Source organism: Lynx rufus, unplaced genomic scaffold (assembly GCF_022079265.1).
Source record: "Lynx rufus isolate CCGP_SWC_20201006 ecotype Redwood Valley unplaced genomic scaffold, mLynRuf1.p SCAF_11, whole genome shotgun sequence".
Lineage (NCBI taxonomy): Eukaryota > Metazoa > Chordata > Mammalia > Carnivora > Felidae > Lynx > Lynx rufus.
Genome location: NW_025814825.1, coordinates 5,372,286 through 5,444,374, shown reverse-complemented (window position 1 = coordinate 5,444,374; position 72,089 = coordinate 5,372,286). Strand labels below are relative to the sequence as shown.

The following is a 72,089-nucleotide window of genomic DNA, read 5'->3' as shown; positions in this document are numbered from 1 at the left end:
TATTTCAAGCTTGGAAGGCACCAAAATGCTGAATTATGAGAACCTGCCAGAATCTATATAAGAGGAAAACAACCAAAGTAGGGCATAAATGTATCTCTGAAATCTGCTAGTTAGATGGAGAATAGCAAAGCCTTAGATAAAGTAATGTTTGACCTAATGTAGTATCTCTTTTCTAACTGCAGGTATCCTCTGTCTTACCCTAATACTTCTTTCTTTTGTCTGTCTTGTTAAAGCTCATGATTATTTTAGTGATGCATTTGTTTACTTGGCTTTTGTTATTTACACCCCCCCACACAATAAAACCTCTGTGAGGACAGATATTATAATATTGTTCACCATTGTATGCCCAGTGCCTGTCACAGACCTGTGGACTCCCAATATTTATTGCATAAATACATGAATGAATAAACGTTCCTATCTGTTAACTAATTTTCCAGACAGCTACTACAAAGCTGTCCAGCACTAGCTGTCCTTTCATCAGGCCCATGTTGTGCATCATAAAGGAGCAGTACTGGGTGTGTAACATGTTCAGCAAACAAAATGTATCGAACTAAATCAGGCAATCAATAAAGCAAGAAACATCACGGGAATACCTACTAAACCAAGCAAGTGGTTTGCGGCAGGTTAAGGAGAGCTGATTCATTATCAGCTGTCACCCCCTAGTGGTAAAGAATATACCTTCCAGGGCTTCACATTCCTGGTTCTTTTTAAAAGAGAGAATAGAAGCCAGGGGCTTTTCCAGAAAAGTGCATTTGCTACCAATCTCACATCACAGCCTTTGAATTACATATAATATACATGCACACACACACGCACACATACACACATAAATTTACAAGGAAAAAAGTATATGAGCTACACTCTACCTTAACGATCTGGCTGTTTATTAACTTACTGGAAAACAGAGCTACAGTTAAAAACAGCTTGCTTAAAATTCCTTTTGAATTTATCTGCTCCTGTCATTTCACGTGCTTATGGAACCCTTTCCTAAGAAAGATTTAAAATAGGCATTTGTTCTCAAAGCCTCTCAGAGAAGAATAGTGATTTCCTACTTAAAATTTGACGTTTACTCTATTACATGAACAGATCTTCCTGAAAGCAAGAAAATCATAATGAAGTTACAGGCTTTAGCCCGATACAGATCACCTTTTTTAGATGAATTTCAGAAAACTATGTGTTAGAAGAAAATTTAGACAAACTGCTACTTACAAATCATTATTTCCAAAACAGCCAGTTACTTAACTGAATTCAGCATTTCTCTAATTCCACCCAATACTAGCCCCCAAAACACCTACAGAAACCTATATTTGTATCTATGGGTATAGATTGAGGAAGGCTTTTAAAAATAAACCATCCCAAATGATCACTAATTCTGAAAGTATTATCAGAACAAAGAACATATTTTTTCAAATATACATTTCAATTTGTTATTGACTCTCCCTCTTAGCTAGAGAGAGGTTAGAGTGAGTTTATAAGAGAATTTAAAGAGAGAATGTCACCCTCTTTGTAGGACTTGTTTGAAATGCTTGGTGTGTGTGTGTGTGTGTGTGTGTGTGTGTGTTTACTAGGAACATTTTTTCGAGCATCAATTTTGTACCATGCATTGAACTTAGCATATAACCTTCCTAACCAACTTATGAAATAGACACTATTATTTTCACCATTTGACAGACCAGTCTGCTCAGATATATTGAATTCCTGGCCCAAGGCTGCCAATTGGAGGACTAGATCTTACTGGTTTCCAAACAGCTATCCTTTTAGCAATTTTTCAGTTAATTGGTACCATTCAACAAGTAAGAACCTAGTTAGTGCAAGACATTGGTCATCAAGGGTGCTAGGCAGGATTCAAACAACTTCAGGGAATATTTATCTCCACTGACTAAAAAACTGATGAAAATCATTTTACCTTAAGTAGCAGTGAATCTGGGGCCCCTGGGTGGCTCAGTTGGTTGAGTGTCTGACTTGATTTCGGCTCAGGTCATGATCCCAGGGTCGTGGTTTTGAACTCCACACTCACCGCAGAGCCCACTTGGGATTCTCTCTCTCTTTCTCCCTCTGCTGCTCTCCCCTAGCTCTCTCTCAAAATTAAAAAAAAAAAAAAAGAAAAAAAGAAGAAGTGAACCTAATTGACAACTAAAGTCTTATAGGGCATCAAAATTATTATTCTTAATGTTACATTTTTCATGTGCTATTATTGATAATCTAGACATATTTGAGAATTTTTAAATTTAACCAAATCTCAGTTATTACTTATTTTCTTGACAGTTGCTTTCATTTTTCCTAAATGCAAAGTATGGTGCTTTATGCCTTCTTTTCAATCATCAAGAAAATAATTTAATTAAGGATTTTAGTTACTTTAGTACCAGTTAAACAATATTTTATTCTATTAAATTTGTGTGGCCATTGGAACTTTCCCATGTGTCTAGAAGAAAATCCCCATGGCCTGGAAATTGGCTGCTTGCCTGGTAGGTTTGCAAGTAACATGCTAATTGTAGTATCTTCTCTAATACACCAGATGGCGGTGGTCCCTATATATGTATATAAGTGAACCTTACAAAGATGTTCAGACTAGTGCATCAGTTAGGTTGATAAAGAAAGGAAAATTACAGTCTTAAAGTATTACAGTATAGAAAACCAAACACCAAAGAGGTGATAATTTCCATCAGCTTCAGGTGTAAAATCCTATCATCAAAGAAAAAGCACAAAATGCCACAGGCCCATTAGAATGGGTGACTTATCTTGTACTAATGCCAAAAAGTCATTTTCATACAACCAATCTTTTGTCAAATACTTCAGATCGCATCATATTTGAACATGCCATTCATCCTCTTGACATATGGGAAACAAACCCAATTAGACAGAGTCAATATGTTTTAGAAGAAAAGATTTCATTGTTTTCTTGCAGTGGAAGGATTCAAGCATTACCAGGAGTCTAGAGGGAAATGTGGCTGTAAAGATCCATGGTAAAAATAATTTCCAAGCTAGTAAACAGAATGGATCCCAACTGGGACCAGTTGATTTCTGGCAATCAAACCATTCCAGATCCCCCTTAATTGGGAACAAAGTGTTTTACCATTGTCTTTGTCAGGTGAGGTTATTATAAGTCTTTGGTTCTATAGAACCTCGGTATTTCTTACTCATTGTTATCCTTTAATCTTTTGAAAATGGGTTACGAAGATTTCACAGCCCTGAGGTTGGAGAGCCTTACACTGCTCCTGCACTTAAACCCCACAAGTAATCCATACAAAAGGACTCAGAAATACATAAGGGCACCTATGAGGCAATAATAAAACCTCTTCATTGGGAACCAACATTCAGAAGGTTAAGTTCATCAGAAAAAAGTTACCTCTGAACACTAGGAAACCTGGCCCCTACCCTCACCATTTTCTGGGTAGGTCCTCTGTCTTCCCTGGACCTCCATTATTCCACCCACCAGACACGGAGACACAAACTTACCTGGGGGTAGGGCAAGTCCCATCTAATGGTCCTTCCTCTTTGTTCTTACCTCTGTGCAAGGGGTCGTGAAAATTAAATTGACAAAAGACAGATTAACAGGAGAAAAAGGGTTATTTCACATGCATATGAAAGGCCTGAATAAATGAAGTGAAAATCCCAAAGAAATGGTTAGACCAGGGGCTTAGATACCATTTTAACAAAGAGCAATACATTTGTGGAATACCGACCAAACAAAGGAAAAAGGGGCTTAAGGCTCTGATGGTCCGTAAATGGTGAGAAGGTAGATATATGAGGGAAATGAATGGAAAATAAGGATTATTTTAGGAAGGTGTGTTTTTGTAGGTCCTCTGGGCCAGTGCCCAGGCTGTTTTTATCCTCCTGATACAGGAGAGCAGAGAGGGGACATCTTCACGAAGGGAATTGTGTGTCCTGCCTTTAGACAGATGGGCGGGGGACAAAGAGCTTTTACCAGCATCTGCTGTTTCTTAATTCAGCTCAAAATAATATTTATGCCAAAGTCACATATTTTAGGGTAGCATATTCTGATCCCCTTCACCTTCTAGAATATAACCTCCAGAACATCTTCTAGAATGCACTCAGGAACGCACCTTATTCACTACTGTATTCAAAGGACCTAGAAAGTGCCTGGTGCATGGGAGGACTCAATAAATAACATTGAATACATCAATAGATGAATTTCCTCAAGGAATAGTAGTGAACACATGAAAGAATGAATTTATGATTTTTGAATTTTTGCTCTTCAAAACAAGTTTGCTCCAATGTCTCTTGTCAGCAGATGGGTTTGTGAGAAGAGATTAAAGTTGCTCAAAGAAGATATCCAGAGTTTGTGCTCTGTAATGGTGACACTGACTTTGTTCTGATTTCTGATACATTTCTTTGCTTGGATGACTAATGTCCTATTATACCATCCTTGAACTGGTGCAGACTCTCCTGCTTCGTGTTGAACCAGCTCAGCACAGTTTTCTGAGTGAGGTCCCTGCCTGATTTTGGTGCTTGCCCCACTTATGGACATTCTTGATGCTTTCATTCTGTTGATTTCAGATCTCGTTAATATGCCAGAGAGAAAATTCAAGAAGGCTCTTAAGCTTTTTAAATTCCAGAGTGAATAAATTGTTCAAGTCCTTCCTGAGAAGAGGTATTAATTTAGGGCAGGAACAACACAGAACCCTTGAGTAGCTAAGGTTGAGTGTCCCCAAGACAATCTTCATATATATTATAATCTGGTGGCAGACCAGCCCCACCAATATTTTTCCACCCACAAGCTAACTTGATTTGTTATCATTTAATTCTTACCTCCCCAATTTGGAGGGAGGGGGGAAAAGGGTTGGTATTTTGAAGGATCATTTGAGCAATCTTAGAGTTGAAAGATATCTTACTGATCATCTAATACAATGTTTCTCAAACTTGTCTGAACAAAAGAATCACTCAGGATGCTGGTTAAAAAAGTCAATTCTCAGGCCTCACCCTGTTGATTTGGACTCAATAGGCTTGGGTGAGGCAAGTGAGTTCTGTACTTTTTTTGTTCTGAATCTTTATTTGTTTCTGAGAGAGAGAGAGAGAGAGAGAGAGAGAGAGAGAGCGAGCGAGCGAGCAGGGGAGCAACAGAGAGAGGAGATGCAGGATCCAGGCTCTGAGCTGTCAGCACAGAGTCCAGCACAGGACTTGAACTCACAATCTGTGAGTTCATGACCTGAGCTGAGGTCGGACGCTCAGCCAACTGAGCCACCTAGGCACCCCTACAGAAGGATCACTCAAGATGCTGGTTAAAAGGTCAATTCTCAGGCCTCACTCTGTTGATTCGGACTCAGTAGGCTTGGGTGAGGCAAGTGATTTCTTTAACAAGTGCCCCAGGTGATCCTCATACTCAAGCAAGCTTGGGAAACACCAATCTAACACAACCTGGATGTGTTTTGGATGTTCATCTGGGTCACATGACTCAAGAATCTTCATGTTCCTTGACCTGATTCTTGTTCTTATGCCACCTGACCTCCACTAAATCCTCATCCCCCTTAAAAAAAAAACATATGCAACATGAGAACTGAGCACATACAAATGCTTCCTCAGTATTTCCAATGAAAATGTTAGCTGACTTCTTTCAATATTCTCTGATTGTGAAACATCTTTATTTTAAAAACTCTCTACTCATAGTGTGTGTGCAGTCCAAATTAGCATCCAGACTTTAAAAACAAGCTCTGCAAATGACAGCGCACATGTTCTCTGGACCAGTCTTATGGCTCTGTGGAGTTGGCCATCAGTCTCTTACATCCTAATCTGGAACCTCATCAAGTATCACTTGGTTTATCTGGTGTGTGAAGAATCCAGTGAGGTAGGTGTTCAGGGAAGTGTTTTCATCATCAGGAAATAAAAACAATTACTAATCTGCTTTCACTAATGCAGTCCATCTGTGCATGAGCAATGTGTGTGGTTTTTCCGAAGAAGGACATCATATTCTCCATATATTTCAATGCTTAATACTTGCAATCAGAGAGACATAAATATCCAGCCAGCATCAATTCTTATAAAACACAGCTGAAAGCAGGTGATTCAGCTGACTCTAGATGACTCAGCCTGCCTTGATGGCCAAAGTTGGTGAGTCATCTGTCTAGTGTCTGAGGGAATTCATTTCAGGAACTCAAATTCCAGGGACCTCCAAAAGATCATTAAACTCTTAAGTAACTTATTGGTTCTATTTGAGTTATCCTTGACTTTTCCTTAATGCTCAATTTTTATCATTCATCAAAGACACCCAAGCTGAACTTAAGAGATACCAAGCAGTAGTTCCTATTGGAACATATCACATCAGGGGTGAACTTGTACTTCCTTTTGGCCCAGGTAATCTGGGCTTTCAGGGGAAACCCAAAGCATGGAGTGGTTTTGCCAGGGACAAACCCATAGATTTGCTAAACCTTGTAATGAATGAAAAGTGAGTGGGGAAAAAAAAAGAAAAGAAAAAAACAAGTGAATAGAAATAAATGCCTACTTTGTGTTTACTAAGAGAGAGCTCACTGTAAATTTTAAAACTTATAATAAAATATGCTAGGGACTGAAATTTTTTATACTATTTGGGTCATACCCTAATATTTTTTCTACCTAGATTATCTTTGGTTCTATTGATATATTTGAAAGTCTTCCAGATCCTTAACCTTATCTTAATTGGCTATTGCAAAATTGTTCACCTTCTGTCATTGTAATAGTATTAATAGCTGCTATTGTTTAGTGAGCATTTACTTTTTACCCAGTATTGGACTAAATTGAAAATTTGGAGGTATTAATTTACTTAAGAGTGGCCTAAAAAGATGGTGCCTTTTTAAGGAATTTTAAAATATTAATTATTTGTTTAACTGAGAGATTTAGAAAGAGAACCCAGAAAATATCAATGGTCAATCTTTCTATGCTAGATTTGTGAATGCCCAAGTGCCCATTTCAGTGAAATACTTTCTGGAAAACAGACTCCAAGATGGACAAGACCAAAGTTCTCAAACTATTGAGCAGTGACACTAACATTCTATTGTCCCTAAAGTTGCTCTTTACTCTGGAAGATTCTGAGGGTTGGGTCAGGTAGAGTATTGGCTCAAATTCCTCCTGGAGCTGATGAGCACATGTCTGGGGCCAAATGACAAAGACAATACAGGAAACATGAAAAATATTTTCCTAAAACATCTTATACTTGCAGTGCTAACACGGACACAGGCTGAACTCACCAACAGACCCCCTGTTCAGAGGACTGTAGCTTCCAGGTTGGAGCACATCCACTCATGAACAATACTCCCAGGAGCCCTATGTGGCAGACACAACACAGAAAACCATTTTTAAGGGTAGTTTTAAGGATAGTTTAGAGACCTTCCAACACTTTCTTTCCACATATGAGAAAGCTGAAATCCCAAGAGGTGATTTGTCAAAGATCACAGGGTGTTGTGACCAACCATAGCATGACCTCAGGTCTCCCATTCTTTCTTCCATATCAAATCTTTTTTTTTTTTTTTTTAGTATTGTTTTTGGATCTCAATATTATTAGTGGAGTCTATGCTTGCACTGGGCATTAAAAAAAAAGCAAGTGATAACAAAAAAAGTACAAATGCTACTTTAGCCTCTCTACTTACAGTGGCAGAATGGAAAATTTATCAGATGGTTCTTTTTATGACATCCTCCTTAAAATATTACCCATTCTTACTTCATTCTTATATCCCGAAGTTCATGATCTGTTTTGTTTTGTCCTTATCGCTGAAAGATTATTTTGTTACACATACCCTTTGACCTACAAACTCATCACAGAGATATACTCCCAAAAGTATTACTGGAGTCTACATTGTGGCAATGATTGAAACCATCAAAAATAGGATATATCCATCAGTAGGGAACTGGTTTAAAAAAAAATTGCATTAGAGACATATGTAGTCTATGTTGCTGTTAAAAAAAAAAAGATCTCTACTTATTGATATAAAGAGATGTTCAGGATATGTTGTAAGTCAACCAACGACAGTATGCATGTGTATAGGATGATGCCATGTGGGTTTGTTTTTCAGTGTTCATATACATATACACCTTTGTTTCTACATAGAAAATTCTGGAAGGATACCCAAGAGCAGTACTGTTTTTACTATTGGCACTATTACTTGATAATAATTTCATAAGTAGTAAGAAAGAGCAGGTGACGGAAAAGCCATTGTGTTTTTCTAAATCTGAGGCTGTTGGCCAAAATCAATACATTTGGCCTATTTGTAAAAAGAAGTTAGTTCTCCCCGGCAGGGCTCCTGGACCTGCAACCAAGGAAACATGATAGAGACAGATGGCGAAACACTTGACTTTTACCAACTGCTTTGGTTTTCCCCTTTGGCCAAACACGTTTAAGAGTCATTTAAAAGGGAAACACTATAATTACACCCTCCATGATAAATAAAAACAGCAGCAAAATGATAGGATTAGACTCTTAATTCTTATTACCACCTCCTTAGACAATGGGTGTGACAGCCACTCATTCAGGAATACACCTGAGGCCACACCTTGTTTGTCATATTACATCTTGTTTGTTAGATACCTTATGCTTAGTGTTACAACAGAAAGAAAAATAACCAAAGAATTTCCACCCAACAAGCTATCCAGGTTAGTGAGCATTTGCACAGGCCCAGAAACTTGGCCAGTGTCCTTCTCCTTCCTATTCTGGCAGCTTGCACTTTGCTGATGAGTGATGGGTGATTGTTTGTAAATATCACCAAACTAATGTTTCCTTTCTCCAGAATTTTAGGTTTAGGGCAGATAAAGCTTAAGGTAAAAACCTCACAAGAGTCCATTCCATTTGATTTGTATTGTTAATTTTAAAATGAGGAGGGCTCTCACTCTTCCCTTTTAAGGAAAATGGGAATCTCATGGAAATACTATCTTTTAAAACCTTTCTCAAAAGTAGTGTCAGGTCTACTAAACAAGAACCTTAAAAATGTTTTTACTTTTTACTCTCATGCAGTATTGGTGGGAATGTAAATTTGTACAGCTGCTGTGGAAAATAGCACGGAGGTTTCTTAAAAAATTAAAACACAGAAATACCATATGATCCAATAATTCCACTACTGGGTATTTACCCACAGAAAATGAGAGCACTAATTTGAAAAAATATATGCACCCCTATGTTTATTGCAGCATTATTTACAATAGCCAAGATATGGAAGCAGTGTAAATGTCCATGGATAGACGGGTGAATAAGGAAGATGTGACATACATGCATGTACACACACACACACACACACACACAATGGGATATTATACAGCCATAAAAAGGATGAGATTGTGCCATTTTAGAGGCATAATAGAGGGTATTATGCTAAGTGAAATAAGTCAGACTGAGAAAGACAAATACCATATGATTTCATTCATATGTGGAGTCTGAAAAACAAAACAAATGAATAAACAAAGTGCAGAATCAGACCTATAAATAAAAAGAAGAAACTGGTAGTTGCCAGTGGTTAGAAGGGTGGGGACTGGGCAAAATGGGTGAAGGAGAGTGGGAGAGACAGGCTTCTAGTTATGGAATAAATAAGTCACAAGAATAAAAAGCAGAGCGTAGGGAATATAGTCAATGATATTATAATGGCATTGTGTGGTGACAGAGGGTAGCTGCACTTGTGGTGAACACAGCATAACGTACAAATAAGTTGAATTACTGTGTTACAGTATTTACAGTGAATTACACCTGAAGCTAACGAACATTGTGTGTCAGCTATACTCAAAAAAATTTTTGTTAATGTCTTTACTTTTTGATCTAATGGTTTTACATCTATAATTCCATCTTAACCATATAATCAAAGAGGTAGACAGTATTTAGATACAAGGATGTTCTTTATTGTTGCATTAGAGTAATGCTGATGTAGACTAGTAAGAGTAAAATCAGCTGTAGTAAAATCAGTAAAATTCATATGACAGAATAATACAGTGTCATTAAGAATATCAGTGACAAGATTCATATAAGTCACGCACATATAATATCATCCCATTGTTATTATTTTTAATGTTCACTGTCACTCTTTCTGAGATTTGATGAAAATCTGATGATTTTATGCTTTTCTGTACTTTCTAAGTTTCCTACAAAGACTATTTCTTGTTACTAGAAAACCATCAATGGAAAAATGTCACTGATTTTCATGAGAGTTTGCTCAGTAACCACCACCTGCCCATTGGGAGTTGGTGGTTGGCTCCAGTCAGCCCTCACCTAGGGGATGGCCTGCACTCACCCTGATGTCAGCATCAGCACCATCATTGTAAGCATGCTACCAAAACTGAGAGTGAACCTGAGTAGCTTCTACGGTAAGCAATGCTAGTACAAGAAAGCCAGAACTTTTTCCCTCAATTCCAGTTATGCCTCCTAGTGGTAGGCAAACATGTACATTCAGTCTGTCTTAGTTTCTGATAAGCAAAAGACAGACAGTAACCCCAAGCCCATCAATAAGAAAGAAGCGCATTCCTTCCCTGACATTATAACCCAATTATTGAAACTTCCTGATAAGTTAGAAAAATGATCTAAGACACATCTGATATTACTATGTTCCCATTAAGTTGAACTGTGGGAAACAAAGATATGAGCATCCAGAGAGTTCTACCCCACAACACACACACACACACACACACTTCCAGAGTAATAAACTGACCCCAACTTGTTACCAACAATTAGATAAAATTATTCATCTGATTTATTTGAAAGGTCAAAATCTAGTCTTCTTGGAGTGGTTCATCAATAAGCATGTATGAAGGGAACACCAAAAGGACTCAGTAATCCTAAAGGAAGTTTATTGCTTACAATCTCTTTAAAAGGCAAATATGCTTATAACAATTCACTTTTTTATGTAACAAAAATTTGAGTTCCTAGAGGTGAGGTGCTAAACAGGAATCAGTACCCATTTTGTCAAATGGGTGAAATGTCAAATGTCAAATTGTGAAACAGGGTTTCTCAAATGGGTCAAGGCTGAGATTAGGTCATACCCTAGACAACAGTGACAACCACACTCCTTCTCACTCTGTGCATCCACTGGTTTCCCTGGGGACTGAGATGCTTCCAGAAAGAACTCAATGTCCATAACTAGAGATGACACCACAGGCATTTCCGGTTGGAGACAGAATCGCAGAGGTGTGTTACAGCCAGCTCCTACCCGCTAGAGAGGCCGCAGTGAGCCTCTCTTCTCAACTTCCTGTTCAGTGACTGCACATGGATAGCCTGAAACTGACCGTGCTGTGAGCATTTATACTATGGAAGGCAACAAATGCTCTAAATCAGGGCCTTCCCCACACCTACACCTTAAGTGAGCTGTTAATGTTTACCAGCACGCCACTGGGAGAGTCCCTGAAAGAGAACACGTTTGCGGAATGAGGTGTCTGGAGTGACAGCCATAATCAGCAACCTGGTGTTAGTCAGATGAGTTTCGCCCCATCAATCCTGCGAGGGCCTTCTACGGCCCCTTTACTGTTGGGCTGGAAAGACAGGATGTGAGATCTCCATCCCATAAGTCTTTAAAAAGCTAATATTTCCAACCTCACCAGTCGTACTATCAGAACTCTTGCTGAAGAGCTGTGGTAGGAGAGGCCACATAAAAGTGAGTATCGTAATATCCATTGTCCTGACATGTTTCCCTCTAGGTCCTGTCTCCAGAAAGACGAAGCAGGAAATTAATCATATAGGATCAATAACGGAGCAAGCCAGGTGAGGAATGGTCTCAGATGGAACCTGTGGTTGAAGCTACAGACTCCTGTACCCCTCTCACTTTTTCATCTTACTCGCCTCTGTAATATTCAAGTACAGCGAATACGGAATTTTCCCATATATTTAAGCCTCCCGTGGCCATTTCTCAGCAACCCTGAAGGCTGTTTTACAAGAGGCACTGGCACCTACTGCAGCAACAGAACCAAGAAGATCCCAAACACAGGAGCTGCCTTCTAGTATCTAGAAGAATGTCAACAGGGAGGGACAAGTGCCATTTCACAGACTGGACATGAGCAAACGTAGGGCAATTAGCAGGGGTCAGCATTCCTCTGGGTTAATACCATGCCGTCAAGTAACGCAAGTACATGAATTACCAAGGAAAATTACAAAGTATTATGGGAGCACACTGGGAAATAGTGTTTCCTGCTGGGAGAAATCAGAAAACTTCCCAGGGGGAAACTGATATTTGAACTGGGACTTAAGGGCTAAGTAGCCTTTCAATAATAGATGTGGAGGAAGGGGAGGGAGTGTTTGGCAGAAAGTATTCTAGGTCGTGAAGACAGCCTAGGCAGAAGTACTTGATTGCTAATCCTATTTATTTGCTGTGTATGATGATGTTTTGACATCTTAAAAACCTTTCTGGCTGGAGAGAGACTGACTGTCCTGGGACAAATCAATTCTTAGAGCTAGCACGGGCCAACTGGGACCATGCCTTTGATATGCAAAGTAACCAATCCAGAGCCCTTTCTCCTCTATCTGGCCAGTGCACCCTAGGCGCCAGGGGCCAGGCAGCTAGAGACCACCCCAAGGCTTACAGCCTTTGGAAATGATTCCCAGCAGCCAATCCTAAACGGTTTATCCTGCCCTGCCTTGTTTCTCCTGCAGCAACTCCAAGAAAGGCTCCATCTAGGCTTTCCCCTGGCCCCTGTCTTGTGTCACCTGACAATCTGGTGTTTCTCATGTGGCCCTGCCTGGCATGGTGTGCCTTCTGCCTCCAGGATGTGTGACTATAACACAGTTTGTTTTCCTGAACTTATCCTGTGTCCTATCTTATGGCCATCTCTGACTGACCATCTCATAAAAGAACATACAACAACTATAAAGTAAGAGAATTCTGGTATGTTGGGCTGTGCATGTTTAGGAGGGGAGACTGAATGGTGGTTGTGGAGTATATATATCTATATATATCTATATATCTATGTATCTCTCTATATATAACATATTCTTTATCCATTCATTCATTCATCAATTGAATTAAGAGAAAAGAAAAAAGAAATTGGCCCTTGCCTGGAATATATGTTACAAATATTTTCCTCATTTATGTTTGTAGGTGTATTGCCATGTATTTACCATATATGTGTGTATCATATTTAGACACGATTGCTATGCAGAAGTATTAAATTTTATGTAATAAAATTTATCAATCTTCTCTTTATGGCTTCTAGGTTTTGTGTTTGATTTAAAAAGTTCATCCCCACTCTGAGCATAAAGAAAAATTTACTTTTTTTTCTTTTAATTTTATGGTTAAATTAAAAAAACATTTAGAACTCAGATCTTCTGGAACTTATATTGTAATAAATACAATAGGGTTCACTGTTTACAAAACAAAGGACTCTTGAAATTAAAAAAACTTCCACGCTCCAAAAAACTGTATTTCTAAATGTGATATAGCAGGCAGAGTTGTGTTGAAATTAATTGGGAGAGATCCTACTAAATTCTACATTCTCCAGTGCCACCAGCCATTCTCTTGAGTCTCATTTCCTAAAGTGCTCCTATGGCCCTCAAGTTCTACAAGATGACTAAAGGTATTCAGCCAAAAAAAATTCCCATGTTAAAATAAGTTTGGGGAGCGCCCGGTGTCTCAGTCAGTTGAGCATCTGACTCTTGATACCAGCTTCAAATCATGATCCCAGAGTCACAGGGTTGAGTCCCACAACTGGCTCTGCGCTGAGCATGGAGCAAGCTTGGGATTCTGTCTCTCCCTCTCTCTGCCCCTCCCTAGCTTGCATGTGCTCTCTTTCTCTCCCCTCTCTCAAATACCTACCTACATACATACATACATACATAAAAAATAAGTTTGGAAAATTTTGAATCATTATTTTTTAACTTTAGGGCGATCGAGATGCTTTAACACATTAATATCATTGGGAGTTTCCAAAAGGATCACTTTGGGCTATGAAACCCTTGTTTTGTGAGGCATCTTGGCAACCAGTGTTCTCTACCTGGAGCAGTGGTTCCAGGCTTGGTTACATCAGAAATAACTAGAGAGATTTTTATAACACAGACTGTTGAACCTCATGCCTGTTCCACTGACTCAGAATCAGTAAGGACGACATGCAGAAATATTTTAAGCTCTCGCTGGCTGGTGTTTGGAAATCAGTATCTAGGTGGCCTCTATCAAACAGGGTTCCGCTAGAGAATTAGCCTTACAGAAAATTATTTGAAGGACTATTTTCTCAATTGTCTCAAGGATGGGACGTAGCTAGCATTGTTCTTGATGCATAGGAGAGAAGTTAATTCACTGCATATAATAAATTCCTGAGGGCATTGTGATTTAATTCTTTCCCCAAACCCAGTTTGAAAAGAGCTGGTCTACAATATCATGTCTTAGATGCAATACAGCTATATATGGTTCCTGCAGGGGGAAAAAAATCTACTCCCATATATCTTACCACCTCATCTCCGTTACAAACAACACTAAATGTTGAATCTGGTAGCAAAGATGGGTAATAGGGCCAAAATTATACTAAACTTCATTGGGCCGGCACACTCAGTCATGGCTGCTCAAATTAATACAGTTCTCAGAGACTGGGCCTGATCAATTATCTTTTGTTCTCTCTACACATAATAATGTTTGATGTGGTCTGTTATTAAAGCTCATTAATAACACAGTTATTTGTAATAAGATCTATTTTTTTCTAACCTCATGCCTTTGTCTTGTTTACAATGATTTCCTCCACCATGAACTTCAATGCATTGTACAGAACTAGATACATTCAATTTTTAAAATAAGAATGATTTCAATAATCTGAATAAACTAATGTGTAATCATAGTGCCAAATATATCATGCTTACTATTATAATTATTTCTCTTTCTAAATCAATTGGTTTGTAAGCTCAAAGAGTGCAATTCATTATATCCTAATTGGATTCACAGAGCTATGATCTCCTTGTAACCCTAATCCCTATTACAGAATGGAAAAATCATCATTAAATTTGATTTATACACTCCTTTTGGGTAGTGTCACCTACATTACCCTCATAGCAAGGATTTTCTATTATAATCTCTTTCTGAACTAAGAATGTTAGTCATTTAGAATAATCAAGATGAGCACATCTTATATCCTAGCCAGTATAAAATTTAACACTTTCATTCCTGGCCATCAAAACTAATATTCAGTCAAAAACTGATTCACTGAAAACAACAGTTACCAAAGCAGGTTCTGAAAAGCACTACTCCTGTGAAGTGCTTTGTCAAGGAGAGGCTTTAGGGTCAAAAAAGTTTAGATAATGTTGAAATTCACAAAATATCTTAGTATCTTACCTCCTTTAAGGCTCCTGCAGGTTTTTAAGTTTGTATTCACATGTTTTCAAACTCATTACACCAGAAATTCGTTTGGAGTGTCTTATTTAGTGACATCCTACAGAACACAGTTTGGAAATTGCAGAGCTGGACTGACATCTGTGCATCATCTATTATACGTGCTGGTTCTCACAACAAATTAATTTAACATTATAATAAATCCCTTCTTTGCTGGTGCCAGCATACTATATGAAATCATCCATTAACCGGGTCCAAATATTCACTTCTTCAGACAACTACTAGTAGGGAAATCTTTAAGAAGCCAGGAGATGTGCTGGGTTTCAATCTCATAGATAGCTCTTTCTTTTTTCTTGTGATTATGGAGTGCTCTGTGAACACTCAATTTTATGGTTTGGTGGATGGTTTAACTCATGATGGACTACTTAGGTTGCATGGTCATACAGTAACCTGTTTCAGCATTCAACATTCCGTAGGACTGAGTGGAATACTAAGAATTATTTAATAAACTTTCAGATGAGGGCGTGACTTTGCCCTAAAATCCTATGGATCTGCACTGTGATTATCTTATCGGGGTTTCTCAAAGCTCCATACAGTATCTGTGGCTGCCAGTCTGCCTGGTCATAAGGCTCAAATAGCAGAGCAGCACGCATAGCAGTCTGGACGAGCTACAGGGACTCTTTTACTCTAGGCCCATTCAAAACTGGCCAACTGACAGGCATTACCCGGTAAATGGGTCAGAGCAGTACATTCAAACATGGTGTATATTGCCTTTAAAATCTAAAGAAATGCATTCAACGTTGTACCTTCCTAGTAATAAGGGTAAAAAGTATAGCAATTTGTCTTCCATTATTTTAGGATATATTTCCCAGGCCACTCAACCCCTAGAAATTCCACCAAGAAGACATGCCTTGAATTTTCAAGTGGTATTTCTCCCACTTCCAGTATACAAGCATTTTACCAAGGCATCTAAAGTATTTGTTACTTTCTACTCACCTGGTGCAATCAGTGTGAGTCATCATAAAATGGACTAACACACCGTCCTGTAGAATGGTCAGACAATCTTAGTCTCTGTGGACTAGATTATTGCCCCAAACCAGAATGTGGATACAGCTCTGAATGAAAATGATGAAGGTATACTGCTGTCCCTCGCAGATAAAAGCAAACTGCCTTTGCTGTTTTTTGCTATTAAGAATAGAGGGGGGGGAAACATTATCTAGATCAATAGCTGAGTGCCAGCTGTTGTTCCAGCAAGGAGTCCATACTTGTAATATCTGCAGTTGAAATTGCAATAGTCTGCTGTCAGTATTCCAGATTCATCTATGTTCTGCATGGACCACACAGATGAGTTAATGTTGATGTGAAATGAATCAATAGCCCTGCAGCTTTCAGGATTTTGATAATGGCACTGATTCTTGCAATTACTTCAGGGAGGCAGTATTAGTTACTGTTTACTATTTGGGGGAAGCAAATAATAGACACAGCCTTCCTCTTGGTCTTTCCTATCAAAAAAGTCTTTACTCCAGTGGTGAGGATGTTAATGTGGGGGTCTGGCCAGTAGCGAATTAAATCTACTTTAACTACACTTCTAGAGATGAACACAATATGGTTTTGCTGTGATATGAACCTTGGTTAATATTCCATTTTCTACCTAAACTCCAAAGTCCCCACTCTAACTAATGGACTATATGAGCATTTGGTGTCCTTACAGATTTGCATTGGCTCAGAACCAATGAGAAGCAATTTCTGAAAATTTGGTGTATTTTACTTTATGTACCCCAATTCATCCTGGTAGATGACCATACCTAGCCTTTGAGAAAGGCTAGGTAACAGATTTACAGTACATAATTGTGCCAATGTTGTAGGCTCCTTCATCAAGTTAACTAGACTTCCCTCCATTCACAGAGCCCTGTGAAATGGCTCAGATCGGAAATAGGGGATAGGAATATAATTGTCAATGACTAAGGCCTCTTGTTATCAAACTAAATGGCTGCCTATCTATTTCAGTCCAAGGAACATCATAATAAATCAGGTGCTCCTCCAAGATGTCTATGGGTAAAATTATTCTGAATACTGCACCGGTTCTACCACTCACTACAGTAACCACATCTACTTTGTTTCTGGAAATTAAGTGCTGCCACTCTGTGTCTCCCACTTCAGGATCCCCTCATCCTCACTACAATTAAAGAGTAGAGCCCTTGGAGCGCCTGCATGGCTCAGTCGGTTGAGCGTCTGACTTCGGCTCAGGTCATGATCTCACCGTTCGTGGGTTCGAGCTCCATGTTGGGCTCTGTGCTGACAGCTTGCTCAGAGTCTGGAGTCTGCTTCAGAGCCTGTGTCTCCTCTCTCTGCCCCTTCCCTGTTAATGCTCTATCTCTCTGTCTCTCAAAAATAAACAAATGTAAAAAAATAATTTAAAAAAAGAGTAGAGCCTTTTTAAGTGATAGCATTTCCCACCATTATCTCTGAATTGCAGAAGACAGCTAGTGTAAAGCTTTCCAAGGATACTTATTCTTTTTCTCACTGCCTTGGTTATGAAAGCGTCCAATGGCCCTTCTGAGAGAATATAGTGAATGAGTGGGGAGCAGGACACACATGATATATCCACTCTGAGATTCTATGTTCCTAAGCCTTTACATTCATACCTCTGTATTATATCAAGAATGTTCTGGCGACTCAACTTCATTTAGTGTAGGTCATCACTGATTTCAGTTTAAACCAACAAACTAAACTAAACAAAGCTACTCTAAGTTGCTTAAGTTAACACAATGAGTCCAGAATTTCTGGCAAGTACCTCAACAGAAAATGTTGGCCTATTCCTAACTGGTCTAGTATACTTGTAATCCATTCCCACACACATTCTCCAAGTTTCTGCCAACATAAGTCAGCTACATCATGCAATTCTTATGGCATTTAAGCTATCCCCTATGGGTTAGACTTTGTCATTGTTCCCCTGTAAAATGTTGGGGATTTCACTGTGGTTACCAGTCTAGAGACAGTGTGGGGTGGATGGGTCTTAAGAAAGATCAGCATCCCTTTCAAAATAATTGCCTAAGGGAAAGTCATAATAGAATCGTCAAGCAACGGGAAATCAGAAAAGCAGGAAGGCTTAGTGGGATTTGAGGGATTTACTCATGTAAATTTCCCTATTCCAATTCTCAGGGTCTCTAGCAATGCTTTAATTTTTGTAAAAGACATCTACACTTGCACTATAATTCAGCAATATGAAGGATCAAACTTTAATGTAGTTTTAAAATATGCTAATACCATAATTATAAGAGATAATGTACTCTTTTAGGACAGTCATAATTATGATTTTTCAACTACATTTAAAGCCAAGAATTTAAAATTTTGAGCTTGTAAGTTCAGTTGAAATTTACAGTAGCCCTTTTTATTATTCCTACCACAACAATTAATTGTAACAGCCACTTGGTTTCTCAAAGACTTCCTTTCAAATAAACATTTCATTCCAAGTAAAAAATAAATGAAATAGATAAATACACATTTTGCCACTGAATGTCATGAACTGCCACTTCCACTTATCAATGCCCTTAAACCTAAGTAGGCCACATTCCCATCTTTGGGAGTTTGTTTCCTGGAACCGCTTCTGGTACAAAATGCTTTCTCAATAAGGGTTCAGTAAGAAAAACAGAAATCACTCTAGAAGGGATTAAGCGCTTATAAAACCTAATTAGGGAATTAGGTTCTTATAAAACCACTGGAAGGGACAGAAGAAAGTCAGGGAAGGCTTGTTTTCAAGTTCACTGCCAAATTTCAGGGAATCAGGATATTACTTCTACAATCCAGGCCAAGAACTCAAAAAGCTGCCAGAGACAGAAAAGATTGCCAAGTATTCTATTTGCTTTCCTTTATTTCTTGCTTCCTTGCAGTTATGTGGGGTCATTGAAATGTAAGAAATTAGCCACATCATTTCTTCGTTAGAAAAGAGAAAATCCCACATGCAATTTCTAGTCTCCTTACTTCTGTGACATGATTATCCAGAAGAATACAAGCTTTGGTGTGTGCAGTCACAAAGATGGTGGAGGCTCCATCAGCCTGGATGCCTAAATAACTGTGGAGCAAAGTGCCCTGTCAACTCACAGTGAACATCAGGTATTCAAATGAAAACAAAATCCTTTTTGTGATAAGCACTTACATTTCAGGGTTAATTTGCTGCTGAAGAATAACCTGGGTATGCTGACTAATATAGATGCTAGTGGTCACAGCTGCCTACAGCACTGAAGTAACAGGTTGCAGGTAATCTGGAGCTTGCTGCAAAATTTCAGACCTGCCCAAACTAACGTATGTGCCTGCTGTTGCAAAAAGAATAACAGCCTCTGCTTCCCTCTGCCTTCCATAAACTGTGTATGAGTATCTCTCACTGGCAGAAATAAATTGGGACTCAATTGGCAGGAAATTCTGGGAAATAGTTTCAAGGCTTCTAGTCCCTGCTATATGGGGATACAAAGAAAACAGGCAAGATGATGCTGAGTACCAACAGACAAACCAATATATAAACACAAAAACAGTAACTTAAAGATATAAATGCAAAACAAAAAATTATAAAAAATTGCAATGATTGGAAAAAAAGAAAAACAAAATGTGGAAAAATTTAAAAACATAAGAATTGAGATGAAAAATTCATGGCTGGATGGAATGGCAGATTAGATATAGCTAAAGCAATCATTATTGAATGGGAAGAGAGTGCCAAAACTGTATCCAAAATTCAACTCAGAGAGATAAAGAAATTGAATATGTCAAGAAGTTAAGAAGGAAAGAGGAGAGAATGAGGAGGACTAATACATGATCTCTCAAGTTTCCATAAGTAGATAAGTTAGAAGAGAAAAACAATCCTGAAAATACATTTGTTGAAATTTTCCCAGAATTGTTGGAAGAATCCAGTCTCAAATTCAAGAAGCCCAATTAATCTGGAAATGTATACAATATAAGAAAATCCATAAGCAGTCCCCTTATTGTAAAATTTCAGAACCCTATCCCCAAAACTTAAAAATGGCCAGAAAGAATTGAAAGATCACCCACAAGGAAGGAAAATTAGAGTGACAAGTGACTTCTGAATAGCAACAATGTAAATAAGAAAAGAATGGAATGAATGATATCTCCAATGTGCAGAGAGAAAAGAATTGTCAATTTAGTATTCAATGTGCAATGAAACTCCTTCATGAATGAGAGAGAATAAAGTGGTTTAGATAAATGAAAACTGAATTTAATACAGATTGGGAACAGAGTGGACAACCTCCAAACAAGTAAGAGGAAATAAGAATAAGATAAAAATCAAAATGAAAAGCAAAAAAGGGGAAAATTTTTAAAGCAAGACAAATAGAAATTACATTGGAAGACAGGGAGATTAATATAGATGTATACATCCTCATAATCGTTATACATAATTAAACTCTAAAATAAAAAAGCAAGTAATCAGACCAGAAAAAAATTCAGTTATGTGTTATTTACAAAAGACATATCCAAAACTGGAGGACAAGGAAGACTAAAAGTTATACCATAAAAAGAGAACCAAGCAAATATCCACCAAAATTAGCTGTTGTAGTCCTATAAACATCAGATAAAATTGATGTTAATGCAAAAAAACTTTAACAGAGATAAGAAGAACCATTATGTAACAATAAAAGAATCAATTCTTCGGGAAGACATAAAGTGCCAAATTTTTTGTACCTAATAATATAGCCTAAAATAAACATAAGGTAGACATGGACAGAACTAATAGGTGAAGTTGATACACACAACATTACAGTAAGAGGTTTTAGCACAGTTTCTTTCAATAATCAATAGATCACAAAGGCAAAATAAATTCAGTAGGGAAATAGATGATATAATGAATAGTCAATTAAGTTAGCTTACTTTATATGTACATGATATATATAGGTATATCATTGCAGCCAACATTAGGAGAATATACAGTAAACTTTGGTTTGCGAGGATAATTCATTCCAGAAACATGCTTGTAATCCAAAGCACTTGTATATCAAAGCAAATTTCCCCATAAGAAATAATGGAAACTCAGATGATTCATTCCACAACCCCAAAATATTCATATAAAAATGATTATAATACTATAATATGATACAAAATAAAGAAAATACAAAATATAGAGAAAAATAAATTAATCTGCATTTACCTTTGAAAACCTTCGTGGTTGGTGTGAGGGAGTCAAGAGAAAAGAAGGTTATTGTGAAGTATGATTTTCACTATCACTAAGGGAATCATTGCCATCTATTGGCTCAATGGAATCTTTTGATACACTTGCATTGCATACACTTGCATGGATGTTGACTACAGTACAGTATTAATAAGCCATTGCATACACTTGCATGGATGTTGACTACAGTATAGTATTAATAAGCCCGTGTCATATACTGTATTTAATGTAACTGGCAATAAGGCAGCAGAGAAAAGGGTCTATATCTACAGGCACCCTGACCTAGAATGAAACAAAGCATTCCTGAGCTTACTCTCATATGGAAAAGCAGGGGGCTGTCCACAGGTGCTCTGAAGTGACAAATACACTAGTACCAGTTGCGGGCACCTTCCCAAGTGCTGAAAAATCACTGATTTCTGCCAAACACTGCAGCCTGAGACTGAGCATCCAAGCATGGAGCATGGGAGATGATCACCCACAATCCCACAGTGAGGGGGGAGAGAGAGAGAGAGAGAGAGAGAGAGAGAGAGAAGAACCATTGGCTCAGTTGTGATCATGTGACATTCGGTGTCACAGACTACTTGTATTGCAAGATATTGCTAGTTTATCAAGTTAAAATTTATTAGAAATGTCTTGCGGAACACTCACAGAACAAGTTACTTGTAGGGTTCTACTGTATATATTTTTGAGTACATATAAATACTGATCATATAATAGGCCATAACGCTAGCACCGACAAATCCAAAGGACTGGCATCAAAGCACCTCGTGCTCTAATTAGTATGTAACAAATTTATAATTGATGGCAAAAGATAAATAGGAGAAAAATCCTTTCAATTGGAAGTTTTGAAAATATGCTTTCAAGTATTTATGGGTCAAAAAAGAAAACTTAATCAAATTAGAATGTACTTAGAATTGAACATGATAAAAACATTTCACACTGGAAGTTTGTGGGATAAAGCTAAAGAAGTACTAAAAGGGAAGATTGTAGCCTTCAATGCTTGTATTAGAAAAGGAGAAAGCCTAAAACTGTGAGCTAAATTTACCATTCAAGAAGTTAGAAAAGCAATAACAGAAAAAATTCAAATAAAGTAGAAGATAAAACACAACAAAAGTAAAATTAATGAAATATAAAAAGGAAAAGAGCAATAGGAAGAAACAATAAAGACAAGACTTTATTCCTTGAAAAGGTTAATAAAACAACTTCTGGCAAGACTAACCAAGGACGAAAGAGAGAAGAAAAAACAAGCAAGTTAAGAAACTAGAAAACTTAATTAGATGGATAAATTAGTAGGGGAAAATGAGGCATACCAAAGTTGACAAAAGTTAAGAAATAAATAAAGGACCTGAATAATCCTATCACCAATACAACATTGAATCAGTACTTTAGAATCTTCTCACACACACACACAATACACCAAAACAAAAAAATAAAAAAATAAAAAATAAGAAATGTAAAACCAGGTGATTTTACAGACACATTCTAAAAAAATATGTATTATGAGTTGATTTCAAACTTGCACAAACTGCTCCAGAAAGTAGTAAATCCTAATCTAACTGTGATACCCAAATACGACAATGTCAGCATTAGAAAGGAAAAGTACAGGCCAATCTATCTCTGCCTAAATGCAATAAAGTCTATAAAGATAATAGATAATGACCACATATGGCTTATCCAGAAATTCAGGTTTAGTTAATATTACAACAATGTAATATAAGCTACTATACTTTCCTACATTAAGAAGTCAGAAAAACAGAATAAAATAAATCTCACTAAGTATAAAAGAGAACATCCCTTCAAATTTATGTGTATTTGTGGTATACACAATTAAAAAGAAAACCCCTTAACAAACTAAGACTTGAAAGGAACTATAATAGCCTGGAAAAGGTACATTCCTAAAGCCTATAGCAATTATCATAATAGTAAAACATTAATATATTAGGATATCTCCATGACCTTGAGTAGGAAAAGAAACAAAAACATAGTAAGTGTAAAAGGAAAAGACTATGGAAAAATGACTACATTAACATTTTTGACCTTCTGCTCATCTAAGCACAAATAATAAAAACAACAAACAAACAAACAAACAAAAAACTGTGAGAAAGGCAGACAAGATAAAGATCTTCTGCAGGTTAATTTTGAAAAGAGAGAGAGATGGGGCGCCTAGGTGGTTCAGTCAGTCAAGTGTCAGACTCTTGATTTCCCCTCAGGTCATGATCTCACAGTTTGTGGGATGGAGCTCCCCAGCATCAACTCCATGCTGACAGCTTGGAACCTGCTTGGGATGCTTGCTCTCTCTCTCTCTGCCCCTACCCTGCTTGTGCTCTCTCTCTCTCAAAATAAATAAACTTTAAAAAAATTAGTAAACTGCTTCAGAAATCAGTTTATAATTACCCAGCAAAGTTAAATGTGCATTTCATAATGGAGCAATTCTATGCACAGGGATGTGTGCTAAAGAAACTCTTCTGCATTTGCACCTGGAAAATGTATAAGGATGCTCATATCAACATTGTAAGTGATAACGTTAATACATGTAACAGAACCCACAAAATGGAGACCAACCCAGTGCCCCCGTCCACCTCACAAATCTAAACCTAAGTCTGCATTTACTAGAAACACCTCACTGTCAAGGAAACCTAACATACACACGTCGTCATCCTCCAACTCAGCTTCAGCTAGCCGCATAAAGGAGTCCCCAACTTCCTAACCAATTGTGCCTTCCTTCTGCATCACTGTTTCTAATGCTCTATAAAACTCACTTTTGCCCAAAATCCCCTGGGGAAATAATGTTCCACTCCCTGTGAGACACCAGATGTCCCCAATTTATGGATTGTTTTCTCTTGAATAAAGGGCATCAAATTTGTTACTAAATTGGATTATTTTGTCATTTGATGTTAGTTATAGCAAAAACTGTAATCAAGCCAAATACCCACCAACAGTAAAATGGATTTTTAAAAAATAATTATAGTGCATTCATAGAAGATCTCACAACAATGAAACTGAGTGAAATGCAGGTAATACATATGAATCTCAAATAAGGAAATATTAAGAAAAGAACAATCACAAATGATACAGTAAAATAGCATTTTTAAAAATTTCTGAAACTAACAAAACTAAAGAGAATATCATTTGCAGAGACTTGAAAATTCCTTACAAATGTTCTGTATCTTAAGCTAGGTAGGGATACCTGAGTGTTCATTTTATTAGTTTTTTTTAAAATTGGTTCATATATCGTACATACTCTTTTGTATATATAATGTACTTCATGCTTTTAATGTAAAAATGGGACTATTTGTTTTTCCCTTGTTTTTGGTTGTTGAAGTAGTGTTTCTTTAAATAATTACTAAAATTTACTAAGCTCTCACTATTTACCTGAGGTTGTGCTAAACTCTTTATGTGGATTATCTGTATTAATCCTCACAGCAAATCCTTGAGGTAAGAACTATTACTATGTGCACTTTATATACATGCAAATGTAAGCTTAGAGAAGTAATTTGCCCAAGGTGACAAAAGTAGTAAATAGTGGATCTGATATTAATCTGACTGCACAGCCTAAATCAGACCCGGTATATACCATCTTTAAAAACGACACAGTCCTGAGATTGGTCACGAAACATATATTATGCAATCTTTGGGAATAATCTGTATCTAAACGGGATGCATACATTTGCTATTGGCTTTCCTTTCATAAGAAATACTGACCAGAGGTGAGTCTTTTGGTGTTATATTCAAATATCACCACTAGAAGATAGACGGCTTAAAGTCATTCTTGACTGTAACCCTGTTGGATTCTACTTTTTTTTCCCATTAGTTATTTGTGCATTTTGTCATTGTTTTCAAAGTTTTTATTATGTAAAACATTTACTTGATTCCAAAATCAATATCATAAAACAAAGTAATTCAAAGAAATCTTAGCTGTATCCCTGTCACCTCCTTCCAATTCTCTCCCTCCCTTTAAAAGGAGAACTGATTTTTATTAGTTTCCAGTTTATTTTTCCATTGTTTCATTTTACAAATACACATTTCCTATTTTTTCCCTTTCCCTTTTTGTGCAAGGGTAGCACACAACACACAACGTACATACGGATTCTGATTTAAGTTTGCTGTTTTTTCTTTTTTTTTTTATAGAGGTGCACCGTAAAGGAAAGTAAGTTTCTAAACAAAAGTATATTTGTTACTTGTTTTCAAGGAGTCCTAAGTTTAAGAAAATGAAGAGACTCAGGCTATAGTTCTTTCTCTGCTACTAACTCACGTGGTTCTTGGAAAAAAATCACACTATCAATCCCCAAGTATAAAAAAGAAAGGAGACTAATGATCTCTAGAGTCCTATCCATCTTCAAGAAAAAAGGCCACAATGTCTGAGTTGTGGGTGATGAAGCTAATCGAGGTTGAGTTAGATAGCACAGGGATTAAGGATGTCACCCCAAAATATGCTCCTTTGGTATATTGATCAGTTTGAATTAAAGGTACCTGAGAAACAGCCAGTGCAAGAAGGATGATACTCTGACCCTCCTCTGTCAATGTCCCACGTGAAAGTTACCCTCTCTGCACCAGGAGGGTGGAAGGCATCCTTACCACCAGAGAGAGAATTTAGGGCCAATAAAGCTATTGGGACAAATCTTGTTACTTAGTCACCATTTTATCACCCCCTAGCCCAAACTTCTTTGTTTTGTCAATTCTTCACAAACTTACTGTTTCTTTGTCTAAAAAGTATCAAAGCTTCCTGCTTTTGGTCACTTCTTTGAGTCTCTTATCTTCGGGAGACTCCCCTATATACATATGTGCATATGTAATTAAAATTGCTTTTCTCTTGTTAATGTGTCTTTTTTTTTTTTTATTTAAGTAGGCTCCATGCCCAATGTGGGGCTCAAACTCATGGCCCTGAGATTAAGGGTCTCACGCTCTATCAAAGGAGACAGCCAGGCCCCTTGTTAATCTGTCTTTTATGGGGAGGAGGGATGTCACAGTCAATAACCTAGAAAAGTAGGAGGACAAATATGGTTTCTTCCTCTACAATAGATGTGACAACTATTAGCAAAGGTCCCAAGGTTTTTATTACTATGAGCTGATTTTCATTTTTTCTCACTTTCCATGCCAACCTTTCAAAAGTAAAGTCTGTAGAAAAGAAGTTTAGTTGACTCAAACATGACATTAGCAAAACAACAACAACAAAAAGAGCATGGACATTTTGTTCATGTTTAGGGCAGTTTCTATTTATGAAAGACTATTGAATGTTTTATCCACTGGAATCATTACCGGTATGTTTAAAAATGACTACCAGGGCACAAAGTACTAAAATAACCCATTCTAAGCACTTCAGACAGGATGCCCAGTAATAATCAGCATTTGGATAATGTATAAATAAACATTATAATGACGCAAAATAAGGAGAAAGTGTGTTTAGCTCAAGTAGATTCAAGGAGTTGATGACCAATGTTGGAAATTTGGGGGAACAATGTAAGTGGTCATTTGGTAAACAAAGAAAGTACATTTTTTGTGGTTGGTTCTCTTGAAAGAAATACATACTTTAATATTATTTCCAATAACTCTTTTGTGAATAAAACAGGTCCATTAGATCTCAATTCTGAAATTCTCTGGGTTATCGAGCTACAGAGGGGCCTTGCCTTCAAGGGTTTTTATAATTGTTTGGAGAAGCACATCAAATCACAGTAATAACCTCATGGTAAATGATTGCATATCCACTCAATTTCCTTTTCTCACTCTCTTTCCCTCTCTCACATAATATTTATATGTGAATAGAAAAAGTTTATTTTGAGCTGTAAATTGTCACTTAATATTTCAGGATATATAGCTTTTCAAAAATCTTTAATCCATTATATTTTCTATTTTTTATCATCAAGAAATTGGAAGTAACAGGCTCTCTCTTCAAGATATCAGACTTGTGTTTTTTAGATTCACTATTAGGAAAACATGGAAATATTTCAGATAAAAATAATTCTCCAGAGAATGAATACCTAGAAAAAACATTTTCCCTTCTTTTGTTAGGAGAACAGTACTGGAGTACAAATAATCATTCTTTCACCAAGAGTTATTTCTTGCATTTGGCTCACTCTGCATTCAGCTTACACTGTTATAGTTTCATAATAGTTTATTTTATTTTTTTTTTGTAATATTCCATTTAATCAGGTGGAAGCCTAAAATACTTAATCTGTGCTGGAGACCTGTGCTGGGGAGGGATGACAGATTTGCACTTCCCAGAGCTGAGGGTAATCCAAGAAACAGAAACCAGAATGAAGCCAAAATGAAAAACCAGAGAAACCATGTGATCAAAATGTCAATCCAAAAGGCAAGATGAGAACATTCGATTCTGGGTGGAATGCGGCTAACCAATGCTTCCTTCAAGAACAGCTACAAGTACTATGTAACATATAGATTCACTTGTTTAAAAACATCAGACGGTTGCTGAATTAAAGAGGAAGAATGGCTAAATTTCTCAAGAGGAGAGAACTTCAGCTCTCTGGCAACCCACAGTCACTTTTTCCTTCGGGATATATGCAGATTCTAAGAGATTGGCAGTCTGAGATTTTCCCAGATAGCTGTGGGAAAGAAAAACCAGCAGAGATTTTCATGGTCTTGGGGGGCTGTAGAGATGTAATTAAAGGCTTGAGGGACCTCAAACACACAATCCCTCAAGACATTTGCTAATTTCTGAGGCTATAAGGGCAGGTGATTGAAACTCTAAACATAAAACCTCTGAAACACAAAGTAACATTTTTCCCCCATGGACTTTTTCTGCTGGGAAAACAAACAGTAGACTTTAGGACTTGGAAGGTAAACCAAAATCTCCGAAAATCAGAGAGAAATTTTCTGTTGTTTCATAATGCTGAAGAGACAAAGATTAGATCCTGCTAGGAATAGGGAGGCCAGTGAACACATCACCAAGCATTCAGTTGAAAACCTTGACGGACAACAGCTCAGTAACAAATCAGAGGTATACTAAACCTTGCCAAAACTAAAAGTGAGTCTCAACTGAGTTCAATCTCTGGCTGGCTTAAGATAATCAGTCCCCGAAAATAAATAAAAAACGTTGGAAAAAAAAAAAAAAAAAAGGGGGCGCCTGGGTGGCGCAGTCGGTTAAGCGTCCGGCTTCAGCCAGGTCACGATCTCGCGATCCGTGAGTTCGAGCCCTGCGTCGGGCTCTGGGCTGATGGCTCGGAGCCTGGAGCCTGTTTCCGATTCTGTGTCTCCCTCTCTCTCTGCCCCTCCCCCATTCATGCTCTGTCTCTCTCTGTCCCAAAAATAAATAAAAAAACGTTGAAAAAAAATTAAAAAAAAAAAAAAAGATAATCAGTCCCAATTTCATTTGCCTAAGATGAACCCACTGTGAAGGAAGAAAAAGATATTTGGAAGTGTATATAATTATTATATACAATGACCATCATTCAATAAAAAAATTTCTAGACATGCTGTGAGTCAGGGCCATATTATGAAAACCACCAGAAAAAGCATTCAATAAAAATAGAACCACAGGTGACATAGATATTGCAGTTAGTAGACAAGGACTTTGAAATAACTATAATTAGGGGCTCCAGGGTGGCTCAGTTGGTTAAGCATCTGACTCTTGATTGTAAGTCATGGTCTTAGGGCTGTGAGATCAAGCCCCATGTCAGGCTCTATGCTGAATGTGGAGCCTGCTTGAGATTCTCTCTCCCCTTCTCTGCCCCTCCCCACTCATGCTCTCTCTCTCTGTATTTCTCTAAAAAAGACAAAAAACTGTAATTAATATGTTCAAGAATTTAGAGAAAATAACATTTAAAAATGGGGAATTTTTCAGACAATTTTAATCTCAAAAAAAAGAATCGAATGAAAATATCAGAATTTTAAAATATATGTGATATTATGCATTTAGTAGAGATTAGACACAGAAGACAAATTAATGAACTGGAAGAATGACCAATAGAAAATATCCAAACTGTATCACAGAGAAAATAGATATGAAAAGTAATAGAAAAAGCACAAGAGATATGTGGGACACTGTGAAAAGGTATAATATGTATAATATGGATCCCTAGAATGACAGAGGAAAATGAGGCAGAAATAATATTTGAAGATATAATACCCAAGAATATTCCCAATTTGAAAAATGATATCAATGCACAAATTCATGAATATCTAGCACAGATTCAAGAATAAACCATGAGCAACATAAAGAAAACCATACTGAGGCACATTATGATAAAACTGCTGTAAACCAAAAGGCAAGGCAAGGGAGAGAATCCAGGTACATAGTGAAGGCCAGAAACTGGGGAAAGTCTGGAAAAAAGAGGATGGATTACCTGGATGACCCAGTGAGTGTACACCTGGCAGGCTACTTCAGAGATGGAGGTGAAAGCTCTTGAGAATAGGACTGGATAACCTTGAGCTTCACTTGTGTCAAGAAGCCTATAAACAATGATAAAATCCCAAGCAATTTTTGCACTAATTACTCTGAATCACAACCAGTGTTTTCTCTATTATATCCAATAAAGTAAGTTATGTAATTTATTTTCTGAGAAACACTGTAAGTTTCAGGAAGTGTTTGCTTTTTGCTGGATATCCTAAACATCTAGGACTACTATCCCTGACTCTTTCAGCCAGGAGTCCAGCCTTGGAAAACCTGAGCCAAAGAAGGGAATATCTAGAGCATATGACTGTTAGCTGGGGCACTTTCCCCCCTTCTCTCTTTATACAAGAGTAAACCAGAAATTCTGATAAGACATGGTGAGAAGAGGGCCAGTAATCAGATATTAAATGGATCCCCATGTATTTATATACCCCTGATGAAGAACCACTTCTCTATATGCGTGCAAATGAATCATCTAGGAATTGTATTAAAATTCAGACTCCAATTCAATAACTCTGGGGAGGGACCTGGGATTCTGCATTTCTAACAAATTCCTAAGTGATGCTGGAGACTGCTGGTCCACAGATGATTTCAAGAAGCAAGGTTTTAGATAAATTCAAAATAACCTAAAAATTGGCCACCCCAGCTGTTAATTGCGAGCTGACTTAAGATAGAGGGTTTGAAATTCTCCTAAAGAGACAAGGGGGTTGCCCAGTGATTGTACTTTTGAAGTGTTTACTAAAGTATATTCTGGGCATCAAAATTGGCAAAGATGAAGTCAAGCTTTCACTTTTTGCATATGACATAATATTATACATGGAAAACTCGATAGACTCCACCAAAAGTCTGCTAGAACTGATACATGAATTCAACAAAGTCTCAGGATACAAAATTACTGTACAGAAATCAGTTACATCTTATACACTAATAATGAAGTAACAGAAAGACAAATAAAGAAACTGATCCCATTCACAATAAAACCAAGAAGCATAAAATACCTAGGAATAAACCTAACCAAAGATGTAAAAGATCTATATGCTGAAAACTATAGAAAGCTTATGAAGGAAATTGAAGAAGATATAAAGAAATGGAAAAACATTCCGTGTTCACAGAATGGAAGAATAAATATTGTTAAAATGTCAATACTACTCAAAGCAATCTACACATTTAATGCAATCCCAATCAAAATTGTACCAACATTCTTCTCAAAGCTAGAACAAATAATCCTAAAATTTGTATGGAACCACAAAAGACCCCAAATAGCCAAAGTAATATTGAAGAAGAAGACCAAAGTTGGAGGCATCACAATCCCAGACTTTAGCCTCTAATAAAAGCTGTAATCAAGACAGCATGGTATTGGCATAAAAACATACACATAGACCAATGGAATAGAATAGAGACTCCAGAATTAGACCCACAAAAGTATGGCCAACTAATCTCTGACAAAGCAGGAAAGAATATCCAATGGAAAAAAGACAGTCTCTTTAACAAATGGTGCTGGGAGAACTGGACAGCAACAGGCAGAAGAATGAAACTAGACCACTTTCTTACACCATTCACAAAAATAAACTCAAAATGGATAAAGGACCTGAATGTGAGATAGGAAACCATCGAAACCCTAGAGAAGAAATCAGGAAAAAACCTCTCTGACCTCAGCTGCAGAAATTTCTTACTTGACACATCCCCAAAGGCAAGGTAATTAAAAGCAAAAATGAACTATTGGGACCTCATGAAGATAAAAAACTTCTGCACTGCAAAGGAAACAATCAACAAGACTAAAAGGCAACCAACGGAATGGGAAAAGATATTTGCAAATGACATATCAGACAAAGGGCTAGTATCCAAAATCTATAAAGAACTCACCAAACTCCACACCCAAGAAACAAATAATCCAGTGAAGAAATGGGAAAAAGACATGAATAAACACTTCTCTAAAGAAGACATCCAGATGGCCAACAGGCACATGAGAAGATGCTCAACATCGCTCTTCATCAGGGAAATAAAATCAAAACCACACTCAGATACAACCTCATGCCAGTCAGAGTGCCTAAAATGAACAAATCAGGAGACTATAGATGCTGGCAAGGATGTGGAGAAACGGGAACCCTCTTGCACTGTTCGTGGGAATGCAAACTGGTGCAGCCGCTCTGGAAAACAGTGTGGAGGTTCCTCAAAAAATTAAAAATAGATCTACCCTACGACCCAGCAATAGCACTGCTAGGAATTTACCCAAGGGATACAGGAGTGCTGATGCATGGGGGCACTTGTACTCCAATGTTTATAGCAGCACTTTCAACAATAGCCAAATTATGGAAAGAGCCTAAATGTCCATCAACTGATGAATGGATAAAGAAATTGTGATTCATATACACAATGGAATACTATGTGGCAATGAGAAAGAAAAAATATGGCCTTTTGTAGCAACGTGGATAGAACTGGAGAGTGTTATGATAAGTGAAATAAGTCATACAGAGAAAGACAGATACCATATGTTTTCACTCTTATGTGGATCCTGAGAAACTTAACAAAAGACCATGGGGGAGGGGAAGGAAAAAAAAAGTTAGAGAGGGAGAGAGCCAAACCATAAGAGACTCTTAAAAACTGAGAATAAACTGAGGGTTGATGGGGGGGTGGGAGGGAGGGGAAGGTGGGTGATGGGCATTGAGAGTACCTGTTGAAGTGAGCACTGGGTGTTGTATGGAAACGAATTTGACAATAAATTTCATATTAAAAAATAATAATAAAATAAAATAAATAGAGTATATTCTGAGCACTCATTATTTTTGCAGTCGCAAAAGATGTTAATGCATGTTCCCTAGAACTAAAGAGTTCCATGGTCTGATAAGTTTGAGAAGCATTTGTATTGTATACTTTTTCCCCCTCTAGGAGATTCACAATGCACATTTGCATTTTAATGATTCTGAACCATCTGCAGTAGGGTAACATGTTTAACCTGATTATTTATTTATTTAACTATTAACATTCTGAGAAATTAGTATTCCTGGAACAAACGTTGGGAAATGCAGCCATACAGAGCACTAGTTTTCAAACTTTGGTGTGTATTAGAATTAGTTAGAGAGCTGATAGAGAACACAGATGCCAGGGCTTGCTTAAGCAGGATAGGTCCTAGACCACCTTTGTATCTTTACCAAATTCCCCAAGTGATTATGATTCCCACCAATGTTTAGGAATCACTGCTGTGGAGTAATCTCAGAAGAGTTTGTTACCATCTGGGGACACAGGCCTAGCTGTGAGCCCGGTTTCCGTCTTGCAGAAGCCTAGGCTATCCAGCGAGGAACAACATTAGCGATGAACTACTGACATCTAAGAAAGAACATTCAGACCACATGTGGGACCCCAAAGATTCCTCCCTCTATTCTACATGCTGGAGGGATTCCTCCAAGTCTTTTTTCTTCTTTTGTAACCTCCCAGTCAACAGGGAGAGATATATTACTTAGCCCTGCTCCAAATCAGATCTACTGAGAAGGATTCTCTCTAGAATCAATTTATTTGTTCATTGAACAAATCATCAATCAGGATTTTGGCAGTATTCAGTGAAACAGACAGGCAAAGCCCTCCCATGAGGCAGGAGTAGGGGACAGACAATAAATAATTAAACAAATAATTTCAGATAGCAATCGATGTCATGAAGAAGATAAACAGTGTCACAGGACAGAGAATGACTGGGTCTGGGATTCTGTTTATGTACTGTGGTCCTGGAAGACTACAAAGCCCTAAGACCAGTCAGGGTAATGTAGACACCATTCCAGAGGCCACAGTGACTGATTGAGTTCAGAACACTTCACCAGCTACCTCAAATATACGTGGTCAGGAGGCAACCTATATCTCTTATACCTACTACAGTGATTGGCTTATTCACAGTCCCCCGTGAATAGTGGTGAGTGGCTGGTTGGATGCATGGATGGATGGATTGTTGTATGTGTATAAATTCAAGTGATTTTGCCAGGCAAACATGGCCACAGAAGGTGAAATAACATTGTTTCCCAGGGCTCACTGGTCTCACACTTCTAAAATGTCTTCTCTCTTCTGCTGCCCCCAATCGTACTCATCCTCTAAATGCCACTTCCTCTTTGATCCTTCCCAGCTAAAAGAAAATGTACCTTCTCACTCTTCTTTGCTTTTAAAAAAAACATATCTGAGGGTACTAATGTTCACTCACTCTGCAAATACTCACTCACTGAAGACTCACTCTGTGCCAGGTGCTGCACCTGGCACTAGGGACATACTGGGGATAAAAGATGTAGACATGGCCTCTTGTTCATAGAATGACAGACTAGTGGAGTCAGCAGATGTGAGTCAAGGAATCATTCCATTAGGTCTAAAGGGGCATCTGGGATTAGTCCTACAGGGCAAGAGTACATGGTGTTGTAAAAGTTATGAGGCTGCCTTGGGGCAGTGACAGTTGACCTGCAATCTGAAAGCTAAGTAGAAATTAACCAGGTGGAGAAGAAAAAGGGCATTCCAGGCAGAGGGCATAATGGGATATAACTGCTGTGTAGGCGGACAGCAGGTTGTCAAGAGGCTCTGAAAGGGAGTCAGTGGCTGGCATGGGGCAAGTCAGCACTGCAGGGCTAGAGGAAATAGGAGACGGAGGCCAGAGCTAGGGCACGAAGGCAAGCTCTGGGCTTTGTTCTGCATCCTGGTTACTGCATCCCTACTCATTTGCTCTTACCCACCCCGTCACCTCAAACCTCTGTGTTTATGATAGGTTACCCCTCACACAATAAGAATCCTAGTTCCCTCCACCAGCCCTGTGTTTAGGATTATATAAGAAATTTCAACTATGCTGTCAAGTTACAGGTAGACTTAAATAGGGATGAAATTAAAAGGGTGCATTCTTGACAATGAGGGAAATGAACACCTTGCCTTGAACAAAGACCAGGGATTGAGATATATAACCAGTTGTTTCTCTATACATCCAGTGAGGTAAATGCAGTGTCCCTCTCATCAGTTTGCAAACTGCAAGTTTGAAGTGTCTAAAAACGTGTGCCCTAAATTCTGAAAGATCTGAAACTCAGGAATTTCTTGCCAACTTAGGGTGGCTCTATTATAAGGAGAGTATCTACAGATTGCCAAGTGGTGATATTTATATCCCCTCACAACAACTTGCATTAAATAGGTGCAATCATTAACAATAAATATTAAACTGAATTTTAGGACACTGGGAACCATTGTGCAATCAACAAATGCACACATTTAGGGCCATGTTCTGGGACTCTTGTCAAGGAGATGGCACAATGTGGCAAAAAGAGCGCTGGCTGAGATCAGGAAGATGGTATTCTGAATCCCACTCTCGCTCAGTCATGAAGGAGGTCTTGGGCCATGGGCAACTCTTCCCAACAACTATTAAGCCCCACCTTCATTGTGAAATATGGTGAAGTCACATTCTTAAGTATTATCAAAAGAAAGGCAAAAGTCAAGTATCATCAAAACCACCTGAAAAATTCTTGAGAAAGGTATGATACTGGAGTCACACGTCATCTCTTACTAAGTCAAATATTGCCAATTCCCCCCAATTTGGACAGAATTGCTATTGACGCAACTAACATCAGATGAAGTAGTTGGCTTGTATTCAGGAACCATGTTGTAACAAAAAAAGCATACTTTCTCTTTAAACCCTGAAAACACATTCAGTGAAGTGAGATGCTTCCCCAGAGTCACATGGTCCTGACTAACAACGCCAGTGTACATCTCCCATGTCCCCTGATGCTGTTTCTGCACATGCCAAGAGAAGAAAATGATATCTCATCCCTACCTACCTCAAAAGCATCTTCTGAGGTTAACTGTGGAAACATGTCACAGCAAACTTCACCAAGTCCAAGTCAATGAAGTAAAATTTCCAAAATCAATTTATCACATCAACATTCAGTTTGATGCAGCCAACATTTACAATAATGTAGTATCAATACATATGATAGAATCCCAGGCCTCAATGTTCTTTGAAGAATCCAGTACAATTCCTTACCCAAAGCAGAGTCCCATCAACCACAAAGGAAAGAGTGGCACAGAGACAGGGAGCTCACTTTTCAACAAGGTGACCTATTCTGTGTTGCACTTAGACATTTTTCGTTCAATGACTTAAAAGTCTGCTTTTGTAGAACTTTCACTGACTGAAAGCCACACAAAAGAAGCATTCTTGCATGTGACAGCACTTCAGATATTCTGGGATAGCAATCATGGGTACCAAAAGCTCTCCTTCACCCTCCCACACACCTATCCTTACATATACAAACTTTACCAGTGTCCCCTTACAGTGTGGGTAGGAGAGCCAGGCCCGCCTCTATGTGAGGTTCCTCTAAGAGAAAAACTCATTTTTGGAACGGCTTGAAATATCTTAGAATAATGGCTACAAATGCAGAGTAAACACATTATAGTGCTACAGATTAAAGATCCCGTTCTTAAATGAACTTTTCAGATGTGTCCATTTTATTGATACAGAACATGGACAGAAAAGAATAAAAAAAAAGATTCACCACCTTAAATCCACAAAAAATAATCCTACAATCTAAAGCTCTCCATCACTTAAATTTTGAAATGGTTCCAAGGTTTGTGCTTATCCCTCCATGTACGCCATCTCTGGAATTCACTTTTCAAGGATCCAGCCTAAGCAGAATCGAGACACTGGGATTTATTTATGTTTTCTCCTGCCCAGAGATCATGGAGAATGTCACCGTTATTTTTCAAGAACATTATGACCTGGTGAATCCATCAACCTTAACACGAATAAGTAGAAGAACAGACTAAGGTCATCTCCTAAAAGCTCTAACAACTCCTAAACAAATGGCACCCTCTCGATTTTCCTAATTCCATGGTTCTTAAAAGACCAAATGGCTGAGTAATCTCCCAATGATATACAGTACTTCTCTCTGTTATCTATTGTAATCGCTCTTGGGTCTTGCGATGACTGAGATGTATAGCCTATATAAGCTGGGATATACACTGTGAAATCTGTTCATGGTTTTTGCTAAGAGTTGCCAAGTTTAAAAATAGAGTGTAGGAAAATTACTCATAGTGTGGAGGAAGACGGGAGAAAAGTACCAAATGGGCTTTTAGTGAGGCCTTCTCAGTGCGAACATATGTAAAAAGAACTTTTTGATATAGGCATTGTGATCAACAAAAACAATCAAGCTTAGTTTTTAAGAAAGCTTATAGGTACAAGATCATGGTGATTATATGTGCAGTGAACAGTTTATTCACTAAAAACTATTTTGTTCACTGTTAATGGACCAGTACACTTGGCTCCCCAGAAACATTTCAACTAGACAAAACGTACCAACACATTAGTCATAAATATAGCTTTATTATTATAATATTTCATAATCTAAAAACTTTTTCTTATCAATTCTGGGAAAAGAACATTCCAACTTACATACAACTGATCTACCCTGCAGAATACTGGAAAACAGTGTCTAAGCAACCTGAATTTAGCATTTGAGAATCCATAACTTTGGGAAGAAAGAATGAAAGACTAGTTCAAAGAAAAATTTCTTCCTTACAAAACAAATCATAAAAATTAGATCCATTCTTCAGTTTAACCTTGAACATGTTTTCCCAGAAACTTTGGTAATTTCTTCAAAAATCAACTCGCAGGTTGACTGCCCATGTGGACAAAAAATATATATATTTAAAAATAAGACCCCAGCTGGACACAGTACATGGCTTGGGCCATGGTATGTAGGTGGAATATCCCTTGGAGTGAGCCAGCTCCCATGTTTCAACAGCAAATTTATGTCTCTAAGGAAGCACAACATCTATAATGCATTTCATTGTATGAAGGTCAGAATTTAGTTGGAATTAAAAAGAATTTTTTAATATAATAAATCTTAAAATCATCTGTCTTATGTAATGTACATACAGTAGATATGACATTATGGTGCTTTCTGGAGATCACAGAGTACCACTGTCAAAGAGCGCTGCCATGCCCTCTAGGCATATTAAATAAAAATCGAAAATGTAGGTCACATTAAATAAACAAAACCAAATCTGGCTATACTACCTTTAAAAACAAGTTGTTGTCATTGCACACACGTGTTACGGGACAAAGGGCATGCAATACAACAAGTCAGTTTTTTAGTATGTAAAAGGCTAGAGTGCAATCATGGTATAAACACCAATAATAAATAACTTTGGAGGAGATTAATTCTCCAAATAAACAATAATTATAACATTACAATTTTTACAGTGTTAGCCTAAACAGTGATATTCACTTCACAGCAATGTTTTTTCCCCACTTGATAGTTGCCTGTATATCATACAAATGGCCCACCCCCGTGAGCCAGATGTCAAAGTGAAGGTTCAAAAATCAACATTTTCACTATGATAGGTTCAAAATGTTTGTATAATGATAAGTTACACTTTTCAATTTATTGGAATTTTAAGTAACTGCTTTATACCTATTTTTAATGCATTGCTAATCTGATGCTTATTGTAATAACAATCATTCTACTAATGTTAATTAGGTTACAATTTTAATTTTTAAAAGAAGAGAATTCAACTTACATGAACTAATGTATATAGTTTAAAAACCACCTACCACAAACACACACCTTTTGCATGAGTATTTAAAAATAAATTATTAATATACTTGACATATTTTGTTTTATATATATATATATATGTATATATTTGTGGACATAACTACTCTTTTCTTCCAGAAGGATGTCAGCACTTGTAAACTCTGCAGAAGACCTGATGATATTGTTAACGTTAAAAAAAAAAAAAAAAAAGGAACATGGAAATTCATTCTTGAGGGAAATCATAAAGCAGAAGGTTCTTAACAGATGGTTCCTTGTGGAAACAAAGGCTATTTTAGGGAGGGAAGAGGGACAGTCTCAGACTGTGGATCCCATGTGCACTGTTTGTTTCAGAAACTACTTTAAAAAGCAGTGTTCAGTGAACACTTCCAATACCTGGTTGAAAGGTAAGGACGTATATTTAGTCATCAAAGGGCACAGAGGCAGCAGGAGGTGAAGAGTGAGGCCAGCAAGGAGACAAGTCACGCCTGCAGCTCACGGAGGCTGCCCACACGACCAGGGAAATAGGTCTCGGGAAAGGCTGAGTAACATCAACAGTGTCCCAGGCTGGCTCTCAATGCACTACACGTGCCATCTGCTGGCATTCCAACCTTCAGACCCTGAACTGGTGACGGATGCTGATCAAAGGGTTTTACGGTTTTAATCGGCTTTTCGGCCCCAACCACAGGCAATAATAACGGCTATGAAGACAGAGGCTGTGGCTTGGTCTTAGGGTGCAGAATACGCAGCCAAAGAAGAAAGCAGAGGCTCCCCCAAATCTGAATAAACATGCTTCCATAGAAACAACAAACCTGAATCGAACAAAGTAGGAATGAGAACTGAAGTCTAACTGAACGAGTCCCTGAAGCAACCCAAACACTGAAATCTTGATTAACCAGAATACTTGGTTTGTGTGGCCTTGGGTCCTAGGTTTAATCACCCCTGCACAGAACCCCAGGTACAGAAATTACTGGAGAGTGGTCTAATTATTTTACAAGTTGGAGCTTTTACTAACATTTTGGAATAAAACTGCTTTCATTTTTTTTTTTTTCAATTCTTTCTGTAATCTGCCTCTTGCTTCTAAAAGGGGCTTATAATAAAACTCTGGTTCCCCGAGATTCCCGTTTGTCAAATTCTGGTTAATCCAGGTGCTTGTATGGACACAAAATAAATGTGTTATGCCCTTCTTTTTCCCAATGTGTCTTACTATGGGATGTATCCAAAAGGGCATTATTGTTGTCCCCTAGAACAACATTCCACAAAGTCCAGCAATGGTGGTCCAGGGCCACCCCCCTTTCAGATGATGTTCACAATTGCTGTGGGCTTTTTTTTGGCCACCTTGGGCCTGATGTTGCCTTTTCGGCAAAACCCCAGAGGCTCCCCTTTCTTCGATGGTCTGCAGAGTTCTCGTGGGGACTCAGCCTGTTCGTGAATGGACTTAGCGGGCTGCATGCTGGCTCTGTCATCCTTGGCTTTTTTCAGGTAGCTCCTTCCCTTTGGATGAAAATGGATCTTGAGATCAGCGTGGTTACACACAGAATGTGGGTGCCCTCGACTTCTACAGATGGTCGCACAGAGGGAAATGAGCAGAAAGAAAGATTTTGTTTAGAACCTTTAAAGAAAAAACCCATCCCTGGCACAATCACTCCTGCATGCTAGAGTGGCAGTTAATGCCACCAGTTAAGTCAAATATAAATTGGTATTTTTCCTTCAAAAATTCCTGTGGCCTTCACGAAACGACCTCATGATGTCAAATTCCCAGGGAGATCTTGCTAGCTCTATTCACCAGTAATAAGACTGAGACATAGAAAATTTAAGTGACTATCTAGGATACAACATACACAGCTGATCTCTGGAAAAGTTGGGACCAGAATCCATAGCCCTGGACTCTTTAAGTGACTGTATATAGTAGTAGCATAGCAATTACAAAGTATACGAATCATAGTATAAATTTACACATCTGTTTATATTATAGATATCTAATGTAGCACACACACATTAATAGCTCTGTAGAGCTATTATGACTATAACTGTACTTCAATAAGAGAAAGTTACACTACAAAATACTGTAAAAGTACTCCAGTAATACTATCATACTGCCTTATGGCATTTGCTATAAGGCTATCAGCATCGTTAAAAATCATATCCACAATTTACAAAATTAGGCACACGGGCAGGTACATTTTCACTTAAGACTTCCAAGTTCACTTATAATATAGACACCATATAAAACGTAACAGGAAAATACATTATGCAAACATTATCAAATGGCCCAAGTATAAAAAGGTATACATACAGGCATTTGGGTTTCCTATTTGAGGAGATATCTGTAAGCTGAAGGAAAACAAATAAGAAGAAACATTACTTTGCTTGAACGTTGGAACTGACTTTAAAAATCTTTCTCGCTTCTATTTTTAAGAAATTGTTCCCATTAAGGAAGCCAGTAACTGCTATGGGTAACACGGCCCATGGCACCTGCTATCCCAGCACTGAACGAGAACGTCTCGTCTCGTGTTCAGCCTCAGCTGACTCTGGGAGCCTCTGTGCTCCCGGTTCTGAGATTTCCAAGAAGCCATTATCAGTAGATCTAAGAAATTTCAAAACGTTGAAGAGCCCTCTAATACAGCAACATTTGAAGAAACATGTTTTATAAAACTAGAATGATATGCCATTATTTCCTGATTAATTCAGGCTGCATGTGCAGCTAATTTACCACAGCTGTGGTTGGTCACAGTGTATCAACTAAAGGGAAAATTGGCATAAAATGTTTATTGCCTAAAATACATCATTTCTAAAGTGAGAGCATATGAAGACCAACTCCACAACTGTCCCTGAGGCCATCTATCACTGAGATTATTTTCCACTGCCCATAAAATATGCACTTTTGTGGTTGGGCTCAAATATCATTTGCCAAACAAATTGATAACTATCATTTTGTGATCCAGATGTCACCATCCACTTTAGAGGCAAACCCAGCGTATTCCCAACCTTCAATTCCTGATCTCCCTGGGGTAGCCTTCACTCAAAGTAGTGGTGTCATATCAGCAGGCAGACAAACACAAGAAGAGGAGGACAAAGAAAATATGTAGTAAGGGCCATCTTGGTGTTGGGGCCCAGTATGGCCAACACACGAGTCCCTACTGTATTCAAATAATCAGAGAAACTAAGTTCAGCATAGCAGGGGCACTACCCTGGGTCATCTGTTTGCAGCTTGAGCTTTAGTCAGAAGCAAATCAGAAAGCAGCTTTTTCTTTAATTTAAAAAAAAATGTTTATTTACTTTTGAGAGAGAGAGAGAGAGAGCATGAGCAAGGGAGGGGCATAGAGAGAAGGAGGCACAGAATCTGAAGCAGTTTCAGGCTCTGAGTTGTCAGCACAGAGCCTGATGCACAGCTCGAACCCACGAGCTGCAAGATCATGACCTGAGCTGAAGTTCGATGCTTAACCAACAGCCACCCAGCACCCCAGAAAGCAGCTTTCTTAAACCTTTGAGGGTCATGTGCCCAGCAGGGCAAGATGGGATTCTTGGCATCTGCCTTCTGATTCAGTCAAAAGTAAGCTTTATGGTTGACCCTGCTCACACTGGCTGGATTCAACACGAGATCAATCAATGTGTACAGAAAAAGGCACCTTGCCTGCATGAGGGTCGTGAGGTTCTGCAATATACAAAGAAGACAGGACAGACGGCTCAGGCAAACACCAGGCTGGCAGCTTCTGGGAACCGCAGCAGTATGAGCCGTGGCCCCACAGCCACCAGTAAGGGCTTCTCAGCCCGGCTCCTTGGATAGACATTAGTATATGCGTAAACCGTAAAAACAAACAAAAACGTGTAGGGTTTTTCTTCCTCTAAATTGGCACCTACTTTGGGGCACCTGGGTGGCTCAATGGGTTAGGCATCTGACTCAATTTCAGCTCAGGTCACGATCTCACAGATTTGTGGGTTCAGTCTCTGCATCAGGCTCTGTGCACTGGCAGTGCAAAGCCTGCTTGGGATTCTCTCTCTCGCTCTCTGCCCCTCCCCTACTCACGCTGTCTCGGTCTCTCTCAAAAAATAAACTTTAAAATAAATAAAGTGCCTCCTACTTTTTAAAATTATTCTTAAGGCATAACAAATTTTTTTCACTTTACTATATCTATGTATGTAAGCATATAGTTTGATGATATGTTGTATATGTATATGTAATACTCTGGGATTTTATGTAAAACTGTGTGTGTGTGTGTTTACATACACATACATACTTCCCTCCCTGAGGAAAAGGCGAACAATGTTATCAAATGTTCAAAGAGGTCCCTGACTTCCAAAACGTTTTAAGAACCAAAACCTTGGTGCCTATGAATGTCACTGATGGACCCTGCTGGGACCTCAGGAAATTAAAAGAATTTACTGTATATTACATAAAGGGAAATGCACAAGTGTGGGTGCCGATGAGCCATAAGCCTCACATATACGCATATGTACAGGTACCGTAACTTGTGCATGTCAGTACATCACCCACTGGATAAAATACGGACTACATAACCACAATTAACCCTCAAAACAACCTTATGAGACAAGCACTGGCATCCCCCTTTCACAGATGTAGAAAACAAGGCCAAAAAGTGATGCAGCTGGTTTGAAGCCTCAATCTTTACCAGTGTTAGAGCTGGGCTTCAAACCCACGTGAGCACATTCCAAGTCCAAACAAGACTTCACTTGGCTCAGCCTTCTCAAAGAGTATGTGTTTGTGTAAAAGTGTGCAGTTTGTACACAGAAGTTACGTGGAATCCATAGCTGGGCTGGAATTTCTCCAGTGATCCTATAGATCATGGGGCCTCGGGTGGAGGCAGGGCCGTTATCACAGTCCCCACAGAACTTCACATGCTCTCCTCCCTGTGAACACAAGAGGCCACTGTTCTTTCTGGCCGTACAGCCGCAGGCAGACAGAAACGCTCTTCCTCCTTAACCCACCTCACTGTCTCTGTTTTCTCCCCGTCCAACTATTTTGCCTTCTTTTTGTTTAGGAAGAGGCGAGTTTGGGGATGGGGATCGAGAGAGTCCTTAAGGAAGGCTCCAGGTTGGAAAAATATAAATAAATTTGTACTGAGAGCCAATCTATGTACTTCTAAAACTCAAACATGGTGTCTCACGTTGTTTTGGGTTAGAGAAACTGGACACCCAGCTCTCCTCCAACCTCCGCTTGGTGTAAATAGCAGCACTGCAAACTGAACTGTTCGGGCCAAAACGTTAGATTCATTCTTGATTCCTCCCTTTCCCTCACCTGCTAAAAAAGTAATCCTTCAGCAAGGCCAACTGGTTTGGTCAATTCTATTCCCACGATACACCCCATACCTGCCATTTCTCTCCATCTCTGCTCTCACCAAGCTACCATCTGCCACACAACAGCCTTCTAACCTGTCTCCCAGTCCTGCACCTATCTGTTCCCCCACCCCGCAGCCAGAGCGACTGTGCTAAAACAGCTCACCTCCTGCTCACAACTGTCCAATCAACGGCTTCTCTCTGTTCTAGAATGGGTCCAAACTCCTTATGTGACCCAGAAACCCTGGCATGATCTGGATCCTTCTTGAATCTCTGACTTCAACTCTTCTCACGCAAACATGCCAAACTTGTTCCCTTCTAAGCCACTTCCCAGTGTGCACAGAGCTGCCTTCCTCTGGTTATTCAGGTCACAGTCTAAATGTGGCCTCCCGTGCAGGGCTGTTCCTGACCGTAAGGACCACTCAGACACATCATCTTACTTTTTCCTTTAAAGGGGCTGTCACCGCAGGAAACCATCTTTGTTGCATGTTTACTTGTTTCGATGCCGTCGCCTTCCTCACGAGAGCAGGAACCTCACCTACCTCATTCACCCAGTTTCCTCAGCACCCAGAAAGAGCTGTGTCCCCAATAAACATGTATTAAATGGATGGCGGCTAGTCCTAATTTAGCAACCTACTGGAAATAAATGCAACACTTAAAATAAGATTATCCAAGCTGTTTCATGACCTTCCATTTGGGCAGTTCTGTGTGTGTTTTTGGCAGATGGGATATTAGGTCACTTTAGGTCTAATTCAACAGCATTTTTCAGAGCATAAAGACAAAGGATCTGAGTAAGCATGTTACATTTTTAGAAATCAGCCAGGTGAAAAAGGAACACAAATGCTCAAGGGAATTAAGGGGAAAACACAGAGGCTGAAAACATTATTTCAGAAAAGGCACTAACTGGGGTGGCATGCCAGGCTGTCATGAGCTGAGGTGTGGAGGGAATGGGTCAGAATGTTCTGCTCCCTCCCAGGGTGCACTGGGGCAAGGAGCTCTCCTGGGTGGGGCTGAGGCTCCAGAAGCCTGGGCTGGTCAGTGCTTTGTACCTTCACTAAGGTGGGCCAAGTAAGTCAATAAAGCTATGATTCAGAGCTTTTCCTGCCAAAAGCATCCAAGTTCTTCTGTGTGTGTACAACAACCACAGGAACCCTGGGAGGCCAGACTTAGCATGCGCCTTACATCAAAGACACTGTTCCTAATTTCATAGGTGCATGTATAGTGTTAAGATGACATAGATCAAAGGAAAAGGGAGAAACGGTCTGAAGGACCGAAGACTGAACTGTGATGCGGTGCATGATGGTCCAACGCAGAGTTGAGAGGACTTCCATGAAAACAGGGAAAGTACTCAGTCCTTTCAGAAACAAAGCACCTCATTCTTGGTCTTCTCAGGGCGATGTGTCCTCCCCACGGGAGTCCCACAGTCCACCTCACTGTGGCCTGACCATGTCCTACTCACAGTCAGTGCTCACTTCTATCTTCCCCACTATCATCTTAACTGCATTTTACTTTCTTTCCATTAGTCAATTCTTCCTTAGGTAGATCAAGTCTGATGAAGGCAGATCATGCCATGTTTAGGACACAGAAGGCATAAACACAACTATGTATCAAGTTCCTGCTGTGTTTGTATATATATTTATATGCATACAAACGTGTGCCTGTAGATCTACGTATTTATGTGTCATACGTGTGTGTTGTGTGTGTACAGGCAGGCACACACGCACATAACTTCATATATACATAGCTGACTAGAGCCGCGGAGATGCTGTCCAACTTGTGACTATGTGGTGCCACTGTGATGAAACTAATGACTAGCAATGCCTTTGAAAAGATGTTTAGTTTTCAAAGTGGAAAAATAAGCAGAGGAAAGTGAGCACAGAAATATAAGTAAGAGAGAGAACTATTCGGTTTCCTCTCTTCCTCCTTGCCTTCCATTGTTTTCTCTCTTTCTTTAAGATTCTCTTGGCTTAGTATAGTAAAATTTTACACATTTCTTAGCTCTGGGTTAATTATAAGCCTAAATAGTCAAGCTGTTAATGCTACACTTTTATTTTAGAATTCTTAACCACCAATGTCAGGTGATAATCAGAGAATTTAAGAGGCGCAAGACCCTAGCGAGCATCTAGTCCAACTGCTTCATTTTAGTTTAGTTTGTTATTAACTTTTTTAATGTTTATTTATTTTTGAGAGAGACAGAGACAGATAGACACAGATGTGAGCGGAGGAGAGGCAGAGAGTGAGGAAGACACAGAATCTGAAGCAGGCAAAAGGCTCTGAGCTGTCAGCACAGAGCCCAACATGGGGTTCGAACCCATGAACTATGAGATCATGACCTGAGCCAAAGTTGGACACTTAACTGACTGAGCCACCCAGGCACCCCCAACTGCTTCATTTTATAGAAGAATTACAGGTCCAGGAAGACAAATGGTCTCGTTTAGTCAGGAGAGGGGAGCTAATGATCTGGAAGCTAGGCCTTTTCACCTCACATGTGAGCTCCGTGACCTCATGCTGCACTCCCTCCCGATAGAGGGCAGGATGGGAAAAAGGCAGGAAAGGGTTCAGTGTGTCCTTCCAGCCACAATGAGTTATGACTGGACTCTACAGAGGAGGGAAGTACAGGCTCCCTCTCAGACCACAGACACCAACAGGAAAATAATAAACAGGCACATGGCTGCAACTGCTTTGATTACAGTAACTGAAATCTCACAGAAGTAACAAACTTCCTTCTTTCCAGTCTATTTTTGTTCCTGACCGGAAACTTCTAGAGCCCCCATTGTTTCACTGCTCTAAGGCTGAGTGTACATTACAGTAAGACGGCAGAAGGTTTCTTCACTTCTTCCTTCCTCTCTCCCTTTTTCTCCTGTTGTCTGTCTCTCCCTCTTGCCTTCTTTTTCCACCTGCTTTTCATCTCATTCCTTCTTTTTTAATTTAACATGTTTCCTTTTACTCTTGGCTTCCAGAATGCTCAAACTAAACTTTTTAATCAGCCAATAGCAATTTTTCCAACATTCTGGTTAGCATAAATGTTTCCTATTTTTCTTCTCCTGACATGGACAGTCCACCCACGTGTGGGGAAGTGAAGAATCATTTTTAAATCTTTTGGGAAGGGGATAAGCATAAATAAGGTTGAATAGATCATGAAAATAGTATAAGTAAACCACTCTGGGGTTTCAAAAATCCTTTCTTTGGCTTTTGTTGCTTATAAGAAAAAAAAAAACTGTTTGGAGGGCAAATCTGCCCAACCATCTCCCTCATCTGGAGCACGGGTGTTGTATCTCCTCCCACCCCCAAAGAGACCAGAGAATCTTGATCAAGCCCCTGAGGAGAATCTGGACCTTCAGCCGTATGCACGGTTCTCATCTGGGCTCTGGGGGTCTCTTAAGTCCCTGAAACGATACGTAAACTTGTATGCAGAAATCTATTATAGAACTGTCACTTGTGAAATTTTCTAAGACCTTTTCAAAATCTACTTAAAGAATGTTTCAACTATAGAGACTATCGGAAGGTGCCGTCCTTCCTGTTAAAGAAAAAAGAGGTACGTGGCTAGATCCCACTGTTACTTAAAAAGGCCAAAGCTTTCTTAAGATTCTCTTGAAGAGCTCCAAAATGGGACAATACTTTCCAATCTACTTGATCGCCCAGGTTGACACCGATGACCTGCTTGGACACTTCCAACTCTGTTACTCTATAATATAAAACTATTCCTGCCTGTTTATCTCGGTGCGGAGTCGCAGGCTGAAGACAACTGTGCATCCCGGATCTCGTCTTGGATCCCCTGGTGTCACTTCGTAACACAGGCATGGCTGGTGCAGGGCTTTCAAATGACGCCTAGAAGGTTCCTGTAAGTCACTCCCCAGCTCCCTCTTCCTCTGTCCTGGACCCAGTCTGGCCATATCCAAGGACCACAGCTTGGTGACTGGACCTGTGTGACTTACCATGTGCTCACCGATGTCCCGGCAGAGGCCAGCGGCCTGCTGGCTTTGGTAGTACTCTAACTGCTTTTCTGCCACTTCTACCCGTTGCAGCAGATTCTCAATAAAGTCCTGGAGCCGAGCTTTCCCTTGAACCTCCTTCTCAGCTGCTGCTTCCAGGAAATGGTTGAATGTAACAACTTCTCTGCAAGGCAAAAATGTCAGAACACAGAGCGGAGAAATGAGACAGGAATTCATTCACTCAGCACATATTTATTGAGTGCTTACTATGTGTCAGGTACTGCCCTTGGCAGTATGCTCACGGCCATGACAAGAGATAATGCTACATTTCCGTGGTTACGTTCAGAGATTACATTTTAGTAGAAAGAGACAGTCATTATAAAATATACAAATCAATACATATGTCAGGTGGTGGTAAGTGCTAGGGAGAAAACAGGGACACTGGACGCAAAGGGACAGAAAGTAACAGAGAGAGGGAGAGTGTGAGTGAGATTTTAGAAAGCAGAGTCAGGGACGACCTGGATGGGGATACATTTGGACAGATACCTGAAGGAAGCAAGGAATAAGACAGGCAGATATCCAGGGACAGCAAGCCAGGCCTTGGGTGGAAACATGCAGACAGGACTGAGGTACAGCAAGGAGGCCTGTGTGGCTGGAGCACAGGGAGGAAGGGGGAGGACAGGCAAAGTAGGGGCCACCATGAGGATGCTTGATTTTCTTATAAATGACATCAGAAGCCACTGGATGCTTTTGAGAAATGTTCTGACTTACATTTTAAAAGTCTAGCTGTTGGGGGGAGAAAAGAGTACAGAGAGGAAACAAAAGGCCAGGCTGAGCACTTCAGTGTATAAGATGAGTCACCTTGTACCAACTGTGTGTTTCAGCTAAAAGTGAAACAATCCAAGACATGCCATCCCCAGGCAGATGCAAGGACCGCTGGGAAAGCTATTTTAGAGGACACAGGACAATCAATGTGCAGGGTGCCCTTCCCTAAAAAGCTGAGGAAAATACCTAAAACAACATTCCGTTATCCACATAACTGTGATTCACAAATCCAGAAAAAAATTTTTTTTAATTTACATTCAAGTTAGTTAGCATATCGTGCAATCATGATTTCAGGAGTAGATTCCAGTGATTTATCCCCTACATATAATACCCAGTGCTCATCCCGACAAGTGTCCTCCTTAATAATGCCCCTTGCCCATTTAGCCCCTCCTGCCACCCACAATCTCTCCAGCAACCCTCAGTTTGTTCTCTGTATTTAAGAGTTTCTTATGTTTTGTCCCCCTCCCTGTTTTTATATTATTTTTGCTTCCCTTCCCTTATGTTCATCTGTTTTGTATCTTACATTCCACATATAAGTGAAGTCATGTGATATTTGTCTTTCTCTGATGAATTTCACTTAGCATAATATACTCTAGTTCCATCCAAAGAAAAATTTTAATAACCTTATTACTACTTTGTATCTTCTTATTTCCAATGCATGTATAAAAACCATACTTTTTTTGATTTATAATAAATCAGTTTTTTATACAAACTCAAACACATCAGAAATGTAAAAGAAACCCCATTATTCTGAAACAATGTAACAATTTGGTAGCCATTCTCATGAGCAACTCTACAAATACACACACACACACACACACACACACACACACACACACACGACCAACAGGTGCTTATTATCACAACTCCATCCAATTTGCCTTACTTAGTGAGAAATTATGAAGATCCTTTCAGCCTTTCCCTTTGTATGCCCTGCCACGCCCACGAGAGGCAATGAATTTCTATAATTTTACTACCTGTTGGATATAGTATTTCCTTTATAGGTCTTCAGAATCTCTCTCGACCTTCAAGGAGTGCCCCCTCATTTTTCTGGCCATGTTCAACTTATGCAGAACCAAGATTCTAAAGACTGATCAACATCCTCCCAGCCTCTTTCATTTTAGATTAAGAAATCCCACTAAAAAGGATCTAACCTCAGGATGCCTGGGTGGCTCAGTCCGTTCAGGGTCTGAGTCTTGATTTCTGCTCAGGTCATGATCTGTTCATTAGTTGGAGCCCTGCTTGGGATTCTCTCTCTCCCTCTCTTTCTGCTCTCAAAATAAATAAATAAATAAAAAATCTAACCTCATGCAGCTGCTCTAGACAGTTGATGAAATTCATTGTCTTCTCTATACTTTCCACTCAGTGCCATAATTTCTTGAGAGTAGAACTTCAGGTAGGTCTGGCCCAGGAAGTTTTGTAGAAGATCTTTACAAAAGAGCTTGGTAGTGGTTTCCAGCTCCTTTATTCTGTACAACTAGTCAGTGACTCACTTTTACAATTAGTTGTGATTTTTTTTCTCACAAATATGTCACACTTGGTCATACTGAAACTTTTCTGACATTTCCTACAGAGTCAAATGTCTCTGTAAAACCTTGGAAATTATATACTTATAAAAATAGAAACGAGACAGATTCTAACATGATGCATCAAAGAATTGCTTATTATAGTAGCCCCCTTTTTTCTTGTTTCCCATCCAGGATCAAATATAAACCCCAATCCCACGATAATTCTATTATCTTTCAGTAGCTAAGAAATATTCACATAAAAGAAATGAGTCCTTTTGGAAAGGAGTTTTCTTCCATCATCAAGTTTCAAGTTTATTTCCAGATGTTTCTGTATGAGGCCTGAACGGAAGATGTGCACTTTCCAAGCTGTTCAGACCACAGACACAAGCCAATTTTCAAGCTCTACCATGGCTCATTCAGCTTTGATCTGCCTCTTAAGTAACCCTAACTAGCAGCAAAATAACGGAAGGTCCATTCAGGTGCTGCATCCAGCATGCTACATGCTGTATCCATCACGGCTCCTAGGAATGGCTGAGATGGAGCGCAAAAGTATGGCTAGAAAACACAGCCCAGGAAACGTCTGTTCCTTCCTGTTTCTAACATTAAGGTGCCCATTCGTTCAGAGTCAAACCCACTGTAGATACTTCATAGGTGATATTTAGGATACCTGAATCATGACACAAGTCTCCAAACTGTACTTTTAGGGAAAGCAACCAAAACCCACAACCCTCTCCACCATCCAAAAGAAAAACACAGAGAATGAGCCAGTGAATTCTTTTTCAATTCATTTTGGTTTATAATATTTACTATATCTATCTCATTACAGAAATATTTTACATTTATTATGGGAAACATAAAAGTTGACCTATTAGAAGATCTAACTCAGCAAGGGGCGAATCAGCTTTTTCGTTCTCTGTTCTAAGCCCATCATTCAATATAATACATGCAACATAATGTTCAATATATATTTGTTGTAATGAATATTTTAAAAGGACAAGGAAGAAACAAAAAATGACCCATAATCCCAACACCCAGAGGTAACTGCTATCAATATCCTTGTATATTTTTTCTAGTCTTTTTTTTCTATGCATATTTACTATTTTGGGGCTCTCAGACTGTAAAGCTTAAAATGTAAAACAGCAATATTTGACAGCTTAATCCCATAGGATTAACATCCCAAAAGCAAGAAAACAAATCTAAGTGCAATATAGTTTATGACTGTAGCTGTATTTTTAAATCACGTAATGTTTTGCTACTGGTTCTATTTAAAACTCCTGCAAACTAACATTAATGCTCCTAGCTGATCCTGGAGTGTTATGTTACGTTGTAAAAGAGAAGCATCTTTTTCTAACCTCTCCCTCACCCAATTACCTTGTGCCCTGAAGCTGAGAAGTTAACACCCTTTGTATTTTTCAACCAACCTGGCACCAATACTAACTTAATTTCAGTTTATAAATGTTTCACATCAACTAAAAAAAAGAAAAACAAAGAAAAAGAAAAGACAGTTAAAACAAGTCTGATGATTTAATTTTAAATCAGAGGTTATACAAGACAGTGGCTGGAAAAGTTCCTCATACCAAGAATATGTTTGGGTGTCTGTTTTAGATAGAAACAGCAACAAAACCCAGTGGCTAATTATGGTATAGCATGTGTGCACAAGTTCAGATTCCCCTTTCACATCCTGTTCAATCTGGATTACAATATCCAGAAACACCTCATATTTCCCCAAGGAATCTTGGGAATTTCCTGAATGAAAAAGGAAGAGGCTTAACTATATTGCGTTTGTAGTCTCTTTAATAATTATACCCCAGGGGCGCCTGGGTGGCTCAGTCAGTTAAGCGTCTGACTTTGGCTCAGGTCATGATCTCGCCCTCTGTGAGTTCGAGCCCTGCGTCAGGCTCAGAGCCTGGAGCCTGCTTCGGATTCTGTGTCTCGCTCTCTCTCTGCCCCTCCCCTGGTCATACTCTGTCTCTCTCTGTCTCAAAAACAAATAAAAATACTAATTTTTTTTAAAAATAATTATACCCCAAACAGTAAAATATCCATTCAAAGTGCAAGGAAGACCAATGGATTTCAATGTAAGGGAGAACAAAATATGCACTAATATGAGTACAGGTTCCATATCTCAAGTATTCTTGAAGAAACTACCAATTGTTGACTTATGGCACAGTATCGAAGCAGAATATCCTCTGTTCTCTGAAAAAGCTGTTAAAGTACCCCTCCCTCTTCTTACTACAGACACACAAGAGGATGGATTTCCTTTATCTACTCCAACCAAACAACAAATTTGCAACAGACTAAATGCATACGGAACAAGGTCCAGCTGCCTTCTATTTAAGCCAGATATTAAAAATATTTGCAAAACTCATAAAGCCAAGCTGCTCTCTTTGCCAAATTGTTTTTGAAAATAGTTGTTTTTCATAGAAATATGTTATTTATGTTAACCAGTAATGGGTTTTTTTATTGCTACTTTTAAATAATAAGTCTTTTTAAATTTGTAAGTTTTAAGTTCTAATAAAGGAAATATTGATAGATAAAACTCACACAAACAAAAACTTTTGAAGGTCCTCAGATATTTTTTTTTTTTTTTTTTTTTTTTTTAAACGTTTATTTATTTTTGAGACAGAGAGAGACAGAGCATGAACGGGGGAGGGGCAGAGAGAGAGGGAGACACAGAATCGGAAACAGGCTCCAGGCTCTGAGCCATCAGCCCAGAGCCCGACGCGGGGCTCGAACTCACGGACCGCGAGATCGTGACCTGGCTGAAGTCGGACGCTTAACCGACTGCGCCACCCAGGCGCCCCTCAGATATTTTTTTTTAGCAGTATAAGGAGAAGTTGTGTCAAAAAGTTTGAGAAGTGCTGTCAGGCTTTGTACATGTGATCCTGAACCTCAGAACTTGGGTGAGCGTGGGCAACGAGGGCTAGAACACTAGTAAGATGTAGTCACAGACCATACACTTATTTATTTCACTATTCAGTAATTCAACAAGCATTTATTGAATGTTAACACGTACTGGGCTTAGTGGTGAGGCACTCATGAACCCATGACTATCTTCACAAAGCTTACTGCCTAACCCAGGAGTCAGCCCATTTTTCTGCAAAGGACCAGGGAGTAAATAGTTTACGTTCTGCAGCCCATATGGTCTCTGTCACAATTACTCAACTCCACCTAGCACAAAAAATACATAAAGACTGTATAACAATAAAACTTTATTTTTAGACACCGAAGTTTGAATTTCATATAATTTCCATATGTCATGAATTATTCTATTTCTTTTCAATTTTTTTCAAATTAAAAATTCTTAGCTCACAAGTTCCTCAAAAACAGCTAGCAGGCTGGGTCAGGCTGGTGGTATACTAACCCTTGATATGGCGGGAGAAGCAAACATTATAAATTTTTTTTTATGTGTATTTATTTTTGAGAAAGAGAGAGCACGAGCAGGGGAGGGGCAGAGAGAAAGGGAGACACAAAATCTGAAGCAGATTAGCTTCAGCTATTAGCACAGAGCCCAACATGGGGCTTGAACTCATAAACCATGAGATCATGACCTGAGCCGAAGTCAAAAGCTTAACTGATTGAGCCACCCAGGTGCCCTGGGAGAAGCAAACAAATACTGAAATAAATATGTAATTACAAAGCTGAGCGGAATAACCAAGAAAAAGAATAATACGATGCCATCAGAGAGAAGAAGAGACTTGTGTGGTTTTATTTTAGGTTCTTAAACCCTGTGACTTAGAACAGTGAGAAGGCTGGAAGGCCAGATGGGAGAGAAGATAAAGGCAAACCTGAGTGAAATCCAGTCAAGATGTGGATACAAACCAGCTTCAGGGAAACTAGCAGACTCTAGGCCACTTACAGGCCCATTGCTGGCTTCTCATATACATATTTTTTAAAAAGTTAAATATAGGGCACCTGGGTGTCTCAGTTTGTTGAGCGTCCCACTCTGGTTTCGTCTTAGGTCATGATCTCACGGTTTATGGGATTGAGCTCCCCACTGGACTCTGAGCTAGCAGCAGGGAGCCTGTTTGGATTCTCTCTCCCCCTGCTCTTCTCCTGCTCACACATGCATGTCTGTGTGCGCTCTCTCTCTCTCTCAAAAAAAGTTAAATATGATAGGATACAAGATTTTAGGCTTCAGCAGAAAATACGCTGATTTAAATCACTATTTGATACTAAAGGAAAAAGTATCAGCACGGGATAAGAAACTGGCCTGAAGCTTACTGCAGAATGATTCACAGAGCTAAGAAATCTGTCAGTATCCTGAGATTCAGAAACAAAGAGGCAATGAGTGAAAAAGCCCTTTCAGTGCTATCAAAGCTTTATTTAGAAAAACTATTTGTTCCCTCATGTGCTCATTCATTTACAGGGTGGCCATAAGGTCTGAGACACAGATAATATTTCATTTTTTTTTTTTACAGATTGAACCCCTCAGTTACTTCTGAGGTGGGTTAAAAGCAAAATAATTCAAAAAAATCAAAGATATACTATCATGTGACAAACCCACTCTAGAAGCAGGTGTAAAGAAGGGCACCTGGGTGGTTCAGTTGGTTAAGCGTCCAACTTGGCTCAGGTCATGATCTTGCAGTCTGTGAGTTCGAGCCCTGCATTGGGCTCTGTGCTGACAGCCCAAAGCCTGAAGCCTGCTGCAGATGCTGTGTCTCTCCCTTTCTCTGCCCTTCCCCCACTCATGCTCTGTCTCTCTCTCAAAAATAAACCTCAGAAGCAGATGTAGCAATAGAGGGAAATGTGCATTAATGCACCACAGTGTTCACTGCAATTTTACATAGGCATTGAACCATGCGTTGTTAATAAGAGGCAACACACGGATCACATCATGTATTATAATTTATAGTTATTTCCCTATGTGTCCAGCTTTCATGGCCACCCTGTAGCCTCACGCTCCCCCTGGGCCTCATAAATGCACAGCACCTCCCTCTCTGCTCCAGCACCAGGGAACTCCCTTCATTCAGCCTGTGAACCAGATTCTTATTTCTGAACATGCTGTTCTTCCACTGGGGTCCCTTCCTCTGCGTCTCCCTAGTCCCCACTCTTCAGGAGCCTTCTAACCTCAGGGCTCTCCTGTTAGGAAGCTTTCCCACACATGCCTAGGTGTGGGGTAGGTAACCTGCTGTGTTCTCCTGCTGTGTTCTCCCGCAGAACACTGCCCCCTATCACACTGCACACTACAGAGAGGGTTAGTCATGCCATTTGTCCCATTCCACTGTGAGATCTGTAAGGTCAGGGACCTTGCCTGCCCTTCCGCTGTGCTACCCCAGTATCGAACATGAGCCCAGCACACAATACGGGTGCAAAAAATTCCTGCTGAATGCACAAAATGTAAAACTACATCTCTAGTTGAAACTCTGTAACTGACAAAAAGATCCTGAGGTTTCTTTTTATCTTTTTCCAAACAAGTACTGGGGCATAAAACCAAAAAGTAATCCACAATACAGGCACCTCCCACAAGGCTGAGGGTGGGATCTAAAATTGATGCCTCTCTTCTATTCTTAAACAACACTTTAAAATCATATTCTCCTCCCAAAGGCAAAGCCCTACCAAGTTATTTAAATTTCATTTTACATTACTGATTTATGAACCTCTTTGGAGGTATGTGAAATGGTAAAAATACCTCTAGCTAAAAATAGTCCAGCTATTGATCACAGAGCACTTCAGACAGACCGTAATGTCAGCCACGAGGCAAATCCTGAAGCTGGAGTCAACCCCTTTCCAATGCTGGGAGCCTGGCTGCAACCTTGGGAGCTCAGGGTTGGCTCCAATGTACCCCATGGAGCCCCCCACAGGGTGGAATCTGCACCCACAGCCTGTCTGAAGTCACGTCATCCCTACTTTTGGTGACCCTTTGCCTCATCTTTCTCTTTCGGCTTCTTTGACTAAACCAAAAGGTATATAGTTCTCATTAAGATCTATCTAAGTAAGTCAAATTACTCTTATTGGTAATAAGTAGGTCAACACTACATTCTAAGCCCCTCAGTCCAGAGAGAGAAAAAAGATGCACTAACATGAGACACACAGAAAAACTGAATATTTTCCTTGGTCTCCAAATTTTACCATCCATAAAAGGGCATGTTTGACATCTAGCTTTTCCTATATTAGTTTGTAAATCTTCATGGGAAACAGCTTGGAAAGAGAGGACCTCATTTATCTAAACACATTAAAATGTGGAGCAAACAGACCCCTTCCTGTCCCACTGAACCCTACGTGTAACATGATTTTTCCTGGCCTGTTTCCTAGCAATGGATCCATCTGGAGACCAAGTTGTCTACTCACTGCTTTAGCTGATCAAAAATAGGAATGTTGTAATTAAGTGGCAAGCGGGTTTAGCTGTGCAAAGCAAGTTACCAAGTCAAACTTACCTTTAAATTTTTTTTTAATGTTTATTTATTTTTGAGAGAGAGAGAGAGATAGAGCATGAGTGGGGGAGGAGCAGAGAGAGGGGGAGACACAGAATCCAAAGCAGGCTCCAAGCTCTGAGCTGTCCGCACAGAGCCCGACACGGGGCTCAAACCCACGAACCGTGAGATCATGACCTGAGCCAAAGTCGGACGCTTAACCGACTGAGCCACCCAGGCACCCCCAAACTTACTTTTAAAAGGCCAGCATCCCACAGCCAGCTTTGGGATAGAAACCTATTTGGATAGAAACCTAAATGCACATTACCTGGCTCAGGCTACCCCTGTATGCCTCTTTTACCATATCAAAATGTGTAATTTTACCTCCTGGTCTCTTCCTGCCATGAAAGCAGAAACTGGACTCATTTGGTTTACTACTGTATGACCTAGAACAGCACCTGGCATTCAGCAGGCACTTAGTGGAAGGTTTGTCTTCTGGCCAACTCCCAGCCAAGAACAGGGCAAATAATGAAGGAAGAAGGGAAAGATTATATCTATCGTAACTTGCAAGGGAGTAGGATGGAAATTAGGTAGAATTACAAAGAGGCCCCTCACCATAATCAAGGGCTGGCAGGGGCACATGCTCCATTTGGACTGGCCTCGGACATCCAGAGAGTCAAGTTAAAAGCCCTTGTGGCAAGTTAAAAGCCCTGGGCTGGTGCTCCAGAAGTTTAATATCATAACCAAACTTATGACGCTAGCATTTCCCTATTTCCCACCACCTTTGATGCCAGCTGACATTTCCTTTAATCTCATCAGAAAAATACATGATGTCACCATTGCGGCTCTCTCAAAACAGCAAAGAAGCAAGCTCATTCCAAAATGGACCAGCTTCATTATTACATAAGTCTTGACGCTTTGGGCAAATACCACATTTTCAAAAGTCTGGCTGAGACAGTGAATTAATGGAAAAAAGCACTCAGCAGAGACACAGGGAATATTGGTTTCAATTTCAGCTCCACCACTAAATTTTTGGGCGAGTCATTCCACGGTGCTGGTCCTTATATTCTGCCTCTATAAAATGAGAGCGTTACCTTGAAGGAGACGAGGAGTACCTTCTAGTTCCAAAATCACATGATCTCCTCAGGGGCCATCTCCAATAGTCTCCCTTCTCCCTGCTATTCCCTTCAATGTCGATCTCCCCTGGTCACCCCGGCCACCGATGCAAATACTCGCCTTCCTCCTCATTCCCCAGTGTGGCCTTGCCACATAAAATGGTTTATCTCTAATGGTTTATCAACTTGAAACCATGGCTTGTATTTAAGCATTTGTTCAAACTACCTTGGGTCTGAACACGGACATGTTCACAGATACGTTTTACTCTTCCCATGAAGAGTGTTAGCCCCTCAGGGGAAAAGAGCATGAATTTCATATTCCCTATATATACCTAGCACAGTACTGGGCACATCACGGGTACTCAATTAGGACTTTCCAGCCTTATCTGCAGAAGGAGGTACAAGAAAACTTGGGATTACTGTTATTCCACTGATGTCCTCCAAACTTTGGGTAACCAACTCGGCCACGAATCAGCTAGTATCCAAGTTTATCCTTTCTTGTTAAGGGATACCTTACAGCAAGGTTGGCTGGGATTGATTTACCTGATTACGGGCAGTGCTACCCTATAGCTCTGAATACTCCTGAATAAGTAAGTACCTGTTTCAATAGGACTTTTTAAAGTGGCAGAGACTTTGTGAAGACAAGGCACACCTTTTTGGATGTGCACTCCAGAAACATACAGATACCTCTCTACAGACGTGTAATGAGACTCACCAGCACTAGAGTGTAAGATGCTGCCTATTCAAACAATCTCCTCTGTCATCGAGTGTACATAGGACTTCCACAGTCCAAGGGGTTCAGCCTGCAGACGGCTGCAGGGCAGAAGCAGCCCTGGAGTCTTTTATTTCAGTTCAAAAAAAAAGAGGATTTTAAAGTTGAGAGAACAAATCCGTAAGCAGAGGAGCCTCATGTGAAATCCATTAGCAAGAGAGCCTCATGTAGATGTTTGCATTTTTTTAAAACACCATCTGTGTCTCGAAGGGTCCCCAGAGTTTAAGGCGATTTTGAATCGGATGGTAACCGCCTACTTCCTCTCACAAATGAGTCTTGAGAGCTCATTCGGAGGGGGTTAGCAGGGCAGTGCAGTTCCTGGTTAGTTCACGGCCAAATAGGGTCTTCTCATATCTAAACGGTCACGTCTCCGGTGGAAGGCACAGCTCTGTGAGGGATGGTGAGGAGGGAAGGCACACATCCTAGCCAGGCAAATCCAGTCAAATTGACGCAGTTTCAGCGGTATGGCAGCTGCGCAGCTGGCTTGCATCCCCATTTTGGGGGCAGGGGTGGGCATCAGGGAGGCTGAACACTATGGACTCCGAGGGGGCTGGCCACAGTCACCCTCTCAGACCAAGAGCTCCAGTGTCCTTTCTGGAAACAAGACCCTTTCAGTGCTATTTTATGTACAGAAAGAGTGATTATTTGAGGCCTGAATACAGAAACTGATACGACAGACCAAATAAAAGCTTAAAAAAAATGAAGACTTTGTTGATTTTATGTTTAAGAGTGTAAGTCAGTTGCACTGTATTTTCATTTAAAGTTTTTTTTAATGTTATTTTTTTTCCTGATAGTCCAAAATGACCTACTAAAAACCAATTCATAATTTATCTCCAAATATATTCACAAAAATGTGAACAGAGATGTATGTACAAGGATGTTAAGGGAGGCATTATTTTTAATACCAGGGAAATGGAACAAAACCATGTATTCATTAATAGCAAACTGATGAAATCAGCCATGAAGCAGCCACACCACAGAATACCATGCAATAGCCAAAAGGAATGACATAATCCTATATTTAGTGCATGAAAGATGCCTACAACATACTATGTTAAAAGCAAACTCCACACATAAGTGGTAGAACACTATGTGCCATGATTCCATTTGGGAAAATAATTCTCTCTGCATATAAAGTACAAAGGGCTGTATGTACACAGGAAAGGTCTGGAAGGACATTCACGGAGCTAAACAGTGGCTGTCTCTGGAGGAAGGAGTAGGGTACACTTGGAGAAGAGGGAGACTTTTAGTACATGCATTTCCACCCTGTTAAATCTTTTTTTTACAAGTATGGATTACTTTTTCAATTGGTCCTCAGGTGACCACACTGGATTAACATTACTACAACTGATCCATGCATGGCCCACTTTACACCAAGTCAGTTAACCACATATTTTTAATAAGAAAGCACTCTTGAACCCACAACCCAAAATAAAAGTTAGAACCTTGCCAACAACCTAGGTCTAACTATCTGATCCTCCCTGCCATCCATCGGCCCAAATCCCACATTCATTTTGACTTGTGTAATAAATAAATAAAACATGACAATAAATATGTGCAATTAATTTGTTTTCCTTTTAAATTCACTGCTCGTCAAACAGAAATACCACAAATGTAATTCTAAGCTTTTCTTTGCACATAGGGGAACCCATCTGCCATTTTTCCAGTGACGCAGTATTAATCACCCTGGTGGCCATAATGGGTATTGGCACTAACTTCCCACCAGGAAACTCCCCATGCCAAGAGAGAAACTTTTTGTTAGAGATCATTTCCCTAAAAGCAAATAAATCAGTGGCTAACTCAAATCTGTCCTCACTCTGTAATTAAAAAAGTTTCTAGTTGATCAGAGCAGGCTTTCCCTGTAGGTCAAATGTAGGCATTTAGTGATAACGGGTGATGATCTCTTTAATACACACGGTTTCTTATCCTCTTGCCAAATGAAGGAAGCTTTAATTACTACACTTTAAGAGGCAATGCATGATAGAAGAGTGCCAGTGGGCAAAGAGAGTATGAAATTAAGTCCACCTCTATAATATAATCTAAATTACTTGAAATTTTCCTTCTAGGTTGTCTTAGAGTACCAATTTGTATGCCCTTTGATTCCAAGAATTCTGAACCTCCATTTAAATTTAAATCCAACACTCCGCATTTGGGAAATACACTGCATTGTTATGTATGCTTTTCTAGTTTGAGTGAATGCCATAATTAATGATAAGGAAATGCTTTCCCAAGTATGATGTTTTTTAAAGTAATAGCTTGTCAAAGCTTTGCAAGCAGGCCTGACCTACCCTAGTATCACGTACCATTTTCCAAAAAGAAAATTCTCAAACTTAAGTCACGGAAGTCAGTAGTATCAGGAAGTTTCCTCTGGGTTTCCTAATATCTGCTTCTTCCAGATAAAAACTATAATTAAATAGATTCTCAGTTAATTAACACTAGCAGATAATCCAAAATGGCAAAGAAGCCAGAACCACTGGTATTTACAGCATATTTTTACAATTGAGTAAGACAGCATCTCTTGTTCCTGACTCGACTGCATGGAGCCTATCAAGGAGGACTGGCTCCCCTAGGGCCCCTCTCTGCCTTCACGTTCAACTCCCCCCCACTCCCCAGCTGGTGCTGGATCCCACCATGGATACAGTGCTACTGCTCTCGCTAAAAATGTTCTGTAGCTTCTAAGGCGAGAAAGAACTAAGTATTTTGACTTTCCTGCTGCTGGGCTGCAGACTCTACACAGAGAGGGTATATACTATCAAAAAGCCTTGTGCCTCCCAAGTTCAACTGTATCAGTGAGAAATGCAGCCAAGGTACCTGCAAGTAATAAAAACCAAACCTCGCCTCAGATGTGCTTGTAAGCTGGGGGGAGGTGCCTAGAGCGATGGCACAGCACCACTTACTCTTCCTTCCTGAGCAGTTCCTCCTCCGACTCGGTCAGGCGCTGCCTAAGCGCTGCAATCATCTCCACGGCCACATCCACCTGTCGGTTCAGGGCCCGCTCCCGCCTCTGCACCTCCTGCTTTTTCTGCGTCAGCTGCACAAAGGCTGCCCGAACTTCCAGCAGTTCGGCAGTTTTCTGGGCCAACTCTTTGGTGAGTTTATCGATTCTCTTCTCGATGGTCCTGTCCACGGCCTCGACCATCCGGTTGAATTTTTCTCTGACGTGAGCCTCAAAAGCAGCCTTGGTGTCTGAGGTGGGCAGGCCGGGACTGGCCCGTGGCCCCTCCAGTGAGTCCGCACGCAGGTCCACCGTGGTGTAGGTCTGCACGTAGGACACTGGCCGCTCTGCCACCACCTCGAATGGCTTCCTGTCCTTGGAGTGTTCATGTGAAATGCTATACAAGTTAACATAGCTCGGTTTCTGCTTCACCACGTTGCCAGTGCTCTGCAATTTTCCCTGTTTCAGGGGTTCTGAGGAAGTGACTAGGTCTGTGTCTTTGAGGGATGGAAAGAGGCTGCATTTTGTCAAGAGGGTTCTTTCCTGGTAGCTGTGACTGAATTCCAGATGGGCCCTCAGCGAAGACAGGCTTCTAAATCTGGTATGGTCTCCACACCTCGGACAGCGGAATGGCAGGCACACAGCAACATTCTCAAAGGACTCCTGCCAGGGGTATCTGCTTTCCTCAAAAGCCTTCTGTTGCATTACTCTTCAAGTCCTGGGCAGGGCCAAATGAAACAGGTAGTTTACATGTCTGTTAAAAAAATGCCTACTGAAATGCCTGTTGCCACCCATGTCCATGAGGGCAGGAACTTTTGGCTTCAAATTACTTTTGCATATAGTATCTTATATTAAAATAAAAACCTGTGATCCGTGGGCCAAATCCAGCCACATTCACTCATTTCTGTATTGTCTAATGCTGCTTTTGCACTAAAGACAAAGGTGAGTGAGGCATTGAGACAGAGACTATTTTGGTAAAGCCAAAATTACTACTTGACCTTTACAAAAAAAGTTTGCCAACCCCACCCAGGATTAAAAAAAAAAAAAAGGAAAAAAAAGGTGGGTAACATTCTCTTTTAGCAGATATGAAAACTGAAGCAAGGAGGTAAAGTAATTAATTCAAAGCCAGATGGTAAATGACAGATCCAGAAGTGGAATTCAAGTTTCCTGCCCTCCTGAATTTAGTACCACTAACTGCAAACCTGTGCCCTATTTTATGGATACAATCCTGATAAGCATGAATTCCAAACGTGAGGAAAACTCACATGAGTTGTCAACATTTGTCCTGAGAATGCAAGTTCAGCGATCTTTCTTCAAGCATAGGAAAAATATCACTCAAGCTAGACGTAGTGGCATTAAGCACACAATGAGCTGGAAATTTTTCAACCTGAGATTTCGCCTTTAGTTATTGTTGTGATGACATAAACCAAAATGTTATCATTGTCCCCCATATTCCAGATTTACTGACATTTGGGAACTCAAGATATAAGCTATGTTTTGATCCAAGTGGGGCCATGGCCGTGGCCAAGCCTTTATAAAAATAGCATGCGCTCAATGGATTTTTCTCTGTTTTCCTGTTTTCACAGGATAACCTCTAGAGATGACCAATGTTTGAACCATGCAGGTATCAGCGTAACTCTTTAGTGAGTTCTTGTTTCGTTGAAGGAATTTATTATCTTAGCCCTAGCAACAGATGACTGGTAGCAACCCTACTCTGCAAACAGGGCACACATATTCCCTCCAGGAGTGGTTTCTGCTTAAATGTAACAAGCATTGGGCCCCCAAGAGAGGAAGCTCAGCTAAGGGTCAACACTGTAAAGTGTTGTTATTGGGCCCTCAACCTCCTCAAAAGCAGAGGCGCAAATGGTCCCCAGCCAGCTAGGCAAAGCCTCCAGGTTAATAAGCCTCTGGCCCCCTAGAGAGGGGAACCTCTTCCTGTGCTACACCTGGCTGTTTAACGACCAGTTTTGTGGACACAGGATGCACAGCCTGGCCCAAAAGGCCCAGGAAAGGGAAGTCTGGATTCCAGGTGGCAATGGGAAAGGGGTGGCATCCCTGAATGGGGAACCGGGTTATCACGCGCTCTGGGAGTACTCCTGCTTTCAAGGGCCCAGCGGGAACCCCAGTCCACAGGGTTGGCCGAAAAGCCCCAATTTCCTCTGCCTGAGCCGGGCAGCTGGCAAAGGCGCTGCACGGAGGGTCCCGGCTCCCCCCGCCCCCGCTCCGCCGCGGGCCGGCCCCAGGCGCCAGAGTGGATACATGCGCGCACGAGTTTCCGCAAGTGGGGGCCGCGCGCCCAACTCCCGGCCGCGTGGAGGCGACAGGCCCCCTCCCCAGCCCGGGACGGTTCCGCCGGCCCCCTCCGCCGCGCCCCGCGGGCCGGGCCGCAGGCGCAGAAGCCCAGCTGCGGCCACTTACCCGACTTGTTGCTGCAGCTGCAGCCGCTGCTGCTGCCGCCGCGGCCGGTGCTGCTGCTGCGGGAGCGAAGCGGTTTTCAGCAGAGCCGTAAATCAGGCTGAGCCGGGGCCCGCTCCCACCCCCCGCGCACCCCCGCGCCGGGACCAGCGGCGTCCAGGGCGGAGCGTGGCGCGGGCCGGCGGGGGCGGCGCGCGCGGCTGCCGGGGACCCCGGGGCGGGTGGGGAGGCCTGGAGCGCTCTGCCCGGCGTGCGGGAGCACGGTCTGCCCGCCCCCCAGCCGTGGAGCGGATGGGGCTCAGGATCCCACTGACATCACGCGGGGAGCTGCTGGGATCGCTCCCCGGGGGAGGGAAGGGGAAAAGCGTGCCAGGCTCCGAGGCGCTGCGCTTTCTGCAGGCCCTGGCAAGCTTTTTTGCACTTTACAGTTACTGGGGAGCGGGAGATTGTGGGTGAAGATGAGGCACGGCTGGGTATGTTCGCGGATCTGCCCGCAGGAAGGTCCAGGTATTGGTTTTAGGACCTCTTCGTCCTAAACAACGGGGCCGAGAATGTCCCAAAATAATAACCTAATCTACTCTAGCGGTACCAGCCGAGCGTCCTGGTGCTAAGTTAACCGGCAGAACTAAATCTAGTAAAGTATAAAGGTTGTGAAGAAATAAGGCGAGAAGCGCCCCCCCCCCGCCCCGCACCCAATCTCTGATGGACACGCCTCCTCCCTCCCTTAGTCCCCAGGCACTCAGTCTTCGCCCCTCCCCGCAGGAGCCAAAATTTCCCAACCTAAAGAGGTTTCTTTCCTTCTGAAAGACCCTGATGACTCAGCTTTTTTTTTTTTTTTTTTAAGCCTGTTTTGGTGTATTCCTAGGCAAATTCTTGAAATGTGAAACCAGGATAAGAGTTACTGCTGAGATTTCTTGTCGCAAAGAGATTCTGTTCATCTGTAGAGTTATTTCAATGCATCTTCTTGACTCCTAAGGGTGTCTCTGTTCTGGGCGCTTACTTAGTGCTTTCCACGCCGATTTTATTTGCATTGTAAACATCTCAGTAAGTATCGTAGATTTTGTTTCTTTATTTACTTTGGGCAAGCGAATCATCACATCAGTGTATTTAAGAACCCACGCTCTGGAGTCAGACATGATTCAAGTCCTAATTCTAGGATTCAAAGCCTGACTTCTAAGACCTGCTCCAAGTTGGACTTTTCTGTGCCTTGGATTTCTCATCTGTGAGATGGAGATAATGAGGACCTACCTCTGAATATGGTGATGAGGTTGAAACGAGGTGATGAGCACACTCTCTGACCCAGACCTACAACCCTACACAGATAAAATCAGTGCTGCTATTTCACTTACAAGAGAGGAGCCTACAGGGAAGGGGAACGAATGGGGACTCATCTCCACCTAAAGGGTGATAGAGGCGGTTGTGCTGGGGTGCGTTCTCTCTGGAAAAGGTTATATTGCATTGAATTTATCTGGTGACTCTCTTAATATGTTTATCCCCCAAATCGAGTCACTTAGTAAAACATTTGTAAGGGTGAAATAAATGTACATGTAAGCAAAAGCGGAGTCATCTTGGTCATCTAGCTGATGCGAGGGAAATACAGGTGAGCCTCTCTCAGGGGCTGCCTTGTGAGCGCCCCACAACAAAATGTGCCAAAAGTAGCTCTTGAGAAAAAAAAAAAATCTCTTGGGTTCAGGCTCCTCCCATTTCTCAGGCAGCTTCCTGGCTTCTGGTCCTTGAGTTCCTTCCCTGTAAAAATAAAAGGATGGGGATTTTCAAGGTCCTTTTTTTCACCCTAAAAGTGCCCAGAATAGTATCAGATAATTGTGGAGAGGTTGTACGATACAGGATGTAGAGCTGAGCATTGTGGGAGATTCAACTTTGATGGAAGGCATTTGGGACCTTCTAGTTTACACCAGTTGTTCTCAGGGGGTGTCCTTGCATGTCCAATGGCAGCCTGAGCTGCCTGAGGTAACTAGTTAGAAATGCAAAATGTAGGGGCTCCTGGGTGGCTCAGTCTGTTGGGTGTCTGGCTTCAGGTCAGGTCATGATCTAACGGTTCGTGAGTTTGAGCCCCGCTTCAGGCTCTGTGCTGACAGCTCAGAGCCTGGAGCCTGCCTTGGATTCTGTGTTTCCCTCTCTCTGCCCCTCCCCTGTTCATGTTCTGTCTCTCTCAAAAATAAATCAACATTTAAATAAATAAAAAAGAAATGTAAAATGCAAATCATGTGCCTCACACCAAACATTCTGAATCAGAAATTCCCAAGTGGGAGCAAGCAATCTGTGGTTTAACAAGTCCTACAGGTAATTCTGATGAATACTAGTTTTGAGAACCTCTCGTTTACACAGTACTTTTCATACATTATCTACAAACCAAAAGGTTTGTTATCTCCCTGATCATTATGTTTGTGCTGAGCACTGTGCTGAGCACTTTATAATCTCATTTTATCTTTCCAACACCTGTGAGGGAGGGGGAACCTTGTACACTCAGTTTAAGCGCATTGACATCCCTTTACTTCTCTGAGAGTCCAGTTTTTCCATCTCAGGTCCTTCTTCTCAGGCTAATGTCTACTTCAGGACTCTGCTTATGTGTCCCCTCTCCCGGGAGGTCCTCCCTGATCCTGCTGGGTTAGCTCCTGCTAGTAAAATTTATCACAGCAGAATTTATCACAGTGGAATTTTTTGTATAGTTACCTATTTAATATTTGTATCCTCTATTGACTCATAAGCTACATGAGTCAGGGACCCCATCTGAATTACTCTCCAGTGTATTCTCAGTACCTACCATGGTGTTGGTCATATACAAAGTGCTCAGTAACTATTTGTTGAAGGAATGAATGTTGAATTTCTTATCTACTTCAGGGGAAACTGAGGCTCAAAAAAGTTAAGTAACTTTCCTGAGATCACACACCTAGAGGGTATTAGAGCCGGGACTCCAAACTCCAGACTTTTAGCCACTATTCTCATAGCCTTTCCAATTTCTGAAGAAGAAAATAAAGTTCTGAGATATAAAATGACTTGCCTGAAGTCATATAGCTAGTAAATAATAGAATCGGGATTAGAATTCATGTCTTCTAATATTTATGTTCTTTTATACCACGTTATGCTGCTTTACTCTGTCCTTCAGAAACTTACATCTAGTGGGATGGACAAGGCATACATATAGGACAAGTTAAATTCATAGTAAGAGGAATTAAAAGGGACATATCTACAGGGCCTTGTATCTTGCCTGGTACACAGTAGATGTTCTATGAATGTCTCCTGAATGAATAATGATCATATGGCATCCAACTTTGGAATATTTACAACATGTCTCATGCTACTAAGTGTTTATGAGCATATCCAGTAGGTTTCTCACAGTAGGGCCCTTGAAGTCTGGGAAGCTTGCTAAAACACACATGCCTGGGACTTAGACCCATTGACTTGGACTCTGTGGGCATGGGTCTTGAGAATCTGCACCTATCTCCAGGTGACTCTTATGTCCACTAAAGTCTGAGACACAATCCACTACTAAATAAGCATTCAAGACAGACATGGGTAGCACAAGGGGAAATGCTACTCTAGATGTAATGAAAGTTGTTGAAGGTCACACCACTGATAAGTATCAGAGATAACAAGGAATTGCATTGTTTTGACTCCAAAAGCCTGTACTCTTTCTGTGCCATTGTGAAAGAAGGGAGGGATGGGTAGAGGAAAAGAGGATGGGCAGAATGGAAGAATAGGCAAGGAGGAAGGAGGGAATAAGGCCAAATGAGTAATAAGGAAAACAGATTTCATAGAGAAGGGAAAGAGACTACGATCTGGCTGGGTTGTCAGAGAATCTTTGCCGCAAAGGAGTGGGGATTTACTGGGAACGGAATAGAGATTTACGAGCTGCCTTGCCCGTCACTTTATCTAATAGCATTCACTCATTGTGGCCAGAGGGACAGCCTTTCAAACACAGGGTTGTCGAAACACAGAGGCTTTTTAAATGAAAAATGCATTTTATTAAATACAGTGCTTGCATTTGCCAAAAAGTGACTTTAGAAGGACCAGACACAGACCGTCTCAAATGTGAATAAGCTGCCCAGATAAAAGCAGGACCCCAGATCAGATTCCTGTTACCTTTTCCATGTCTGCAACAAGCATCTGTGTGCAGTTGGGCCCCTGAGTTGCAGAGCTAATAAGAGGCCTGAAATCAGAGGCAGTCCTTTGCCATCAGACAAATCATTTCACACGGTGTGTCAAGTAATTATGAAAATCGAGGGATGATATGAGTAAACTTGCTCCAGACTGACTTTAAGTATTGACTGTAAGTAGCAGAGAAGTTCTCTGCTGCTACATTTGCATCTCCCTAATGCATCTCATTGCATTTATGTATTCTGTTTTTCAACAGCTATAATAGAGGCATGCCTACTATGTTCCATCACTAATCGCTTGCATCATTAAAGCTTCAGAGTTGGAGCTCTAATCTGGCTTTAAAGCCTCTGCCAGAATAATCTACTAGAAAACTCTATTTCTGTTAAATTTTGTTGGCATGGCAACCACCAAGCAACACTGTGGAGAGTGCCTTAAATCCCACAGCAGCCGGTTAGCCTGAGTGAGTGTGCCGAGAGGAGGCCATATATAGAGGCTAAAAATAGACAATTTACAGCAAGGTGCCCTGCGCCCCCACCACCTAGGAGGATTATGACTTACTTGCTCCCCTTGGTGGGGTCAAACGTGAGCGGTAGGAGAGAATGCACCAGTCTTCCAGCGTGTGGGTTTTTCCAGCCCACTGCCTGGACTAGGAATGTGGAGACCCAAGGGCTAATGCCAACTTCACCCCCCTAATTAGTTGTGTGAGATTCTATTCAAGCTGGGCAACATCTCTGGGCTTAGTGTACTCATTCGTAAAGGACAGGGAGCTGGTATGGATTAAGGACGTTCCAGTGCCACAGTCCTGGCTGCTAGTCCAATGTGTTGGTCATTTCCTTGCTAACGTGGGTTGGGTGGCTGGGGGAGAAGACATGGCAGGCAGTCATGGTGGTAGTGAAGTTTGTCAACAGGCAATTTGGCAAAAATCATCAGTTGACATCTCTTCTGGTAATAGCATGTCATATGTATCAAGTGCTTACCAAGTGCTTACTAACAAGTATCAAGTGTATCAACTGTGCCAAGGATGGCCCTAAGTGATTTTCACATAATATGCTATTTTACCTTCCTAACAAACCCAGGAGAAAGGCATTACTGGTATCCCTATTTTATAAATGAGTAAACTGAGTCATAGAGAGGTAAAGTACACAGATCATTTCCACAGAAGCAGCTAGGATTCAAACTCGGAACTGCCTAAATACAGAATCAACATGCTTGCCCATGATTCCATTGTATCTCTGGTGCCTCCATCGTTGTCTGGCACCCTGAGGGCTCTCAAAAACGAATTGCTGAATGTGCAATAAATGACTAGTATGCTAGAAGGTTCTCAGTGCCTGAATGCTTCAAGCCTTTTTCTTTCTTTTTAAATGTTTTTATGTTTATTTATTTTTGGGAAAGAGAGAGAGATAGAGCATGAGTGGGGAAGGAGCAGAGAGAGAGGGAGACCCAGAATCCTAACCAGGCTCCCAGGCTCTGAGCTGTCAGCACAGGGCCTGAGGTGGAGCTCAAACCCACAAACTGCGAGATCATGACCTGAGCCGAAGTCAGACACTTAACCAACTGAGGCACCCAGGCGCCCCAAAGCCCTTTTTTTTCTTGGTAGTTTATTATGTGAAGAGAAACCTTTGAGACATCGCCCTTAAGTGAAATGGTTGTGGGAGAGCTAGAAAGCATGTTGCTATGGAATAAAATATACAGAAAAAGATACAGTTAAAATAGCGGGATTGTTAGATAATGAGATTGAATTATGTAATTATGTGACAGATCAATTATGGAACTGATGTTCTGTCAAAATAGGGCCTGTTTTCTAGGACCTAGAATACATAGGCAATTTTATTCTACAATTTTAGGCAAAATTTTGTTTTTAGAAGCAAAGAGGGAAAAGAGAGCACTTATAACTATAGGCAAGAGAGAATTGAACTTGAAAATAAAATATATGCTATGGAAATAATTTTTTAATACTTGTTTATTTTTGAGAGAGAGAGAGAGAGAGAGAGAGAGCGCACAAGCAAGCAGGGGAGGGGCAGAGAGAGAGGGAGACACAGAATCCAAAGCAGGCTCCAGGCTCTGAGCTGTTAGCACAGAGCCCAAGGTAGGGCTCAAACTTATAAACAGTGAGATCATGACCTGAGCCAAATTCAGACATTTAACGGATGGAGCCACGCAGGTGCCCTGGCTATAGAAATAATTCTTTTTTTATTAATTTTTTTTTTCAACGTTTATGTATTTTTGGGACAGAGAGAGACAGAGCATCAACGGGGGAGGGGCAGAGAGAGAGGGAGACACAGAATCGGAAACAGGCTCCAGGCTCTGAGCCATCAGCCCAGAGCCTGACGCGGGGCTCGAACTCCCGGACCGCGAGATCGTGACCTGGCTGAAGTCGGACGCTTAACCGACTGCGCCACCCAGGCGCCCCAAGAAATAATTCTTATAAGGAAGAATTGCTTCCCTCCTTGCCCTCTCCCTCCACCCCGCCCCCCCAACCCCAGGAATACAGTACTGATTCCCCAGGTTATGCTAAAAGATGTATTTTACTAGGTGGCTCGTAATCATAAGGTCATTTAAAAAGATAGCTTCTTGGGCACCTGGGTTGCTCAGTCAGTTAAGCGTACAACTCTTAATTTTGGCTCAGTCTCTCTCTCCCTCTCTCTCTCTCTGCCCCTGCCCTGCTTGTGCGTCCTCTCTCTCTCTCAAAATAAATGAACATTTTTTTTTTTTAAAAGACAGCTTCTTTGGAACATGACTATTATAAGGTGAAAGTAAGTAGTGTTTTTCAGTCTCTACTGTCTAGTGTAATTCCTCTCTGAAAATGAGTTGTTAGATTAGTTTAAACTTTTTATTAGAGATGAATAGACAGGTAGTAATTTTTCATATTGTAAGTGTAAATCGTTATGAATTCTCACAACTAGATACACTCATGTGACCAGCATCCAGGTCAAGAAACAGCAACTCCCTCTCCCCAGAACACTCCTTTGTAGTCCTATCAAGTACTCGTCCTTCCCCCCCCCCCCCCCCCCCGGGGGTAACCAGCATCCCGAATCCTAACAGCATTGGTTAGGGCGGCCTCTGTGCGCTTCACAGTAGTGATAACCTCATTGTGGTTTAGTTGCCAAGCACCAGTGGCCAACTAGGTGGAAGCACTCATTCACACTTTTTTTGGATATTTGATATTGTCTTGTGAAGCATCTGTTCATATCTTTCCTTCATTTCACCCTTGGGTTGTCTGCCTTACGATTAATGGAAGTTTGCGTGTGTTCTGGATATGAGTCCTTTGTTACATATACGTATGGGGATTTTTCTCTATGGTTAGTGCATTTTGTGTCTTGCTTAGGAAATCTCCACCCCCTCCAAGGTCATGAAGATGTCCTCCTATGCTCTCCTCCAAAAGCTTTATTTAATTTTCACATTTAATTCTGAGATCCATCTAGAATTAATTTTTGAGTAATAGTAGAGAAAGGAGTCCATACATATATATTTTCACATTTCCAATTCATCCAGCAAAATTTATTGAAAATTATTTTCTTTCACCCATTGCATTATGGCCTTGGTCATGAATCAGGTGACCATTTATGTGTGGGCTCTCTAATCTAGTTCATTGGTTACTTTAATATAACTTAGTGTCAATTCCATGAGTTCTTCACTACTGTAGCTTAATGATGGGTTTTGTTCTCAGATACAATGAATCTTCCAGCTTTGCTCTTCCTCTTCAGTTACCTTAGATATCTTTGACCCTGTGCATTTCCATCTGAATTTTAGAATCAGCTGGTTAGCCTCTCTTAAAAAAAAAAAAATCCTGCTGGGATTTTAATTGGGATAGTGGTTTTGTTTTGTTTTTTTGAAGTTTATTTATTTATTTTGAGAGAAAGATAGAGACAGAGAGCACAGGGGAGGAGCAGAGGGAGAGGGAGAGGAGGGAGAGAGAATCCCAAATAGGCTCCACACTGTCTGCACAGAGCCCGATGCAGGGCTCCATCCCAGGAACCTTGAGATCATGACCTGAGCCAGATGAAGCGTCAGATGCTTAACCAACTGAGCCACCCAGGTGCCCTGTGATAGTGTTAATTTATAGATTATTTTGGGAAGAATTAACATCTTTACAATATTGAGCTTTTTAAATACTAAAAGTTAATCTCTAAATGTGTTTATATATTTAGTTTCCCTCAAGAATATTTATACTTTTTAATGTTTGGGCATTGCAAATCTTTTGTTAGAATTATTCCTCTATAGTTTATATTTTGATACTATTATAAATAATACCTTTTAAAATATAATTTCCTCCTTGTGAGTGGTATATAGAAATACAAATGGTTTTTAAATAATCTTTTATCTAACAACGTTGCAGATTTCAATTCTTAGTTCAAATGGTTTATGGATTCTTTTGAATTTTCGTGGAATATAACCATGCAGTTTACAAATACTGACAGCCTGTTTTCTTCCTTTCAAATTCTAATGTCTTTTAAAATATATGGCAATGGTTAGGACCTCCAGAAAAATATTGAATACAAGTAGTAATAGCTGGCATTCTTGTCTTGTTCCCAATCTTAGAAGGAAAGCTTTCAGTATTTCACCTGTTGGTATGATG

General features: G+C 40.3%; 1 protein-coding gene across 1 annotated transcript; it reads right to left on the bottom strand.

Moving 5' to 3' along the window:
• Positions 1-37,024: 37,024 nt before the first annotated feature.
• On the bottom strand, positions 37,025-63,482 carry ZNF365 (zinc finger protein 365). The gene is made up of 5 exons (XM_047072826.1): positions 63,401-63,482; positions 60,945-61,700; positions 47,478-47,658; positions 40,544-40,581; positions 37,025-39,805 (listed from the first exon to the last, which is right to left on the bottom strand). Exons 2-5 carry the CDS (start codon positions 61,685-61,687, stop codon positions 39,544-39,546), a joined length of 1,224 nt encoding a protein of 407 aa, XP_046928782.1. The 5' UTR covers positions 61,688-61,700; positions 63,401-63,482; the 3' UTR covers positions 37,025-39,543.
• Positions 63,483-72,089: the final 8,607 nt, after the last annotated feature.

Excerpts from the sequence above, each read along its gene's own strand:
- ZNF365 (XM_047072826.1), bottom strand. The coding sequence starts at position 61,687 with ATGCAACAGAAGGCTTTTGAGGAAAGCAGATACCCCTGGCAGGAGTCC. Across the intron at positions 47,659-60,944 it reads GAACTGCTCAGGAAGGAAGA|AGAAGTTGTTACATTCAACC; the intron begins GTAAGTGGTGCT and ends TTTGCCTTGCAG. Across the intron at positions 40,582-47,477 it reads GGGACATCGGTGAGCACATG|CTTACAGATATCTCCTCAAA; the intron begins GTAAGTCACACA and ends GTTTTCCTTCAG.